The sequence below is a fragment of the Solanum verrucosum genome, unplaced genomic scaffold (assembly GCF_900185275.1).
Source record: "Solanum verrucosum unplaced genomic scaffold, falcon-dt-bn FXZP01000165.1, whole genome shotgun sequence".
Classification (NCBI taxonomy): domain Eukaryota; kingdom Viridiplantae; phylum Streptophyta; class Magnoliopsida; order Solanales; family Solanaceae; genus Solanum; species Solanum verrucosum.
In genome coordinates this window covers 3,199,407-3,271,495 of record NW_026020340.1, presented here as the reverse complement: position 1 = coordinate 3,271,495, position 72,089 = coordinate 3,199,407, and the positions used below count along the sequence as shown (strand labels likewise).

General features: G+C 37.6%; 1 protein-coding gene and 1 pseudogene across 1 annotated transcript in view; both read right to left on the bottom strand.

The window, feature by feature from the left end:
* LOC125837151 (nucleobase-ascorbate transporter 6-like) overlaps window positions 1–1,500 on the bottom strand; it is a 6,757-nt gene extending 5,257 nt beyond the window's left edge. The window contains exons 1-2 of the mRNA XM_049516294.1: window positions 1,150–1,500; window positions 1–66 (exon numbers count right to left, since the gene is read on the bottom strand). The exon at window positions 1–66 is cut by the window's left edge and continues 32 nt beyond it. Coding sequence (XP_049372251.1) covers window positions 1–66; window positions 1,150–1,261 — 178 coding nt within the window. The 5' untranslated portion in view covers window positions 1,262–1,500. The remainder of the gene's footprint in view (window positions 67–1,149) is intronic.
* A 13,784-nt stretch (window positions 1,501–15,284) lies between these two features.
* Window positions 15,285–69,699, bottom strand: LOC125837005 (uncharacterized; annotated as a pseudogene).
* Window positions 69,700–72,089: the final 2,390 nt, after the last annotated feature.

Sequence of the window (72,089 nt, the reverse complement as noted above, 5' to 3'; positions counted from 1 at the left end):
TAGGAATGATAACTGTTGTACCAAGCATAACAAGATAATGTTGAAATCCAAGAAGGATAGCCTCAGCTGCATTCCAACAATTAAAACAAAATCAACATGATACAGCATCCAGATTATGGTGAAATTGGTAAAAACACATTTAAAGAAGTTAGTACAGAGAAGTGTCCGGTTATGTCTTTGACTCTTTGTTCAAGAGCAATAGGAGGAAGCATAGTAATCACTTTATGTCAAACACCAATATAATAGTTTCACAAAATGAGCCTACTGGCCATGAAACTCTCACAAGTTGTGTGAACTTTCTGTTAGGACCGAAACAATTAGGTGTAATGCGGAAGCTAACAAAACAAACCTCAAAAGACCAAACGAGAAATATACCAAACGACACAAAGATTTAATGTGGTTCGATCAATCAACCTACATCCACAAAGGAGATGAACAATTCACTATATAAACATGAGAGTACAAAATATAGAGAGAAATAACCTCAACCAATTTACTCGAAATACATGGTAGGTTCACACAAGTGATAACGTATCAAACTTGTGTCCCACAAATTCTCCCCCTAACCAAAACTCTCAAAGTCGTTAAAGACTACATTGTGAATGCAGATTAAGTTAGAAGGAACAAGTTTCTATTTATAGAGAGTTCTAAACAATTTACTACCAGAAAATGACTAGCCAATTTTAAACCTTTTCCTACAAGAAAAAAGCTAGTCAATGTTAAACCTTTTCTTATGAGAAAAACCTATTTATGTTAAGAAACTAAGGGCAAATAATAGCCAACAAATCTCCCTCTTGGCCTGAAATTCTGACAAAATTAATTTGTAACATAATCTTCAACAGTTTGCTTCTCCTTTCTATAATCTCCTCCATCAAATTTATATCTCAACACAGAAAACCTTGCTAAAACAATTTCTCCAACAAAAATCTTCATTACTGTCAAAAAAGATGCGGCTAGAAGAAGGGAGACCACATAATTGTTCAAAAAATTGAACATGTCAATTTGGCAACAAAAACATAATTAGTTGTGACTTTAGTAGTGAATAAATCAAGTGGTCAAACAGAAGTTAGTTAGGTGAAACAAATTCTGTATATGAGTTAGGCAGAGAAAGTTAAGGAAAAGGAAAAGATGTAAAAGAAAGTTTCGCACGCCATGGGGGAGGACTAGTAATACAATAGGAAACATTAGGAAGCTGATCTTTTGTTGGATGTGGCGCTGGGTCATCCGATTTTGCTGCTGGAGCTGCTCCTCCACCTGCCATTTTTTCCTCACTACAACTCAAGAGATACTCAACTGTTTAACAGTAAACACAAAATTTACCCAACTTTCCACTTTCCAGTTTCTAGAGGAAACAAAACTCTTTTGTCTATTTGGAAACCAGAGATTCGAACAACAAACCACATGACACTACTACACCATATGCTACCTATTCACTTTATACCAACTGTAAAAAAAATAAAGAAAATTAAACTGTAACAACTAGTGCTTGCCAGTCTAAACTTTATACTCCAAACTAAAATATCCTTTTATCTTACTCCTATATATTTTGATTTTTGACTATAAAAAAATTGTCCTTTTCTAGTAAAATATTTTTTAATAATAAAAATATATTAATGTATTTTTAAATTTTTCTCGGAGAAAGTAATATAACCACTTTTCATTTTAAATAATGACAGTTTTTTCTCTTCATACTTTTTATATTAGGTATGAATTTTTTTTAAAAAAAACATTATATGACATACTTTTATTGCATAACTATTTAAATTTATTTTCTACATCAGTAATAATGGATTTATTTATTAAAAAATATATGATAAACGAAATTAAATCCAATTATATTTTGATATGTTAAATTACTTATTGTAACTTTTAGTCGGGACTGGTATAAATTTTTGAAAGGAAACAAAAGAATAAGGGGTCGTTTTGTTTGAATTCAAGTTATGATGGGATTAATTATGATGGGATGAATTATGATGAGATTAGTTATGATGTGATAAGTTATGATGAAATTATTTTTTATTGAGTGTTTAGTTTGTTGTATTCATAATAATAAATTTTAAGAACAATTTATTTGTTTACAAAAATGCCCTTCATGAATGTAAAAAGTGATGTAACAAAAGGGTTGAAAGAGATATTTTTGTCATTTACTTATTTTATCCCGGAATTACTATACCACTCAAGAGGAGGGATAACTTATCCCGATACTAATTATTAATCCCGGAATAAGTTATCCCAGACTTGCCAACCAAACAACAAATTAAGTGGTACTATAATTTAATCACAGGACTATTTGGTATAATCCTTCACACCAAACGACCCCTAAATATTTAGTTTAAAATAAAAATGTTTTTTCAAATTTTTGATAACTTTTATATGATACTTTTAAAATTATAAGATCAAAAAATATTTTTAATTTATTCTATATATTTTTAAATTATAATCACAAGATTTTAAAAAAAAAAAAAAAAAACTATACGCCGATAATGTAGTAAAGCTTTTCCAGAATCTCAAGTGGGTATGTGCCGATAAATTGAAGAAAATGTTTTAATAAAGAGAAAAGAAAAGGTTACTTTATATGATGGTACTATGCTGTTGCCCAATGCAAAAAGAGAAAGAAAAGAAGTGTAGAAAGAGCATATTAGAAAGTACTTTCTCTATTCGATACTCACTCCGTCCTACAATAATTGGTCACTATATTATTTTAAGATATATAACAATACTTATTCACTTTATAAAATCAATGAATAATTTTATATTTAGGTTCTAATTTACTTTTGTCATTAATTATAGGTATTTCCTATTACATTTTGCAATACATTATATTTATAACATTCAAAAGGTGATATAGTAAAATCACTCTTCTGCTTATAATTTCTTAAGAAGTGTGCAGAGTCAATATTGGACAAATATTATTTGACAAAGGAAGTATTAACTTAATTGTGAGGCAATGCAGATTTATTAAGAAACAATATTTAAGGACATAATTTACATCATATTTTTCAGTATTTTCCTTTGTGAAATCATAAATGTACCTTTATAAATAGTGTAATTTGTTTCCTAAAAATTATCAAATTTTATTAAAGGATGTGATAAATATAAAATAATTTCAAACATCTATTTTAAACTTTAAATAATTTAATTATTTTAAACAATAAAAAAATTTCAAAATTGAATTAATATGAAATAAAAGGAATATTGAATAAAAATTCTGTATGAGCTGCACAATGTGAGGATAAAAAAATTGCCCCTTTTTCTCTATCTTTAAAAGAAAAAGGAAATTCGTAGAATCTTTCTTGATGGACACATCAATTAATGAACCTTCTTTTATTTAATTAATTAATTAATTATGCTCCAACATACATACCGCTCACCAGGTCTTACTTTGTCAAATAAGAAATAATTACCTAATTAATAAAATAACCTATTCTTATTTTTCTTTTTAATTAATAATTAATAAAGCTCCTTTCTATGATGGTGTCTTCACATGTATTGCCCAAATGATTGTTCTTTTGTTTATTTTTTTTAAACACACAACCGGTGATTTTGACAATTTGATTTCACAATTTGTACCTTTTATTTTAGCTTCACTGATACTCTTTCTTTCTCCATTTTTTTCAGGGAAAATTACGTGGATAAACAAATATATATTAGTTAATTAGTTAATATAGTTACAAATTGTCTTAATTATAATTCACAATATACTTTTAGTTATAATTACGCTGCTCAATTTTTTAGTTTTGTATAATTCGGGATATGTATAATATAATTTGTATAACTTCTTTAATAATGAAATTTTGTATAACATAATTTATATACCTATTTAAAGTTTAGATGTTTATGTTTGTATAGATTCGTTATTTTGAGTTTATACAAAAATAGTTGAATTATACAAATATATCTGCGAATTATACAAATGAGACAGCTTAAACTATAGCTACAACTCGTAAATGTGCAAACTATAGCTATGGAGCATAATTAATTTTATTATAGTGGCTATTTGCAAAATTTTCCAAAAAATAAATGTCTAAGGTGTTTAATTTAACATTTAAAAAAATCAGTTGTTTAATTTAAGAAATTAAAAGATTTAATTTATTATCTCATATCGATTAAATTTTTTGGATATGTGTAACGTGTTACGCGTATATATATATATATATATATATATCATAATTTATTTTTGTTATTATAGAAATTGAAGTACAAACAAAAAGTTCCATTGCATACTTTTAATATTAGCTATTTAAGTGACCAAATATGATTAAATATGCTCTCCAAAAATAAAAAATAAAAACTGAACAATCACATTAAGGCCTCATTTGTTTTCTTTAAGATTTAGAGTTCTGCATCTGAACGCACATCTGAATATTAAAATATGCATTAAGATTTAGAGGTTTGAATTTGTATACGTATATGATATATTAAGATGTTGCATTAAGATCTAAATATTAAATAGTTAAGACTGTTTGTTTTCTCAACAACTGAAATGTATAAAAATTGTCTTTATTTAAAAAATAATAAACATAAAATGCAAATAAATACTAATGTAATACACTATCCTTTTGGAATGTCTAAATTAACCCATACCTTTGTGACAAGAAAAAGAGTGTTTAATAAATTAAAAATGATGTGGTATGACTTATTTAAATTCTTCAATGATTGTATGTTAAGTTTTGAAGTCACGCAAGTTGAAAAATAAAAGGTAGCGAAAGTTATGACAAGTTCCTTTGTAAAGTTTTCTCTAAAATTTGAGTCAAATGTCTCAGATATTTTCTCCCAATCTATAAAGACTTATGGGGCCCACAACCTATCAAATTGAAGGTCTATAAGTCTAGTTTCCAACACATCAAATTGTTTTTCCACATAACTTCAGAATAAAGAGATACTCACATTTTCGCGAGATGACACAAGCATGCATGTCAAGGGGGCCATGTCGGTGAGACGTTTACATAAGGTCATCTTCTTCATTTTCTCTGGAATGAATGTTCTTAAACAAGAAACCCATTAGAGTTAGATCAAAATAGTTATTAATTTTCTTAGACTAAGTCCTTGACGAAAGTTGTTCTACACATTGAGTTTGTCATCGAGATCTAACTTCTTCCATCGATTTTGCCATGTATCTCTGTTGGGGCAAAAATAGGAATTGAGGACACTAATTGTTGAACTAAATAGGCCTTAAATGAGTGTAAATCTATCACTCATCAAGGACAAGCAAGGTAGATTTTCACTCATTTGAGGTCTTTTTAGTTCAACAATTAGTGTCATCAATGCATATTTTGATGTTTTGCAACTATGAAGACTAAAGGACAAGGCAAGGATGAATACATGAAAAAAAAGGAAAAAACATTGAAAGGAGTACAAACTCTCAACTGGTAGTCGCCTAACCAAAATGTGGATCACCCAATTGGCCTTACCTCTCCCAAGTTGACAATGTGACAATTAAAAATATTCCAGGAAGGTCGGTGGACTAAAATTTAAACAACGATGCGCCGAAGTCGAATGGGCGAATTAAAATTCCAGTGTAGAAAGTGACAAACGCTTGAGTAAAAATGAAAGTTAAATGTGCGAACTATGTGGTAATCGGCGATCTGCCAAATGTAAAAGGCTGACTCAATCGAGTTCTCCAACTGATGTTCAAACACTTGAAGCCTTAAGCAAAAAAAAAAAAGGCGATCTAAAAGGCAATCGACGATCCGCCGAATTAGAAAAGTGAGCCCGACTAATGTTGCCGAACAAGTCGAACATGGAATTGTGGGCTAATTTTGGAAAAACTATAAATGATCCAAAGGAGAGAGAAAAATGTATCAATTTTTGGTTTGAGATTTTGTATAAGATTTTAGAGAGACTTCACATCTTTAGTCTTTTTACCCTTTGAGAAATATTCTTAGTTTTGGGGTTTTTCAAACACTCTTGTAATTGACATTTGAGGGTTCAAATCAAAGTGAGTCTTGAAGATTATTGCTTAATATCAACTCTCCAATGTCTGAAAACATAATTGGTATACTTTATTTTCCTTTTATGATGCTTGACTAAAACCCTAATTCTAGGAGTGTGTTTATGGGGTTGGGTGTTGATTTAATTTAGTGAGTCTTGTGTCCTGCTCTATTTTATTACTATTTATCCATGTATTTGAGTTATTTAGCATGAATTTAATTTATGGATTACAGTTGCAAACTTAATCCTAGTCTAGATCTTCGATTGATGCTCAAAAGATATTAATTGAAGTGGGAAAATAGCTTGATGCATGCAATTTAGGTTTGATTTCTCTAGTTTTCTCGAAAGAGAAATTGTGGTTCAATTTCTAGTTGGTAAATATGCTCGAAAGATATTTTAGTAAGGTATTGGGTTGATTTGTGATTCACACAGATGAGACCGAAAGGAGATTCTACGATATGATGCTTTGAGATCGAAAGAAGATTAGTGTCATGGAAGATTACCTATCTTATTCATGTTTATTTAGCACTATTGAGCAAGAACTTTTGCCCCTATTTAACATCAATACCAATCCCCACACCCCTAGATCATCTCTTACTTGTTTGAAACCCTGATTTTAGTTTAGTTTTGATAATTGATACCAAAACCCTTTTCATAAATTTTGTGGAATCATCCACCCACTTTATCTTATTTCTACAATGAATTGCTTTCATTCTTAATTTCCTAATTGAAATCTATGCACTATATTACTCCTTGTAGGATTTGACCCGAACTCTCTTGTTGGGTATTTTTATTGCTAACAACCGCTTACTCTTCTAATTATTTTTAAAGCGGTTTGAGCATTATCATTAATCTCATCCTTCAATTGCAAGTTCTTTGAAGGTGGGAAAAATATTTCCAACAATGCATCTCTTAGCTCTCTCCAAGTGGCGATTGAGTCATGTGAAAACTCATTCAGCCATTCTTATCTCTCCCCAAGTGGCGATTGAGTCATGTGAAAACTCATTCAGCCACTTTATTGCCTCCCCACTCAGAGACAAAGGGAACAATCTCAACCACATTGTTGTTTGGCTGACCCCAAGAATCTTAGAAGATTTACATGTGCCAACCAAGTTCATCAAATGTTGAATCACATCATCTCCAGATGTGTAACACCTCAGAACTTATCAAACCTGAAAAACAAAAATTTGGTGAACTACGACAGGGTTCACGGACCGTGAGAGGAACCACGATCCGTCGACCTGCTCGTGGCTCACACCCACCCAACAGTGGTGGATCACGGATCCCTTCACGGGTAGTGGAACACCACACGAGCCGTGGGAGGGCTCGTGGAGGAAGGGCAAAACCACCCAGGCTCAGGTATCAGACCATCTTGATGATGGGCCGTGTGAGGGTCCGTGAACCTGAGCCAGCAGACCACTAGCCCAAGTGAAGAACCACAGTGGCCTTCACAGTTCGTTGTCCTTCACATGGGGCATGGTAGGAATCGTGAAGGGATCCCTAGAAACTAGTAGACACTGACCAGAACCATGACCCACTTGATGGGCCGTGGTCCCTTTGACGGTCTGTTAGTGGCTTCGTGGAAGGCCCCCGTAAGCTTTTTAAGTTAGGATCATTTTGGTCTTTTCCCCTATGAGTTGGACATTTAAACTACGTCGTTTAACCCTTAAACTACATCGTTTTACTTAGTTTAAGCCTAGTAATTTAGTCAAAACTTACCCAGAATGATTATTCTCCAAAAATCATCAAACTTAGAGCAAAAAGGAGAAGAAAGAAGTGACAACCTCTCAAGAAGTAGCAAAATGTTTTCTCAATTCCAACCCCAAAATCAAAAGATTTCTCTGTGAATATTGTCACCAGGTATGTTGTATTTCACTAGTGGGTTCCTTTAATCCACTAGGTCCCTAGAACTCTGTCAGATTCTTGATTCTCTATATCTTGTTTAGACCTAGGGTTTCTAAAACCTTGGATAATTGTTGTGATTTAGCTGTTGTAGCATCCTAAATCGAAATAGCTTGTTTCTTAGAAAGTTTGCTTAGTTCTTTGCATGAAACTCAAAACCCTAGTTGTGTAGATTCTCTTAGTTCATGAATTACACTTTCTAGGTCAGTTAAACAGATAGACATGCTCCCGTTTTCGAATGTTACATTATCAGTTCTTAAATGTTACATTCTCAGATTTGCATGTCAGAACATTGAGCTATCCAGTATTTTAGTTATGTTGTGTCATATACATATTCAGTTGGGAGTAGGCTTAGCACCGAGTTGGACTAGGGTTTAGCGTACCCTTATAGTCCCAAAACTACGTGCCCCCGTATGATTATAAGTCCCCTTTGTTGGGCATCAGATTTAGTGATCACGTCCGTATGCCTTTATACCCATGGCAAGGTATATTGGGTCCTCTCGATGAGGCGTATAAATCGGACTCCGCATTTAGCTCACGTGGTTTTATGTCGGTTAATAGTAGCTCCCACAGTTTGACTGTAGTGCAATTGACCATGTTTTCAGTTTACACTTCAGTATTCAACATGTTTTGTTCATATTAGTACTTGGTCATTGCATTGAGTTAGCTTTTCAGTTATATGCAGTATTTACTTCCTTATTCAGATTATATCATTGTTCAATTATGTTTTGTTCAATTCACATGTATTTTGTTTAGCCTATATCGATATCCTGCATGCTCAGTATATTCCAAGTACTGACGTATACTCTGCGCTACATCCTTTCATGATGTAGGTTCAGGTACTCAGTATCCAAATCACGCATAGATCGGTTCCCAATCCATATTCATTAGCTTTAGTGGTGAGTCCTCAAACTTCGAGGACAATAAATATGTTTTTCACATTTAGTCTTTCACTTCAGTTTTTCAGTTTTTATAGAGTTAGCTGGGGGCATGTCCCAACAACTCTAGTTAGTAGAGGCTTTTTCAGACATAATATTAGATTCAACTTTAGCTTTTGAGTGAATGTTCACTATCACTAAACTTGTAGTACATTTTATATATTCAGATCAGTTTTGGGTATTCCCCACTTTCATTCATCTACTGTTTTAGCTTCCGGATAGTATATGTTTTTCTCATTATGTTACCGTATGCTTATGATATGCCAACTTCAAGGTTAGCTTGGGGTCACTCATGATCCTAAGTCCTGTGTGGTGTTAAGGGGGGTAGCCTCGGGGCGTGACAAACTTGGATTCAGAGCATTAGGTTCAAGAGTCCTAGGATGTCTGAAAACCACACTAAGTAGAGTCTCTTTCATGTGTGTGAAGCGCACCATATCTAATGAGATGGAGACTACGAAGTGTTTTAGGAAAAACTTTACTTTCTTGGTATTCTTATCGTGCGTGGGTATGGTATGATCTCCTTTCAAATTCGTCGTTATGCATTTTAGATCATGCCTCCTCGTAGAGCTTACACACGAAATTCTAATGCATGCAGTTCCTCAAGTCCCAGACTATGAGGTTACGAATGCAGAGTTTTGGAATGCGATCCAACTATTGGCTTAGAGTGTGGCCAATCAGAATAATCAGCAGGCCCCCAGTTCCTACTAGCACTAATGTTGGATCAACTGCAACTAGGGTTCGAGACTTTGTTCAGATGAATCCGCCAGAATTTCTAGGGTCAAAGGTTGGTGAGGACCCACAGAACTTTATTGATGAGGTTAAGAGAATCTTTGGAGTGATGCAAGTAACTGGTAATGATAGGGTGGAGTTGGCATCCTACCAGCTTAAGGATGTGGCTCACATTTGGTTCACTCAGTGGAAAAAAATAGGGTACGGATGCAACTCATGTGACTTGGGAGTGTTTTACTGAAGTTCTTCCCGAGAGAGTTGAGGGAGGCTAAAGCTCAGGAGTTTATGAATTTGAGACAAGGTACAATGTCAGTCCAAGAGTACAGACTAAAGTTCATTCACCTCTACAGGTATGGGCCACACATGGTTGTCGATCCAAGGGCACAAATGAGTAAGTTTTTGTTTGGGGTATCCGACTTGGTGAAGACAGAGTGCAGGTATGTTATGCTGTTAGAGGATATGAATATCTCTAGGCATATGACTCATGCTCAGCAAGTTGAGGGAGATAAGCTTAGGGAAATGGCTAAGGACAACAAGAAGTCTAAAACAGGGATTATGAATACTCTTAGCAGAAATCGGGTTGTGGAAATCGCTCACAATTTCAGCAGAGGTCTACAACCCCAGCACCTTCATCAGCTAGTGCTCTATCCCCCAGGTCTCGACAGGATTAGAAAGGTAGGACATCAAGCTCTAAGTCTCGAGGGAGTACTTCAGGTAACAGGACTTTCCCAACATGTCCAAAGTCTGGTAAGAACCATCCGGGTGAGTGTTTTGTAGGCAAGGAAGGGTGCTTTAGGTGTGGTCAGTCTGGCCATAGGTTGAAGGATTTCCCTTCTTCCAGGAAGGGGCAAGGAGGTATCAGTAATAGGGCTCAGTCTACCGCTCCAGCAGGACCAACAGGTCGCCCAACTCAGTAGGGTGCTTCATCTGGTATAGTTGGCGGTCACCACCAACACAGGTTGTATGCTCTCCAGGCTCACCAGGACCAGTAAGATTCTCTTGATATGATCACTAGTACGTTATGAGTCTTTCATTTAGATGTTTATGCATTGTTAGATCCAGACGCTACACTGTCTTTCTAACTCCCTATATAGCAGTAAACTTCGGTGTCAGTCTAGAAACTCCTTCAGAACCCTTGTTAGTTTCTACTCCAATTGATGACCCAGTTATAACTAGACGGGTATACAGAAATTGCCCTGTCACAATCTCTAAGAAAGTCATCTCAGCAGATCTTGTAGAGTTAGAAATGGTAGATTTTGATATCATTCTAGGCATGGATTGGTTACATTCCTGTGATGCCTCAGCCGATTGTAGAACTAGGATCGTTCGATTTTAGTTTCCAAACGAGCCAGTCTTAGAATAGAAGGGTAGTAGAATAGTGCCTATATGTTGATTTATCTCTTGCCTTAAGGCCAGAAAGATGATCTCTAAAGGGTATATCTATCATCTTGTTCGAGATAAGGATTCAAGCTCTAAAACCCCAACTCTTAAGTCAGTCCCTATAGTAAATGAGTTTCCAGAAGATGTTCTCGGACTTTCTCCAAAAAGGGAAATCGACTTCAGAATTGATCTCCTTCGAGATACCCAGCCTATTTCGATTCCTCTTTACAGAATGGCTCCAGATAAGCTTAACGAATTAAAAAAATAGCTGAAAGACCTTCTAGATAAAGGCTTCATCAGACCTAGTATCTCTCCATGGGGTGCGCCAGTGTTGTTCGTGAAAAAGAAAGATGGTTCCTTAGAATGTGCATTGACTATCGTCAATTGAACAAAGTCACCATCAAGAACTCATCCCCAAGATTGATGACCTATTTGACCAACTTAAGGGTTGTAGTTGCTTTTTGAAGATAGACCTCAGATCCGGCTATTATCAACTCAGAGTCAGAGATAGTGACATTCCGAAGACAACTTTCAGAACTCCGTATGATCATTATGAATTTATTTTAGATGGAGTTGAAGTTTCCTCCTTTTGAATTGTGCATCATTTTGATGTTTCATGCATGTTGGGCTACTAGTTTTGAGTCTTTAATTCCGTAAAGTGTCTAGATCGTCATTCGAGGATGAATATTCCCAAGAGGGAGATATTGTAACACTCCAGAAACTAGTAGGTTAAACTATAGCTTGACGTTAGGGTTAGAGCCTTGAAATGTACCTCCCCGTACCTTAAAATAAATGTTTTCATGTTAGAACTTCAAGGTTCAAATCCCAAGGACCAACCATGGGTCCTTGAGGAATGAACCAAGAATGTACTTGGGTAGTGACCCACGAGGGGCCACTCAAGCCCCTTAGGCCCCCTCACGCCTCGTGGGTGAAGGGCTGTAGATGGAACCTGTAGGATCTGGTCTCAGTCCTGACCCATGTTTTTCCAGCACGGGCCGTGGGTCCAACCACGGTCCGTCTGTGAGGGAGGTCGTGGGTGATGACTAGAAATCATTTTTGGGAGTTAGTGATACGCTCAAATTACACCTCTTTTCAGAAGCATAAGCGATCGTTATCAAGTAAAGAACCCAACTTGTAGGTTGGGATCGATCCCACGAGGAAAATGGTTTAGACTTTACTTTTAACCGACAATTATATTCGATTAGTCAAATTATTTCCAGAAACAAGTAATAAAAAGGGGGGTTGTGCTTGTGTAAAACAAATAGTAATACGAAATATTGTAATCAATAATTAAACTCAACTTTGGTTGTTATCAAGATAAAAGAAATAACTAGGGTATACGTGTTCCCCATAATCTCATAACGCAGTAATTCTAGTAATAGCAATCCTCTTCTAGTGTATTACATGCAAAGTGGTAAGTTAGGTATCTCTAAATCCTTGGTCCGGCATCTAGAGAATTTCACCCCGCACCTTGGTCCGGCTACGTGTGTATAATTTACTAACCCTTACCTTTACCTCATATTAGACATCATAATCGATGTTTGGCTTAGTTATTACTTCGCACCAATCGACACTAGCCTATTAGATAGTATCACACTAAATCTATGTTGATAATTCTTTTCTTGTTAATTACCTCCTTGGTCCGGCAAGTAGTAACAAGGCGAGTTCTAACGTTGGCCACCGTTAAAAAGACTTCTAAACGAAAGAATTATCAATGCATGCAAAATACTAGTCAAGAATTGCTTATTTACTATTCATACTTTGTTAATTGATCATGGTTCCCACAACCCTAGTTGTGGATTTAGTTACTCATATTAGCAAGAACACAATTCATAATTGTAGATGGAGAAATCATGAACTTACGTAAAGAGAATAGTAAACCCAGAAAATTAACTTGAATTGCAAAGCCAAAATCTTCAAAACGAACCTGGGAAATCAATAATTGCTAGGGTTGCAAATTAATCTCCAAAGTTACACAGTAAAAATAGAATAATAGTGTCTAACCCCAAAAACGAGGTTTACATGTCCTATTTATAGAAAACAAATCCTAAATAAAAAAAGAAACAAATTAAGGAAAGTTTTGTTCAGGTACGCGTCTTCGATCCACGAGACTGACTTACGGACCGTCGATTGATCTACGGTCCGTAAGTCCCTTCCGTCACTCGGGACTTAGAAAATATTTCGGCATCCAAAAATCAGCTTCTCTGAAGCAAACGACGGACCAGCAGCACGGACCGTAGATCGATCTACGGTCCGTCAATCCCTTCCGTAGCTCCATACTTAGAATCTTCAAAAATCAGGTACTGGAACCCTCACAGTCTCATCCTACGGATCAACAGTACGGTCCGTAGATCCATCTACGGACCGTAAATGGGCACCGTGGTTCCACACTTGGTCAGATTTCCCTGATTTGTCCTCAACACATTCCTGCTGGTCTACGGTCATCACCTACGGACCGTGAATGGAACTACGGTCCGTAGATGACCTCCGAGGATGCCTTTTTCTGCATTTCCTTCAGCTGTCTCTAAACTTCCGCGCCTGAACACCTTTCCTGCAAAACATGATAGAATACATAAAAACCAATATAAAAAGGCCCTAGACACACACAACTTGTAAGTGAAATGTATTAGAAATACCGTAAACTCACGGTATATCAACACCCTCAACTTAAATTCGTTGTATGTCCTCAAGCGACGCACTAGAACTCTAAACAACACTTGTATAGAAGCAAGCATTTCTAACTCAAGCAATCACATGGCTATCAACCTCCTCATTGTTCGGGTGCACATTCGTTCTTTTAGACTCGATAAGCCAACTCATGTGGATCCCATCATGACACAGACCAACCAACTAACACACAACAGACACCTTCTCACTGTCACCCAGATACCAACTTTCCAACAATGGAACTAGTGCCCTTACTTCAAACGAAATCCTCTTTTAGTAAAAAATTCAATTTCATTCATGGTACAAGGATTTATTCAACACTCACGCTCAGAAGTAATTTCAAATACAGTTTGTGCTTACTGCCATAAGCTTGCCCTTATTTTCACTGCTCAGACTTTTCAAACTAGACTCCAGGATCACTATAAGACTTTATTGGCTTGTAACGTAGGCTTAGGGTCAGGTGTGGTACATTTGGGTACTGTTTAGTGACTTTCTGCCCTCCTTGTCATTACACTAGGCTTTTAACCTCTTGTTGCCCTACTTTTGTCATGTTATTGCTTTACCGCTTTCCTTTGATTTTCTTCAATCACGGAAGTGACTTTAAACTTTGAAGCTCAATTCCTTTTAATTGCTCCTTTCTCTTTGAATAATTCACATCCTTTCCTTATGTTTCCCCCAAATTTATTTATTTTTTTGTTTTCATTTTTCACTCTTTTCATCCCCATTTTTCTTTCAGTTTCCTCTTGCATAAATACCCTCAACTTATGGATTTTCCGTTAGTTGAGGTTCACAATACCCGATGTCAAGTCAGGACCAAGATTGAAGTTACTTTTTACATTAGCCACCCTCAACTTAGGCTTTTGGCCTAAGTCAAAGTGCACATGTCCAAGGAGGGACCGGGGCCAACATAGTAGATTATGGGAAAGTGAGTTCGGGGTTTTAGAAAGAAATGATTTATTTTTAGGCTCAAAGTGGGATCAAAGGGAACAGTTATTTCATTTGGTTGAATCCTTCTAGGCACTTTATGAATTTTTTCAGAACAACGGCCTATGATCACTTCCTATCCTCTGGATTGAATTGTCTTAGCAGGACTAACCGGGCAAGTTCTAGTTTTGCACAAAACTGTTTGAACAATCAATGATTCTCACCCACTCTTGGCACTAGTTTTATTATCAGATTATCAGATTACCCAGTTCAAGTTTCAGGTTTAGTCATGCAATCAAGTCGATTGTTACTATGTCATGTTCAGAGCCAACACAATCAACAATTCGTAGTCTACTTCTAGCATACAACCCAGAATCTGACGGGTATCATTTTTCTAAGCCATCATGCTTCATTCTGTATCATGCTTCTATACACACACTCCTAAGACATGCCGGTTCAACAAAAAAATTAAATAGTCACTTGGGGGAAAAGAACACAGGCAAGAAAACCCCAAGAGAGGATTCATGAGTTTGGGTTACTCAGTCTTTACCCTATCACTCACAATCCATTTACCCCACCCCCAACAAAGATAGATGCGATTGTCCACAATGCATACATAAGCAGTAAAAGAAAATGGATTTGGGTGAAGCAAACCTGTGGCGCAAAGCGCCGGCGAATCATCAACACACAGGGGGGTCCGGTTTCCCGAAGCCCTCTGGAACATCAGTGGGGCACCCTCAGTAGTGCCCACCTCAACAATCCTAGCACTCTCAGTAGTGCTCGCTATCACTTGCTCCGCACCATCAGTGGTGCTCACAGCGCCCTCACAATAGGCTGAACCTCTGTAACTGGGGCAGAGCTTGATGCCCCTGCAGCTCTCTCACGCACCCTCTGCTGGCGCGACTCTTCATCTGCAATCGAGGCCCTTCTAGCGTCCTTCTCCTGCCGACGCTGTCTTTTCTGCGCTTTTTCTTCCTCTGTTCGATGAGAGCGGTGCCGCTTGCCCTTGGCATGTGTCGGTGCAGGCCCCTCCTCGGCGATGCCACTGAATAGGGCATCTAGCACTGTATCATCAGCCAGTGCAGTCGGCGCAGCCTGAGTCTCAACTGAAGGTGCAGCAAGAATGGCATCCACATCAGTCCGGAGGCTGGCTATGTCAGCCTGCAAAGCAGATAAGTCTGTGGCCGGAACTGATCGCTCAAGTACTCGCAACTCAAAGGCGTCAAGTCGCTTATTAACCGCCAGGACCTTACGGTCCATCATCCCTTCCATCCGGCGCTCCAATCTAGCCTCGGACTCGGCAATCGACTTTTGCATCCAAGGCTGGATGCGATGTAGTAGTGTGGCCATCTGCGCCTCTAACTTTTGTACTCTGGCCATAGGGACAACCGTCGCTCCTAACTGTGGTGTGGACCGGGAAGAACTAGGAGCCACACTCGCTGCCTGAGAAGAGGAGCCTGGGACAGTATCGGTGTGGTCTGGGATAATGGGGTCACCGCCCTGTGCCTGCCCCACAGCGTCTGCATGATCGGAGCTCAAGGGGGGTACCTCAATCTGGGGCTCTCTGCGAGGTGCTGCCACATTCGCGTCATCCCGAATAAGGCCGATGTCCAATGCCCCTGTAGGGTGGACTAGCCTGTCACAATGCCAGATCGGCACTCTAGAGTCCCTGCACAAGTGAAATATCAGACAGGGGAAAGGGTAAGTAGTTGAGGTCCTGAAAGCTCTTTCGTGGATCTCTGCCAGCAGCATTTTGGCAAAGTCGATCTCTACTCCCGCCACCAATGCAGCAACCATCACAGCTCTGTCCCAAGTGACCTGATTGTCGGCTTTTGTGGGTGACACGCGGTTGCGTACTAATAGCCAGAAGAATTTTGCTACGAAGTTCAATGTGGCCCTCCGGATGCCCAACCGTGGATAGCGACCCATTCTGCACGCTCGCCATCTGCAGCAATGTACCTGGCCAGCCATAGTATCACAGCCTCTCGCTGCTCAGTATTCCTCTGGAAAGTGCCACTCCGCACGATGTCCCAGCAGTAATCAAATTCCGACGTGTTAGGAGACCAAGAGTGGCCTGTGGTAGGACCATAGAGAAACCGGCTAATGGTGGCGGGTGATATATCTACTGGACACCCTGAACCAAGGTGGAAGTGAGCGGGGCCTGCGCTAGTGGCTTTGACCGCTTGGAAATGGACCCGCGGAGAGTGGCAGCATAGGAAGCATAGAACTCCCGGACAATCTCCTCGCTATACGTCCCTGGGTCTCGAGCCATCCAGTCACACTTGTGAAGTTTGAAAAGCCGGTGAATGTCTGGCATAGTATGCAAGCTCCCCTGTGAGGACTCTGCGCTCCTCTTGTATTAATCGGGCCATTTTCTGTTTGTCATTCACCATCTTTGCATCCCGATAGATCTGCCATTGACCCTCGACACACCACCTATTCAGCTCCCCTGCTACTGGAGCGGGTTCATCATTCCTTGGTGTAGGAATGGCCTCTGAACTAGTTGCCTCATCAGACGAGGCTGCTTGGTCATTCTCTCCAGACCCTGTGGACGATTTGGCGTTGGAACCTGTAGCATGGATCGACTCTGATTGTGATGAGTGGGAGCCTGATGCATGAGTGGACTCGGAGCCGGACATAGGACCCTCTGAACTGGAAGCAGCCCCAGTTGGTGACCCGATCAGTGTGTGCTCCTCATCAGACTGGGAGACAGTGACTACGTCGGGGATCACCTTCCAGGGGGTGCTCCTGGGTACTGCTCGAGAGGCCCTAGGGTTTAGAGGCACAATTGCGGGGTCATAGTCGCTTCTCGGTGTCCTCATCAATTAACCGGAAGCTAGGGGCAACCGATTTGGACTTGCCCCGTTTCGAGTAGGTGACCATCTTCTTGGGTGCCATCGTACCTGCAGGAACGTCATTAGTGCCAAAACTAACCATATGCAGCAAAAGAACTCATGTAGAGTTGGTAACGACCCAAACTATGTCCAAAAAAAATATTTGACAGATGCTACAGAAGTCATCAACGGAGGAGATCTACGGTCCGTAGACTGATCTACAGTCCGTGGATCTCTTCCGTGGATCAGGGTGCCTGGAATATAGGTCGCAGATGAAAACCACGGAAGTGCAGAACGGTCCGTAGATGGATCTACGGACCGTAGTCCACATCCGTGATTTTACACTTGGTGAAAATTTGCAGGTGCATCAAATGACGAACCACATCTACGGTCCGTAGACGGGGTATCGTGGAAGCAATCAGTGCTAGGTATCATACATTTTTGGCATTTGGTTTCAACATTAACACAACCTAGTTATGCATATATACCATTGAAACATGCTAGTTCATCATTCTTAAGATTCCTACCGATTATTATACCCAACAATTTAGACTATATGTGGAACCCTAAGTCGAAACTAGCATATAGTATTTATGAATACATAAAGTTCACATCACAATTAAAGCTACACAATCACTATCTATCATTCCAAGGGCATTGTACTACTCAATTTATCATGCAATATCATCTAACAATTACCCAAGGTTAAGACCCACTCCCGACTTTCTATATTCAAACTATGAATTAAATTCCAAGTGAAGAGAAAGTCTATTACCTTACAAGCAACAAGGAGTGGGGTGATTGCGTGATGGTACTATGATTTAGCACGACCAAGGATTCACCTTTTCGTCACTGACCAAACACCGGACTCTTTTTATCAGATTTGGAGTGGGTTGATTATGGTATGACAAGGGTTTAGGGAATATATGGAAGGGAGGATATTTGTGGTGGTTATAGGAGTGAGTTGGGGAGTTTAAAGAGTGGGAGAAACGGTTGTGGGAGTAATGGAGGGAAGGGGAATGATTTGAAACAATGGGTGTTTTAAGTAATGGGGGTCCGGGTCGGGTCAGTCAACAGTAAGGTGTGGACTCACGAGACCCCGTCTACGGTCCGTGAGTCGATCTACGGTCCGTAGATCAGGACCGTAGATCCAATTATACTAAGACAATGTTAGGGACTTACCTGGGATCTACGGATACCATTGACGGTCCGTGGATCAAACGACGGACCGTCGATGGGGTCCGTAGACCTCTGCACCAGACCATTTTCTGCAGATTTCTTGCATTGTACCTGCACATGAAGCAACCAATCGGCTATTTTTTTTTACATTTTCTGGACACTTTTTAGACACAGACCCTATATTACTTCTAGCCAACACTAAGAACTAAAAATACTGAAACCCCTACCTACATTGATACAAAAATGCAAGTAATCGAAGAAAGCTAACTACATAATGTAAAACAGAACCCTATTGTTGGCTAGATTTTACATCTTGGGTTGCCTCCCAAGCAGGCTTGATTTAACGTCGCGGCACGACGCAGGTATCTTGATTATTCAAACTTCATCAAGATTGCAGGCCTCAATCACTTCTTGCACAGTTTCAGCATTTCCCAATAGATCTTTATCCTTTCCCGTTCACCACAAACCTTGTTCCATCCTTATTTTCAAGCTCGACCGCTCCATGCGAGAGCACTTTTGTGAGCAAAAATGGCCCAGTCCACTTGGACTTGAGTTTGCCTGGAAACAAGCGCAACCTAGAGTTGAATAGCAGCACACGATCGCCAACCACAAATTCTCGCTTTTCAATTCTTTGATCATGATACCTCTTCATCTTCTCTTTGTATAAGGCTGAACTTTCATACGCTTTTAGGCAAAACTCATCAAGCACGTTCAAGTCGTTCATCCTTTGATTAGATGCAGTGCCCCAATCCAAATTTAACTTCTTCATTGCCCACATTGCTTTGTGTTCTAACTCTACTGGTAAATGACAAGATTCCCATATACAAGTTGGTAAGGCGACATACCTATGGGGGTCTTGTATGCAGTGCGATATGCCCATAGAGCATCATCAAGCTTCCTTGACCAATCAGTTCGATTGGCGTTCACAGTCTTCGCCAATATCTGCTTTATTTCTCTGTTGGACACCTCAACTTGACCGCTAGTCTGTGGATGATAAGGAGTGGCTACATTGTGACGGACACCATATTTCTCAAGTAGTGTTTTGAACAACTTGTTACAAAAGTGAGAGCCTCCATCGCTAATAATAGCCCTTGGTGTACCAAATCTGGAGAAGATATTCTTTTTCAAGAATGCGGTGACACTTTTACCTTCGTTGTTGGGGAGTGCTACAGCTTCTACCCACTTCGATACATAATCAACCGCGACCAGAATATACTTCATCCCATATGAACTCACAAATGGCCCCATGAAATCAATGCCCCATACATCAAACAATTCGATCACCAATATGGGATTCATAGGGAGCTCTTGTCTCTTTGAAATTCCTCCATCTCTTTGGCACCGATCACAAGACTTGGCGAAATCATGAGCATCTTGGTGGATGGTAGGCCAGTAGTACCCACACTGCAAAATCTTATGTGCAGTCCGAATTCCACTATGATGCCCACCAACGGGTGATGAATGACATGCTTCAAGTACACTCACATTTCAACCTCAGACACACAGCGACGAATAATCCCATCAGCACAACTACGATACAAATAAGGTTCATCCCAAAAGAATTTCTTCACATCATGCATAAATTTCTTTCTTTGGTGAAAAGACAAATCGGGTGGCACAATGTCGCTTGCCAAATAATTAGCAAAGTCTGCGAACCAAGGAATCAAATCATTAGAAGCAGCCAATACCTGTTCATCTGGAAACGCATCATTAATTTCAGCCCTATCTCCAAGCTTTAGCATGGCCTCTTCCTCTAATCTGGACAAGTGGTCGGCAACTTGATTTTCGGTTCCCTTTCTATCTTTTACCACAAAATCAAACTCTTGCAGCAACAATACCCATCTGATCAATCGTGGTTTTGCATCCTTTTTCGCCATCAAATATCTCAATGCAGAATGGTCAGTATGCACGATGACCTTAGTACCAAGCAAGTAGGAACGAAATTTTTCGAATGCAAAAACCACTGCAAGAAGTTCTTGTTCGGTCACTGTATAATTCTTCTGGGCCACATTCAGAGCTTTGCTAGCATAGTAAATAGGATGAAGAATTTTCTCACGCCTTTGACCCAATACCACACCAAGCGCCACTCCACTCGCATCACACATTACCTCAAACGGTTGTTCCCAATCTGGTGAAATAATGATAGGTGTGTAACCAACTTTTCCTTCAACTCTCCAAATGCTCTAAGACAAGCATCATCAAAGCAGAACTTATTCTCCTTCTCGAGCAGTTTGCACAAGGGATGTGCAATTTTTGAGAAATCTTTGATAAATCTCCTATAGAAACCTGCATGCCCAAGAAAACTTCTAACACCTTTTACAGAGATAGGTGGTGGAAGCTTTTCTATTACCTCGACTTTAGCTCTATCAACCTCAATACCTTTTTCTGAAATTCGATGACCCAACACTATACCTTCTTTTACCATGAAATGACATTTCTCCCAATTCAGCACCAAGTTGCAGTCTTCACATCTTTTGAGCACCTCGGCCAGATGTTTTAGACAGTGATCAAACGAATCACCTACCACTGAAAAATCATCCATGAACACCTCAATAGTGTCCTCCACCATATCAGAAAATATAGACATCATACATCTCTGGAAGGTCGCTGGAGCATTGCACAATCCGAATGGCATTCGTTTGAACGCAAAAGTCCCATATGGGCAAGTGAAGGTGGTCTTCTCTTGGTCTTCTGGAGCTATAGAAATTTGATTGTAGCCGAATACCCATCAAGAAAACAATACCAACCCTTGCCTGCAAGTCTATCTAACATCTGATCCATGAATGGCATAGGGAAGTGGTCTTTCTCAGTCCATGCATTCAACTTCCGGTAATCCATGCAAACTCTCCATCCAGTGACAGGCCTCATTGGAACAAGCTCATTTCTTTCATTTGGAACCACAGTCATACCACCTTTTTTAGGTACACATTGCACAGGACACACCCAATTACTATCTGAGATGGGATAAATAACTCCCGCATCCAGCCACTTGATGATCTCCTTTTTGACTACCTCTTGCATAGGTGGATTTAATCTTCTCTGGTGCTCAACACTGGGTTTATGATCTGGTATGAGTTGGATTTTGTGAGAACAGATACCGGGGGGAATCCCAATAATATCTGCAATAGTCCACCCAATCGCTCGCTTGAACTTCTTTAATACAGTCACCAAACACTCTACTTGCCTTGCATTCAAATCTGCTGCAATGATGACCGGCAAAGTATTCTCTTCGCCTAAATATACATACCTCAAGTGTGGTGGTAGAGCTTTAAGCTCCAATTTCGGTGCCTCCACAATTGATGGTCTTGTGGGTGGGGACTCGCGATTCTTCATGTCTAGCTCATACTTCTTTGGTTTGGAGCGGTATTCACACTTATCAAGTGCGGCTACCAACTCATCATATTCTTCAATACCATCACTACCAAAATTCATCATGACTGCTGCTAGTGCCTCAACACCTAATCGCTCTTCAATTTGCACTTCTGACCCACTCTCCACTCTGTAAGTTATAGCAGATACTGTTTGTAGCTCACCATTCTGCTTCATGGATCTACAGATATTGAAAGTTGCTTCTTCATTGTTCAGTCTGAACTTCATCTGTCCCTTTTCCATATCAACCAACGCACGCCCTGTGGCAAGAAATGGTCTCCCAAGGATGATGGGAACCTCAAAATCAACCTCACAGTCAAGGATCACAAAATCCGCCGGAAAGATGAAAGACTCTACTTTCACTAGCACATCATGGAGCACACCTATGGGCCTCTTCACAGTCCGATCAGCCATCAGTAACCGCATTGCAGTGGGCTTTGGATCCCCTAGACCCAACTTCTTGTAAATAGATAAAGGCATGAGGTTGATGCTAGCACCAAGATCACACAATGCCTTAGCAAAGTGTAATAACCCTATAGTACATGGGATCGTGAAAGCACCAGGGTCTTCCTTCTTCTGCACCAGAGATCTTGTAGCAATAGCACTACAATGCTGTAATCTATCATCATCTTCAAAACTCACAGACCTTTTCTTTGTCACCATATCTTTCATGAATTTTGCATATCCAGGCATTTGCTCCAAGGCTTCTATCAAAGGGACATTGATAGAAAGCTGCTTCAACATAGTGATAAATCTGCGATATTTCCCATCTTCAGTCTTCTTCACTAACCTTTGAGGAAAAGGTGGTGGAGGTCTAGGTATGGGAACCACTTTCTGAGGTACCTCCACTTCTTGTTCTGTCACAACCTCTGACTCCTCTCTAACTTTCACCACATCATCTTCTTTTCTATTCTCAACTTCTACCATAGACGGCATAGGTGGATCTACGGTTTGCTTGCCTCCTCGAGTGGTAATTGCCATACAATGCCCATCATTCTTCGGATTCTGGATGGTGTTGCTAGGAAGAGTGCCAGGTTGACGCGGGTTCACTGTAGTAGACAACTGCGTCATCTGCTGCTCTAGATGCTTTATTGACACTGCATGGGCATCAACCTTTTGACCAATACCAGATAAGTCGTTTCTCATCTCCTTCACATTCTCATCAGTGGCATCAAACCTTCTCATCATCTTCTGCAGCATATCTTCAATACGCGTCATATTACCTCCAACTTCCCTAGCACCAGATTCCCGATTTTGAGGGGGAACATAGGGTCCAACCCGATCGTTTCTGTTGCCATAGTTGTTCCTGTTGTAGTTGTTGTCGCGATTGAAGTTCCCATCTCGGACATAGTGACCCTCTCGGTTGTAATTTCCATAGTTCCGACCTTGGTTCCCTTGACCTTGGCGCCAATTTTCCGTGTTGGATCCTTGGGCGTTTGGTCGGAAACCCCCCGTCTGATCATTCACCGCATAAGTGTCCTCTTCATAGTAACACTCCTCAACTGGTGGTGGAGTTCTAGTTAAGTAATTTACAGCATTTACCTTTTCTGCTCCTCCACTCACATGCTTCAATACCAACCCCAACTCTGTCCTCATCTGAGCCATCTCCTCACGAATATCATCTGCAGAGTTAACAGTAGCATTATGAACAGCAAATGTGTTTCTCCCAGTATCTGACCTTCTAGTGCTCCACGCTTTATTATTGCGAGAGATCCTCTCCAATTTTTCAGCAATCTGTGCGTATGTACAATCACCATATGAACCTCCAGCAATAGTGTCAAGTACTGCTTTATTGTTATCATCCTGTCCTCGATAGAAATATTCCTTCAGTGACTCATCATCAATACGGTGATTTGGGACACTTCTTACGAAAGCAGTGAATCTGTCCCACGAGCTACTCACAGACTCTCCAGGTAATGCCACAAAATTGTTGACCCGATCTTTGTGATTGAGCTTCTTAGATACTGGATAGTACTTTGCTTTAAATACCTCTGCTAGTTGGTCCCATGTGAAAATTGAGTTATAAGGAAGCTCAGTGAACCATACTGCAGCATCGCCTGTCAGTGACAGAGGGAACACTCGTAACCCAATGACGTTCATATCCAAGTCTGGTCTGCCTACACAACTTTTGCAAACCACCCTGAGCTTGGCTAAGTGAGCATGTGGATCCTCCGATGGCGATCCTGAAAATAAGCCTCTTGCTGTAAGCATCTGCATCAAACTACTAGTCACCACAAATGTGTGCCCTGGAGGTAGAGGAGGTAGGACGATGGGTCCATCGGAATCTGCTATGTCGACGTTGCCCCGATAGTTGTCATGGTGTTGCGGGCCTGGTGGACCATGCACTCTCAGTGCATCTCCCAATTGATTTTCAGCTAGACCCCGGTTTTCTCCACCAACTACTCTTGGCTGCTGTAACTCAACTGCTTCATCTAGATTTCCTCCGATAGGATGAACTGGAAGTCCTTGATTGTTCATTCTTCGCAAAGTTCTGTTCAACTCTGGATCGTACGGAGTAAGTGGTTCTCCTTGGCTCCGTGTACTTGGCATACACTAGAGTCTGAACCTGAGAGAGACAAAAACAAAGAAAAAAATAAAATTAGGAAATATTTGACTAACGTTCAATATTGTAGTTAAAACTAAATCTAAAAGCCAAAATTCCCCGGCAGCGGCGCCAAAATTTGATACGCTCAAATTACACCTCCTTTCAGAAGCATAAGCGATCGTTATCAAGTAAAGAACCCAACTTGTAGGTTGGGATCGATCCCACGAGGAAAATGGTTTAGACTTTACTTTTAACCAACAATTATATTCATTAGTCAAATTATTTCCAGAAACAGGTAATAAAAAGGGGGGTTGTGCTTGTGTAAACAAATAGTAAGACTTAATATTGTAATCAATAATTAATTCAACTTTGGTTGTTATCAAGATAAGAGAAATAACTAGGGTACACGTGTTCCCCATAATCTCATAACGCAGTAATCCTAGTAATAGCAATCCTTTTCTAGTGTATTACATGCAAAGTGATAAGTTAGGTATCTCTAAATCCTTGGTCCGGCATCTAGAGAATTTCACCCCGCACCTTGGTCCGGCTACGTGTGTATAATTTACTAACCCTTACCTTTACCTCATATTAGACATCATAATCGATGTTTGGCTTAGTTATTACTTCGCACCAATCGACACTAGCCTATTAGATAGTATCACACTAAATCTATGTTGATAATTCTTTTCTTGTTAATTACCTCCTTGGTCCGGCAAGTAGTAACAAGGCGAGTTCTAACGTTGGCCACCGTTAAAAAGACTTCTAAACGAAAGAATTATCAATGCATGCAAAATACTAGTCAAGAATTGCTTATTTACTATTCATACTTTGTTAATCGATCATGGTTCCCACAACCCTAGTTGTGGATTTAGTTACTCATATTAGCAAGAACACAATTCATAATTGTAGATGGAGAAATCATGAACTTACGTAAAGAGAATAATAAACCCAGAGAATTAACTTGAATTGCAAAGCCAAAATCTTCAAAACGAACTTGGGAAATCAATAATTGCTAGGGTTGCAAATTAATCTCCAAAGTTACAAAGCAAAAATAGAATAATAGTGTCTAACCCCCAAAAACGAGGTTTACATGTCCTATTTATAGAAAACAAATCCTAAATAAAAAAGGAAACAAATTAAGGAAAGTTTTGTTCAGGTACGCGTCTTCGATCCACGAGACTGACTTACGGACCGTCGATTGATCTACGGTCCGTAAGTCCCTTCCGTCACTCGGGACTTAGAAAATATTTCGGCATCCAAAAATCAGCTTCTCTGAAGCAAACGACGGACCAGCAGCACGGACCGTAGATCGACCTACGGTCCGTCAATCCCTTCCGTAGCTCCATACTTAGCATCTTCAAAAATCAGGTACTGGAACCCTCGCAGTCTCATCTACGGATCAACAGTACGGTCCGTAGATCATCTACGGACCGTCAATGGGCACCGTGGTTCCACACTTGGTCAGATTTCCCTGATTTGTCCTCAACACATTCCTGCTGATCTACGGTCATCACCTACGGACCGTGAATGGACCTACGGTCCGTAGATGACCTCCGTGGATGCCTTTTTCTGCATTTCCTTCAGCTGTCTCTAAACTTCCGCGCCTGAACACCTTTCCTGCAAAACATGATAGAATACATAAAAACCAATATAAAAAGGCCCTAGACACACACAACTTGTAAGTGAAATGTATTAGAAATACCGTAAACTCACGGTATATCAGTTAGTTAAGGGATTTTGGGTTTTCCATTTTTATTTAATAAAAAGTGATGTTGTTTTACACTAAACTAACTATATAATGATCTAAGACCCCCAAATCAAGTCATCTTCCTCATAATTCCAAAATCCCAAATCAAAACCAACTTTTCCCCCAAATCTCTCTCTCTAGAACTCCAAAGAAGAATAAGAAGAAATGTGAAGCTAGGTTTTAAGGAGCACGTTTTCCACTCAATTTCATTGGAATTCAAAGCTAAGGTATGGCAATCCTTCATCCATGGAGCCCCTCCAAAACCCCCAATTTCAAAGCAAGAAATCCCAAAAGTTAGGGTTTGACTTCAATCTCATGGATTCCTTTCAAATTCATTTTTTATGAATGAATTATGTTCTATTATGGATAAATTGATGAATTTATATGGTTTTATGTTGAATTTTCCAAGAATCCATGAATCCCCCTATTTTCCCAAATTGGATCTCAAAGTGTGGGTATTGATTGATGCAAGTAGAATATTATAGAATTGTGAATGTAGTTAATTGATTAATTGAATCATGTTATTATCCATGTCTAATGTAGTAATTCTAGATGTGTTGATTGAATGTGATCTATGGTCCTTGAAGGGAAAAGTATAAGAATTATGCATGAGTATGAGGTTTATGTATATGCTTTTAGAAAACTTTGAGAGTAAAGTGAATATGATTATGATCTAGTTGTTGTGTTGTTGGATGATTATACTCATGTACACACTTATGTATGAATATTCTATGATGTGAAATATTTCCTCACAATATAATGATTCTAGGGTTGAAAGACTATTCACACCTATTAAATCTATGAGCTATAGTATGAATTATTTTGGATTGAGTGTCAAGATATTCTTCCATGAATATGCACTTAAGTTAAGACTTAATATGTAATCTATGGGAATTAATGCTTAGCACTGAGTGGATATGAATATGAGATGGAAGCTTATACGATAGTTGAGTCCGGCTTCCCAATAAAAGCTTTTACACTAGTAGAGTCCGGGTTTCTAGTAGGAATCTCCCTATCCCATAACTATGTGCCCACATAGGTCTTTAGCTAGTGGATCCACCTAAGCTAAGAGTATGGTTCTACCTTAGGCAAGTAGGACAACCCCTTTCCGGTGTGGGGTAGACACCGAATTCCATGGTAAGCTCACATGGTCTATGTCGGTTAAGGATAATCTCCCTTTATGATAGTATGAACAAGAATATGAAATATGAACTATAGTTACTCAAGAAGCTTTACTTAGTGCGGGTGGGATTATGGGATCTTATTCATGCATTGCACAAGTATGCTTTGAGGGTATTTATGGCATGTTCCCATTATGTTATGGTGATCTATATGTTGATTATGCTTATCACTTATGCTTTTCCATTATCTTCAAAATGGTGCTTTAAACTAGTAAATGACATGCATTCAACCAAAATGTCCCTTTTAGCATGTTTTCATGATTTTGTGCATGACTATCATACTTAGTGCATTTTTGTACTAACCCATATTTTCCTACATTTTCCCAAGTGTAGGGTCCGGTTCTCAAGGTGGTCCCCATTGTGGCTAGATCTTGGATTTACTCACTTCTCCTTGCTCGTGGTGAGTCCTCATAATTCGAGGATGGGATACTATCATTGTAGTTTTATTCTTGTACTTTCACTTTCAGATTATGTTGTTTTGGGTTGTGACCCTATTTTGACTCAAGTATTGTAATAGATCGCTAATTTAGACAAGTCTAGACTTCTACTTTTCTTTATAAAGATTTTTGGACTTAAATGCATTTTTACTCTTATTGTTCTAATGCTTTATGTTATGATATTCTAAGTGGCTTACATGGTGCCTTTTGGGGTTCTATGTGCCTTGTTACGTCTAGGGGGTACCCTTGGGTTGTGACATTCTCTCCTTGGCTGATGTCTTGACCAACACAATGAGAAAACGATCAAAAGACATTGTTGTAACTTAAATACGCACAATTATTCCCAGTTATAACATCATATGTGCCATTAAATACTGACACATCAATGTCTAAGAGGGCTACGGTTTTCCTATAGGTCTATATTGATTCCTAAGAGGTGTGCTTCCTATGGGAATATATTGTAACCTAAGAGGGCTAGGGGAATTCCATGGGGCTAGGGGACTACCGACATGGGTATATAGACTCAATTGTAACCTTCAAGGATTATAGAGGCCTGGGTTGATGGACTTGTTTATTGTTTGTATTTGATGAGCTTATGAGGGCTTAGTCAAGTTGTTGTTTGATTATTTTTGGTATTCTTAGATTCAGCAGTAGGTCAGTACGCTTATCTTACTCTTGAAATCCTTACTTGATTACTTTCATTATTATGATACCTGCTCAGTCAATTTATTGCCTTTCATACTTAATAAATTTTTTCATATGAACACCCTATTGCTTAGGGGTGATGCATTCATGACCATAAGTAGTGAAAGATGCCTAAATATACCTCCTTAGTAACACAATTGACTTTTATCCGGCTGGCTAGCCCTTTTTTGGAACTGCTAGAGTTTTGAGGTTTCTTGGATTTTGCTATATTTAGTTTTTCGTAGATTGGGCCCTCTTCTGACCAAGATCTACTACTCTTAGAGGCTTGCGGACTACTCTGTTGGGTTTTATAGTCATGTTATTTCATATTTCGGCCTTGATTTTTTGTTGGTAGAAGTTTGTTAGTTGTTTGATGTATTGTTTTGATGTATACCTATTTTTATCTTCTATATTGAGATCATGGCGGCTTTGACGGACCATATAAAATTTATGTTTCCTAGATATCATGGTGGCCTCGATGACCAAAACATGACTTGTATATTAGCTGGCTATTTCTTTATGTAGTATTAAGATTAGTATTCTCCCTTATACAATAGTTAAAGGGGCCTTGCCAGCCAAGAACTCAGTTTTAAGCTGAGATCTACTTGTTCGATTTCTTAACTATGTGTGGATACTATGCCCTACTAGAAAATGGTTCAATAGGGTCGGCTCAGGCCTAAGTGTTAGCATTAGGTGTCAATTGTGTCCCTTGAGTTTGGCACGTGACAAACTTGGTATCTGAGCAACATCTTATCCTAGGGGGTATGTAAGCCATGTCTAGTAGAGTCTTATTTATAAATGTGGTGCAGTTGTGCATCACATTCTATAAGCAGGAAGCTACATGGCATTTTAAAATGGTTACACTTATTTTTTGCTCAAATCGTGCTATAGATTTGTGTCTTAATGATTTAGTTTTTGGTTTTATAATTGATGTTTGTATTAATAGAGAGATGGCTAACACCAGACAGACCACAACTAGACATAGGCTAGATAAAGTTGCAAGTGAGGGTACTGAAAAGGTACCACCGATAGAGATAGCCCTTCTTGAGACCCTGGGGGAGATGTTTTTTCAGCCCCCTATAGGTTCTCCACCACCTCCGAAGCCTCTAAGAGCAACAAGACCCCGTCTCTACTAGCAGTACCACCTTAATTCCTCATATTCTATCTAATTAGGATTTTAAAAGTGCAAAATGTATGTTGCACAATTAGTATCTGCACAACGCCAACCAATTGCCCTAGATTTTGCCGGACCTCTCAAGGGCTCAAAAGTTTATGATTTTCTAGTCTTGAAACCTCCATAGTTTACAGGGATATTCATATGGAGGACCTTCAACACTTTGTCGATCATATTCCTAGAATCTTCAGGGTCATGCATGCCTCAATGATTCAGTTAATTGAGTTAGCAACATTTTGATTGAATGATATTGCAGTATTATGGTACGATAGTTGGGAGAGATCTAGGAGATAGATGCACCTCAACCCACTTCGGATAGCTTTACAATAGTTTTTCTAGATTACTATTTGCCTCAAGAGATTTGGGATGGCAAGGTAGATAAGTTTTTGAACCTCTGAAATGGAAACATGAGTTTCCATTAGTATGGGCTGAGATTTTATTCATTTTCTAGATATGCACTAGAATTTGTTGATATGATGCATCTTAAGGTGAGTAAATTTTTGTTAGGGCTTGATTCAGACAATATCAATGCTTGTACTACTGTTGCACTAAATTATAATATAGATATCTCACAAATTCAAGTCTTTGAATAGGGCATACATGAGCATCAACATTAGAAGTATATGAGTGAGAGGGTCGAGAGAGAGTGGTAGAAGAGGACTAAAGATGGTGGTTCACATGGAGAGTTTTAGGGTTGTCCCAAATCGTAATATTTTAATAAGCCACCAAGACCTGTACTATGCATTTCCAAGGTAGTATACTTGATTTTTGGGGATAGTCAGGCCTAGGTGAGTGTTAACGATCATCAGGCTCTCAACATCAGAGGAGTTTGGGTCAGGCTAGGTCAACCCCACACATTGTGCTACTTATAGTAGAATACATTTTTAGAGATACAGGCAGGGGTCACATGTTTTTATTTTTGTCGGCACGAGGGACATGGGTGGAGGATCTTCATGACCAGAAGCCTGGGGTATGGTTCTGTTGACTGAGTCAGTAGTAGGTTCTTCCTCATCAACACCTACGGGGCATGAATTTGATATCTCTATAGACTAGGTAAAGTTAGAGATGGTTAATTTCAACATCATTATGAGTATGGACCGAATAATGTCTTTTTATGATAATGTTGTGTGTTGGACAAAGATCGTTAGATTCCGTTTTCTAGGAGAGGCAGTTCGGGAATGAAGCGACATTTAAGGAATGGAAACGCAATACAATAACACCAAAAGGTAGGTTTGTTTCCTATATTAAAGAAAGATGGATTATTACTAATGGTTGTATTTATTATCTTGTTTGAGTTTGGGATATAGATGCAGAACCACCACTTCTCTAGTCTATTTTGGTGGTTAATGAGTTTCCACACGTATTTCCAGACAAGCTTCCTGGTATCCCCTAAATAAGAAATCTATTTTTCTTTTGATATACTACCTGGTACACAACCCATTTATAACCCTCCTTATAAAATGTTTCCTACTAAACTAAAGAGGTTGAAGGATAAACTAAAAGACTTGCTAGACAAAAGTTTTTTCAGGCCTAGTGCTTTACCATGTGGTGCACCAGTATTATTTGTAAGAAAGAAAGATGGCTTACCAAGGATGAGAATAGATTAACTACCGCTGAACAAGGTAACTATTAAGATTAAGTATCTCTTTATGTGGATAATGACTTGTTTGATCAACTACAAGGTGCTAACTACCTCTCAAAGATTGATATGGGATCGCCGAACCATCAGGTATGAGTTTGGGAAAAAGGAATTCCAAAGACAAATTTTAAAACCAAATATGGCCACTTTGAGAACTTGGTGATGCCTTTTGGATTGGGCCATGTCCCAGCGGTGTTCATGGACCTGATATATTGCATATTCAACTTGTATCTAGACCTATTTGTGATTGTATTTATTTATGATATTTTTGTATACTCATGTTCAAAAACTGAGCATGTAGATCATTTGCGAACAATCTTTCAAGTTCTTTGAGACTGTGAACTTTATGTGAGTTCTCTCGAGTTCTGGCTGAACTCTATGATTTTCTTAGGCCATATTGTATCATATGCGAGCATTATGGTTTATACATAGAAGATTGAGGGCTGTGAAGACTTTGCTTAGGCCCATAACTCTAACAGAGGTTTTTAGTTTCCTACGGTTAGTTGGGTACTACAAAAGGCTCGTAAAGTTTTTTTCTTCACTTTCATCATCATTAATAAAGTTGACTCAAAAAGAAGTTAAGTTTCAATGGACTAAGGATTGCGAGCATCGTTTCGAAGTGTTAAAGGACACATTTACATCAACACCAGTTCTAGCTTTGCAAGAGGGCTCAAATGGCTATGGAGTGTACTATGATTCTTGTGGTATTGTGTTAGGATTTATTCTAATGCAATATGGTAAGGTGATCATATATGATTCAAGGTAGTTGAGGGAGGATAAGAAGAACTATCTGATTTAGGATTTAGAGTTGGCTTTAATTTTGCATGTGTTGAACATCTAAAGACACTTTTTCTACGAGGTTCATGTTGACATCTTCACAGATCATAAAAGACTTCAACATATCACTGAAGTAGTTGAATTTGTGATAGCGTCAATGACTTGAGTTATTGAAATACTACAATGTAGATATTGTATATCATTTAGGGAAGGAGAATCTAGTAACCCATGCCCTCGATCCATAGGTATTTTATCCTATTTAGGCGTTGAGAGGAATTAGCTAGCTCGACAATTAATCAGTTAGCTAGCTTGGGACTCAGATTATTAAAGGCAGGTGATAGTGGGGTCAAAGTTCAGGACACAATCATATCATCTTTAATTGTGGAGGTAAAGACACAATAGTAGAAGGATTTCAACTTAGAAAAACTTATAGGAAAGGCTCATGATTAGGAGTCCTTAGCCTTTGATATAGCAAGATATGGGGTCCTCAAATATAGAGGTTGATTGTGTGTTTCAAATGTTGTAGGGCTTCAACATTAGATTATGGAAAAGACACACCTTTCTTGTCATTCTATTCACCAAGGTTTGACAAAGATGTACCATGATATTAAAGAGATCTATTGGTGGCATAAGATAAAGAAGGACATTGCCCAGTTTAAAGCATAGGGTCCTAACTTTTAGCAGGCAAGGGTTGAGCATTAAAATCCTACTAGGCTAGTCTAGGAGATAGTCATTCCTTTGTTGAAATGGGAGGCAATTAATATGAATTTTATTACAAAGTTACCTCGATCGTGATATAAGTTTGACTTTATTTGGGTAATTGTTGATATGCCAACAAAATCAGCCCACTATTCATCTGACTTTCACAGTTTGAGACTATGCAAGCCTTGATATTAGAGAGATTATTAGGCTAATATAAAGACCCTCTAGGTCATTTTCCTTCTATTGAGTTATTTTCCGTGTTTAGATTTTTCATATAGAAGCCCTAAGTAATTTATGACTTGATACTACTGACAGTCTATAATCTGGTCACTTGTTTGGTTTTTATACAAGTTTTCATATTTTGGAGTTTTTGAAACTTGAATAGTTGATTTCAGTTAAAAATTTAGATGGCCTTAGAATGCAATTCTGGTGGTTCTGTTAACTCTGAAACATTGAGTTTTCTCTTAAGGGACCTTTGGTATGGTCCAAGGCTTCTGGTTTCATTTCAACCTACCTTGTGGATTTTTTTTTAGAATGGAACTTGGGTGTGGAACCCACTTTTGGTGGAGCTAACCTCTATTTGAATTAATTTTGACATCTCGGTTGAGTCTGAAATGTTGAGTTTTGTTGGGTAGCATAATTTTTTAATGTGCACAGGTTTTCAAGAAAATCTCGAGCACTAGAGCATAGTCCGTTGGGACTTGGCCCCTTTTTGCTAGTGCACTGAGCTGGTGCAACCGCCCAAGCACCCATGGCACCGCTTAAGCCATAGGCACTCAAGCAAGGCTTGCCAACTAAGGGCTAGCTGCTTTAACGACCCTGGCCTCACTTAAGAGTTGGTCAGTTAAGATGCTAAGGAGATTGTTTAGTGGACCTTCAGCATTATCCTTGGCGCTCTAGCAGTAGGGGTGTCACTTTAGCAGGGTTGCTTAAGCGACCAAAGAGAACGCTTTAGTGGCCATCACTGGTCGTTAAATTCAAAAAATTAGTTCATTGTTAAACTGTCCAAGTTAAATTTCTTGATCTCTAGAGCTTCGTTTGAGCTCACATTTGGTGTATAATGTTATAGGAATTGCTGGAGTTTCTTGTTGGGATTATTAAGATTGCGGTAGGGGCTCATTTTGGGTAATTTCTTGTCCCTAAGACTTCTCTCTTTTCTTTGATAGTGATTTGTTGTCCCTATGGATTGCATGAGTTGTTTTGGGCGGATTTAAGGCTTAGATTGTCTCTATTTTTGGGGCATAAGTTTCTTGACCAAACTGGGGCCAATTGACAGGGCCAATTTTAAAAGTCCCCAATTAGGTCTCATTAGACCATCTCCAATCCACCTCCATTTTACTCTCTACTCTTTATATTTAGAGAGTAAAATAGAGAATGGGCTCTCCAAGCACTCTCTATACTTCATGTATAGAGAGGTGAATAGTAGTTCCAAAATTTAGAGAACTACTATTCATACTCTCTATTTCACTTTTAGATTATTTTATTATTATTTCTATTATATAATATTGTAATTGGCATATGATAAATCATATAAACCCTTCATTAAACCTCTAATATTCATAATTCTTTTTAAATATAATATAAAATTTTAAAAAATATATTATTTAATATATACTACTTTCGTTTCGAATTAATAACATTTCAATTTTAATTTTTTTTCACTTTAAGTGGTATAATTTAAAATTATTATTATATTTTCTCTATAAGAATGCACAAAATTATAATGATAAGAAGGAAATTTTAATTTAAAAATATAATATATAACATATTAATTTAAATACAAGAATGGACAAAAAAATGCTCATTTTGAACTCCATAATGCATTAATAGAGCTATTATGGGAGCAACACAATAATTTTAAAAGTTAAGTATTTATGTAATGATTATGTAATTGTATTTCATTAATGATTTCACTTTTATTTGAATTGTCAATTAATATGTATATATATATATATATATATATATATATAATATTTTCTTGCAATTTATGTTATTTAGAATAAAATATAATTTTATATTAAATAAAGAATTTGAAAAAAAATAAAACTTTATATTATATGAAAATTATATAGGGTGATTATTTGAAAAAAACTGAAATTATTTATATTACGAAATAAGAAAATAAAAATAAAATAGAAATAATAATATAATATTGATGAGACAGAAAAAAATATTTCAATAGAGTAAAATAGAGAATTGGGTTGGAGTTGATTGTCTGAAAAATATTGAGAACTCTATATTTGGAGAGTAAAATAGAGGGTAGGGTTGGAGATGCCCTTATACCATTTTGATTCATTTCTTAGTTTCATCCTCAATTATTGTAGGTGTCAAAACATCTGCATTGATGTTGTGCTCATTTATTTGATAGCATATGAATGATCAAATGTGGTTCAGAAGAGTAAGGCTCTGGTTTATTGATTTGGAGTGCACACGAAGAGCTTTGAGGTAGGCTACAACTTACCAATCTTAGATTGATCTTGTATTGATATCTACATTTTATTTATCTAGCTTTGTGATGGGTTCCTAATATGTATTATGTTTAGTTTATATAAATCATGCCTTAGGCTTCTTATGGGTTTTTTTTTTGGATCTTCAGCATGTCTACCTTGTTTAGTTGTTGTATCATTCCATGTAGTTATTTAATTGATTTTATTATTATTGGTGGCACTCGTTCTTTGCCTTAGACGAGGCGTAGGCTAGTGACTGCCTTAGACTTGCGATTTTTATCCTTTAGGCCTTAGAAATCCTCCAACGTTGCAGATGGTCTAGCTCCCTCTAGATGCATATAGCAGACTTGGGTCTGATAGTGTGAATCCTTTGCTAGGTGACAACTCAAATCTTGTAACTTTTCATCCATAATACTCCTTATGTTTTGGCCCCGATACATTATGGTTGAGATTTCAAGCCTTGTTGGTAATATTGAATTTGGTCTTGGGTTTCAAACTAAAGTAGGCCCCTGGTTACTTTGAAGGTGTTTTTCTCTATGGTACATTCTTGCGTGATGACAATCATGTGATTTGTTGACATTCAAAGTCTATTAGCCATGGTTCGAGGCCCTAGCACATTTCTATTAGCCACAGTTTGAGGCCCTGTCACATTTTTGTTAGTTGCGGTTTGACGCCCTTGCACATTTCTTCTAGTCACAGTTTGAGGCCTTGGCACATTTATACTAGCCATGGTTTGAGGCCCTTGGACATATATACTAGCCCCGATTTGAGTCCAGAAAGACTTCTATTAGTCGGGTGCGAGTCATGACTTTGTGATTTTATTGGGTCATTCATGGTGTCTTCACCGTTGTTCAAATCTAGGGTCGGCTATTTCAGTTCTCGGGCACTTTTAGTCTTAGTTAATATTATCTTTAGCTCTTGTGTGTACTTATCAAGCTTATGGGGGTGTGTTTGGGATTTTTACTTTCCAATTGTGCATGAGTGTACCTTTTGGGCTTAAATAGGTCCAGTTATGTTATAAATATTGTCTTTACTATACTGCTTTGCTCCTTCTAGATTTGTGAGTTATATAGTTAGACTTTACTTTATTGCTTGTATTTACATTCCAAGCTTAGTCAACCTATGATGCCTATTGAGTACTTATTATTTTGGTACTCATGCTACACTCTGCATCTATTTTTTTTAATGCAGATTCAAGCGCCATCCAACAACGATGATTCAACTTTTGTGGAGATATTTGGAGATAGAGGGTGACCTGATGGCATCCTAGTTCGACTTATCTCCATATGTATATAGTTTTGTCTAGTCATTCGTTTTTGAGAGAAGTATGTACTTTTTGGTCTACTGTTTGGACTTGTACTCTTGTAGTAGCTTTGTACTTTCGTCCACCAGGTCGTGGGTTGATGTTAATTCTTTCTATTGTGCTTCCTCTTTATATTGTTATTATGTTCTCATTGGTTGTTGATTATGCCTAATATTCTTGTTACTTGTCATTCTAAGATATGGGTTGACTTACCTACTGATGGGTTATGGTAGGTGTCATTATGGCTAAAGTTTTTGTGTTGCGACAAAGTTAGTATTAGAGCCCTAGGTTCTCATGTGCTATTGGTAAAAGCTAACGTTTAGTAGAGTCATGCAAATTGGTGTAGAGACATCTGTATCCTATCTTCAGGAGGTTACATGACATCTTTAGGAAGATTCTTTCTTTTGGTTTGTTATCGTGCGTTGGTTGCCTTATTCGGTTTCTGAAATCTTACTAGTTTCACTATGTCACGATATGGATCACACATGTGGTTAGATGGCCAAGGGTGACGCTACTGAGCTACTAGATAGATCAACTGCTAGGGGTAGAGGATGACCCTGAGGACCTGTGAGAGACATAGCACCAACTTAGGATCAAGGTAGAGAACTGGCTCTAGATCCTATAAAAAAGCCTCAGCCAACACCTATTCCTCCATAACGGGGTGGGGCCTGCACCAACATAACTACCATGCGGGGCAACTATGGCACCCGACTTAGATGCAACTATTTCTCAGTTATTACCCGTGGTAGGGGAATTCTATAGGCCCCAGCTCCAGCTATGCCTGCATCATGGGTTTAGCCGGTAGTACCAGCTCCCCCGATTGAGGTACCTATAACACCTAGCATCACCCAACTAGTTATCACAACATGAGATATTCCATTAGAGGAGTAGAAGAAGGCAGGAGTGTTTTTTAGACTAACTCCTCTAAAGTATTATGTTTATGTAGGAGAGGACGCCTATAAATTCTTGATGATTTGTAGAGAGAGGATTTGCACCTTAGAGTTAGTAGAGTCGAGAGGATCTGACTCTACTGCATATCATTTTGATAGTGTAGCTAGGTAGTGGTGGCGATCAATTATGGAGTGCAGAATAGTTGGGTCACGTCACATGTCTTGTATGGAGTTTTCATAGGCTTTCTTGGCTAGGTTCATACTGAAGAACGTAAATGATTGACTCCAGGATCAGTTTGCTAGGTTAGAAAAGATGACCATATCGGAGTATGAGGCTAGGTTCTATGAGCTCTCTAGGAATGCCTCCATGATTCTATCTACAAAGTAGGATAGAGTTTGTTTCTTAATCCGTGGTATAAGGTTCTAGCTATGGATTGAGACTTAGTCTATAAATTGCATAGGGAAATCTTTCTTGTATGCTGTTGATCACACCCGCACTATGGAGGAGCTCATGAGGCCCAAAAGGGCAGCAATAAGAAGGCTCACAAGAGAAGTTACAATTTGTCCCATTCTAAGGGTAAGGACTCCTATGATAGGCTTTTCCAGCACTACCAGGATCAGTCTTGCCAGCCTTTTCAGGCGACACTCCAAGCCTCAGAAGGCGAGTAATAGTCAGGGTGGTTCTAGTGCAGGTTAGAGTTTGAGATTCATATTTGGGCTCTTTGGGCCATGGTCATCAATCTTAGATTTTATTTTATTGTAGTACGCATGGTCACTTGTCTAGAAAGTGTCCTGATCGAGGGATGATTTCATCTGCTCCAAATGCAACTTAGTAAGTTTCGCTACTAGACACTCTGTCTAGAGGTGGTGCCCATGTTGAGGATTGTGGTCCTGGTCAGCAGGTGCTCAAGAGGTAGGTCAGGGGTAGATGAAATGCTCAGTTTAGAGGAAAACATGGGAACTTATATGAAGCTCTAGCAAAGGTGTAGGATAAAGCATTGGGCACTATCATCACATGTATGATTATGCCATCAGCGCACCTCCACTTTATTTGATCTAGATTATATATCTTATTATGTCTCTGTGTATTATACTTATCGATTGAGTTTGTATTCTTAGACTAAATCAACACCATTGTGTGTTTGACCCCCATTGATGAGTCTTTAGTAGTGGATTTAGTGTTTAGATCATGTTTTATGACTATCCATAGGTGTGACACTCAGGATGAACTTATAGTGCTGGATACGCTTTATATTAATGTTATTATGGGCATGGACTGGTTATGCCCTACCGTGCGATCTTGAATTACTTTGCTAAGACTATTATCTTAGACATATCGGGTATCCATCCGGTGGTATGGTAGGGTTCTATTAGTCACAAACTGTTGGGATTATTTTTATGTTCCAGTGCACAGGTTGGTATATAGAAGTTGTTTATTTTATTTGTCTTATGTGTGGGATGTTAAAAGAGAGGGCCTTGCAGTTGATTCGGTTCCTATTGTGCAAGAGTTCGTAGATTTCTTCCCCACCTATCTACTTGGCCTTTCCTCAGACGATGATATTGATTTTTCTATTGACCTTGAGCTAGACACTCTTCCTATTTCTATTCTGCCTTACCGTATGGCCCCTACAAAGCTCAAGGAGCTCAATGTCTAGCTTTAGGGTCTCTTGCGAAAGGGATTCGTTCGACAAAGTGTTTCTCCTTGAGTTGCCCCAATTTTTTTGTGAAGAAGAAAGATGGGTCTATGTGTATGTGTTGAATGAGGTGACAATGAATAATATTTACCCTATTCCTCATATCAATGATTTGTTTGACCGACTTTAGGGTGTCGTGGCATTCTCTAAGATTGATTAGTAATCTAGTTACTATCAATTGAGGATTAGGGTGGAGTACATCCCTAAGACAACTTTTAGGACTCTTTAATGTCATTGTACGCTCCTAGTGGTATCTTTTGGGTTGACCATTGCCTGTGCAACATTCATAGACACGATGATGCATTTGTTAGACTGTATCTAAACTTTATCATTGTGTTCATTAATTACATTCTAGTATACTTGGGGAGCAGGGAGGAGCATAAGCAACATCTGAGGATTGTATTCCATACTTTAAGAGTTCATCGACTTTATGCCAAGTTCTCAAAGTGCTAGTTTTGGCTTGAGTCTGTTGCATTCTTTGAGAACTTTATATCCAAGTAAGTCATTATGGTTAATCTGACAATGATTAAGTATATTCGTGAGTGGGCTAGGCCCTTTTCAGTCACTAGGATTCAGAGCTTGGTCGAGTTACTTTGTTACGACAAGACTAGTGGTGAGTTTAGTGATTTCTCATTCCGAAATAGAAATGGGAACATATCACTATTGTCTTTGTTATAGGACTACCTTAGACTTCTAGAGGTGTTGATAGATTTTAGGTCATTAAGGATCTATTGACCAAGTCAGGACACTTTTTTCTCGTTGAGTCTTCCTATTGTTTCGATAAATTGGCTAGTCTCTATATTTAGCAAGTAGTTCGTCTTGATGAGGTTCCTATCCTTATCATATCAGATAGGGGTTCTTAGTGCAGTTATATCTTTTGGAGGACTTTTAGAAGGAGTTGGGTACCTGAGTTGACCTTTGCACAAATTTTCATACACAAACCGACAAGCAGTTGGACCATACTATTCATGTTTTGGATGATATGTTGAGAGCATGTGATTGGAATTGGGAAGCCAGTTATACCAGTTCTTAGCCTTAGTAGATGTGTATAACAACAACTACCACTCAAGTATTCAGATGGCCCCATTCGAGGCCTTATATGGTAGGCGTAGTCACTTTCCAGTTGGTTGGTTTGAGACTACGGAGCGTAGGCCAGCTAGTACTGATTTGCTTTAGAAGGATTTGGATAGTGTTCTGGTTATTTAGGAAAGTCTTAGTTTAGTATAGAGCAGGCATAAGAGTTATGCTGAACGTAGGAGTCGACCTTTGAGATTTAGAGTTGGTGACTGGGTATTCCTTCAAGTTTCACCCATGAAAGGTGTGATGAGATTTTGTAGGTGGGTCAAGCTTATCCCTAGGTATATACGTCCATTTGAGATGCTCTGGACTATTGGTGATATTGCTTATCAATTGGCCCTACGTTTTGTATTTTCAGCTATTCATTCGGTTTTCCATGATTTTATGCTTTACATGTATGTTCCTAACAAGTCCCACTTACTTCGGTATGACTCAATTCAGTTTGATAATCATTTGGCCTTTGTGGAGGAGCACATTTTTATTTTTGCAAGAGATGTAAGGTGGTTGCATTCAAAGGTCATTCCTCTTGTTAAAGTCTAGTAAAGACATCATCCAATCAAGGAAGCTACCTGGGAGGCCGAGCATGAGATGTGAGTTCAGTTTCCGCATGTTTGAGGCTTCAAGTACTTCTTGACTCTTTATTTTTATTACTCTCCGGAAACTAGTAAGTTGAACTAGAGAGTTCTAGAGCTTTTCGTAAGAGTTTTTGAGTTAGAATTGAGGATTAAAAATCGTAAAAAGGATTCCTGTACTTGGTATGAGGGTTTTAGGGTTAGGGCGTTGTGGTACGACCCCCCAAGGACCACCCAAGGGGTCCTTGAGGAGGACCCTTAAAACAACCCAAAAGCTGTCAATTTGCAGCCACCCAAGATTGCCATCTACTGGCCGTGGATGGACCCACGTCTCATGGGTTGGGGTCTTGGGTCAAGGCATGTGTTGGCCTGCAATGTTGAGCCTCTGACCAGCACCTACAGAGGTTCATCACGCTCCGTGAACCCACCCACAGTTCGTGGGTGGTGGTTTCGTGAGTGGGGGAAGTTGTTAAGTTAGGTGTTTTAAGTTAGGGGTTTAGGAATTAAATAGTAATTAGTTAGGGCTTAAGGGAGGTCGGTTAGTTATTTATTTAACCACCTATATAAGCCTAATAAACCCCTAAACTAAATCAATTAACTCATTCATCAAAGAACCCCAAATTCTCTCCAAATAATTCTCTCTCTAGAGGTGAAGAAGAAGAAGAAGAAGAAGAAGAAGAAGAAGAAGAGAGGAGAGTAGGGCAGGTTTTCCTCCATTGATGCAAGCTTGGTTAGGGCTTTGAATCAAGGTATGTTAGGTTAATTATATATGGGTTCTTCCACCCATAGATCCCCCTAGGTTTTCCCCCAATTGTGAAGTCAACAACCCAATTCTAGCTAGGGTTTCCTTCTACATTGTGGGTAGGGTTTAGGTATAATTCCAATCTAGTGGATAATACCTAATTATGATTGTATTAACGTTGAGTTATGATATTATGATGAATTCATGTGATTTCTATGGTTAACCCTAGTCTATTTGATGAATGTTATATCTTGTGGGTTTATGCCATTAGAGGTGAAATTGAAGGTTCATAGGTGATCTTCTTAAATCAATGTCATGTGTAGTAATTGTTCAAGGTTAGCAACACATAATCATGAATTGAACTAGACCTTATTTAATATTATTGATCTTGACTTGTAAACTTGGAATTGAACCTTTAAGATGAATTGTGGCTAGAATCACCTAGTAATGAAGAATGTGATTGAATGCCTTGTAAGGTGGGTTCATAGTATGTTTCCATGATCTAGAGTTATTAAGAGTGAAGACTTATAGTTGTGAGTGTTTATCACTAGGGCTTTAGAGTGAAGCTAATATGATTACTATAGATGCTAAGTCTTTGAGAGTAAAATCTATATGTGAATACAAGGCCAATGAATAGAATTGTGATGAAAGATCTTTACCTACTTAATTCACCTTATGAATCATAGATGGTAGGAAGTGATAGAATCACTTAAGTCATGATGATATCCTTGTCTAATGTAGAATTATAGACATGATATTAAGCATGGAGATGAACTTAACATGAAAGAGTTCTCACATAGTAATGGTTCTAGGGTTGAAGGGCTTCTCTTACCTAATTGAACCTAAGGCTATAGAGCCTTTATACCTAGGTCATGGATGGTGATAGTTGCTCACACATGGTCTAAATGAGGTATTAACATGGATTGGTTGTCAAGGACATCTTTCCATAAACTTGAGTCAAAGTAGAGACTTAATGATTATCTTGTGGGATTACGGCCTAGCACCGAGTAGATATTGAAATGAGATGGAAGTTCACACCTAGTTGAGTTTGGGTTTCTATGGAGTTTCCCATCTATTTGAGGTTGGGCTTCCAAGATGGGATCTCTTACCTAGAATAGTCAAGATTTACCAAAGTATGTCTCATGAGATGGAAGCCTTCACCTAGTGGAGTTTGGGTTATAGTAGCAATCTCTGTATCCCATAACTACGTGCCCCGTAGGAAAGTTAGCTAATGGATCCAACTAAGCTAACAACCGGGGTCTAACTTAGGCAAGTGGACCAACCCTTGACGGTGTGGATAACACCGTGAGAGATCATGTGATAGCTAATATGGTCTCATGTCGGTTAAGGCTATATTCCAATTAAAAAAAATAGTATTAAACTAAGATTGTGCTCAATGTAGCATCTCCAAGATTTCAAACCTCATGGGCTAAGATTATGCATAATGTAGCATCTCCTACAGTCCAATACAAGTAATGGTCTACGATTGTGCTTAAAGGAGCATCTCCTAGAGATCAAACTTAATGAACTAAGATTATGCTTGTGGAATCATCTCATAGAGTTCAACCTTAATGAACTAAGATTATGCTTTAAGTAGCATTTCCTAGACTTCAAGCTTGATGAACTAAGATGTACTTAATGTAGTATATCCTAGGGTTCGAAATAATGAGGAACTAAGATAGGCTTAGTGAAGAACCTCATAGTGTTCAAGAGTATAATGGACTTAGACATGCTTAAGGAAGTATCTCATAGGGTCCTTGTTAATAATGAAATAAGACATACTTAAAGGAGTATCTCATAGTGTTCAAAGTATAAATGGATTTAGACATGCTTAAGTAAGTATCTCATAGGATCCATGTTAATAATGAACTTAGACATGCTTAAAGAAGTATCTCATAGGGTTCAACCTAATAATGAACTTAGATGTGCTTAAGGTAGTACGTCATAGTGTTCTAAGGTCTAAAGAAAGAAACTAGGTTCCAAACCAAGAAACATTAGAATAAGGACCTAAAAGTAAACTAAGATTATGCTTAGTGTAGCATCTCCTAGAGTTCCAACTTAATGAACTAAGATCTACCTAGTATAGTATCTCTTAGTGTTCAAAACAATTAGGAACTAAGATAGACCTAGTAAAAGGTCTCCTAGCGTTCCTAGGCTTTCAAAAGGGGCTAGTCTCTAATTAAGGAACATGAGTCTGATGACCTAAATAAGTACTTAGTATGAGTTGTTGTATGGGATGCCACTAATCTATTGCACAAGTATGACTTAAGGTTGCCTATGAGTGTTGTCTTACATGAGTTATGCTTGATGGATTGTTGCTATAGTTGCCTTCCATGATAGAATTGACTAAAGGTGATAGCTCCCTTGTCTACATGAAGTAAGCTCATAATGAGACCAAAAGAGGGTAAATATGACTAGGATTAATTCAAGGTTATCCTTAGTGTGGGGGGGGGGGGGTATTATGGTATGCCTTTCATACATTGCACAAGTTTTCTTTAAGGTTACTTAGAAGTATGGTTCCCTTATGGTAGAACAACTTAAGACTTGACCATGTATATAGGCTATGATTAAGATGACCAAAAAGGGGTGGTTAGGTTGGATGGTATTATGGGATGCTATTCATGCATTGCACAAAGTATGCCTTGAGGTTTATTGAAAGTAGTCCTATTATGGTATAGATGACTAAGAGTAAAATAATGCTTATATTGGTAACTTTGCTTATTATTATGATATTGTCTCTTATGCTTATAGTTTATGTTTCATGAAGTATTTCATATGATTTTGGATTATGTCTTATATTGATTAACCCTTGTCTTATGCTCTTATGATTATGCTAGCTAACATATTTAGTACATTTTGTACTAACGCATACTTTGCCTACATTCTAATCAAATGTAGGGTTTGGAGACTTGAGCACTATTCTTGGAGATGGGTTTCTAAGGAGCAAAGGAGTCGAAGATTTTGGTGAGTCCTCATAGCTTCGAGGACAAATCCCACCATTTCCCTTATGTCGTTTATTCTCATGTGGATACTATTGTATGGACTGTGTCCTAAGAGTTTATTCTAAAGTTGTATTAGATGGTTTGAGACAAAGTATAGAAAGACTTCCGCTTGTTTTGATGAAAATGACTTTGATTGTAAAAAGTTTTAAATTTTCCGTATTTTCTATTATCTTATGTTCATGATATGCTAAGGGCTTGTATGAGACCCCCTTCGGGGTCAAGTATGCCATGTTACTTCTAGGGTATACCCCTGGGTCGTGACAATTTTAGAACAAAATTCTTTTTAGTAGTGGATGTTATAACGATCTTCTAGGTCATTTTTCTTGTATCAAGTTATTTTGGTGTTAAGAACTTTCCTATAGAAACCCCAAGTTATTATTACTTGATGGTACTGACAATACAGTCACTTGGTCATTTGTTACATGTGAGTTTTCATGTTTGGATATTTTGAAAGTTGAATGGTTGACTTTGGTCAAAACTTTAGGTAGATGGCCTCAAAATGCAATTCTCAGAGTTCCTTTTGCTGTGAAATTTCAGGTTTGTCTCAGAAAGACCTTTAGTGAGGCCCCCAAGGCTTCTGGGTTCATTTCAAGCTACCGTGTAAATTTTGGTTTAAAATGTAGCTTGGGTGTGGGACCTACTTTTTGTCAAGACAACCTATGTTGGATGTTTCAACATCTCCGTTGAGTCCAGAATGTTGAAATTGGTTGGGGGGGGGAGCATAATTCATTTGCATGCACCAGTTTCTGAACTAATCCAGAGCACTCGAGCGGAGTCTATTGAGACTTAGCCTGTAGCGACCCTTTCGGAGGGATACTACCACTTAACGAGAAACCTAATTTAATACTTGCGACATTTAAAAGAGATTAATGAAGGGAATATTGATTTTAATCTAGTAGAGGGATTAAGTTCATAACAAATAATTTAGTTAAGGATATACATCTTGCCCATTTAAACATTTATTTGATGTTAAAATTGATATGGCGCAACATTTAACTTATGAAGGAAAAAACCTCCCAGAATAATTTAAGCAAATAACTGACGAGCTTTTCATGCATATGTTATCCTCACACTTAAGGATGAGATAACAAGAATATTACCAACTTCCGAGTACCGAAATCAGCCGGTTCTTGCTTCACACAACATTCAAAAACTAATAGTAAATTTCGTTTGTTACAAGACTTGGGTTTACACAGCCCAAAAGAACAAAACATATAGGCATACTTATATTAAAACCCATGGTGACATGATCAAAATTAGTCCTCAAAATTTCATGTAAATATACAACACATAGATCATATACAAGTCCCAAGGTTTATACAAAATATAGATGCCTATATGCAAATGTGATCTTACTGAAGGCTCTCAAAATTTCCATCTCCAATGGCCAGCTTCATGCATCCTTTCGAGCATTCCCTACGATAGAAACAACTATCGCTAAGAATATAGCTTAGTGGTGCAAAAACTATAGGTTCGGAGCCCTCAGATTTACCAAGTTACCTTTCTCAAGTCATGGGCATTATAATTGAACATAATAAATAAATCAAGTAAACAATATATAAAGAGTATCAAGTTCAATATTTAAAGATCCAAATGTCAAGAACGCTCATAGCACAGTTTCCAAGAGATTTAACAACAAGGCTCGCCCAATATATACATCATGTCGTCACACCAAGCACAAACAGGTATCAAGAAGGGCCGACGTCTTGTATCAAGAAGGGTCAAAACCCAATAATCAAGAGAACCAAGAACCATATTTAAAATGGCTTTCTAGTTCGTACTTAAAATGGATAACTTCCATTCTAAGACGGACTAAAAATCCAGAGTCAAGATGGCAAATAATCCGAATCAAGAGGCATGCCAATAGTGACAAAGTCACAGCCACAAGAAGGAAAAGGTCCCAACAAGAGTGCCAAGTGATCAAACAATCCGTACAATTGGGTGAGTTACACAAGCGTCTTTAACGTCTTAAAGGATACCAACACGACAATGCAAAGTGACAAGAGGTAACCAATGTACCAAGATCAACTTTCAGATATACCAGCAGTTAAAAGAGTGCAAGTACAAGTTTATACACAAACCTCAGTGCTTTAGCAAGGAAACAGTCCAACACAACTTCGCGAGTTCAGATCGTAGACCAACCAACGTTTCAAGATCCTCAACTTGCACGAGTATATATATACAACCTTAAAAATACAATTAAATAACTTCTTTAATTCCTAGCAGCTCAATAATGTTGATGTAAAACAGGATTATCATCACAAGTAAGCTTAGCCTGTACAAATACGACTATGCTCCCAAAATAGTAATTCTGGCCAGCCTAGTACCTCATGTCGCAACTTAGATTTGAAAAGGAAAAAGGCAAAACTAGACTTTATAACCTTCATGAAAGATGTAGATACATCTCTTAGGGTTGCAAAAAACAAGAATTACCGCAAAATATATTTTTTATAAAAAGATATATTCAAAACACTAACAGTTGTTCATACAGGATTTGTAATTTCAAAATCTGGACAAAACTTGTCCTATGTTGCGTCCCATATTGCGAATTAATAACAACTAAATTAGAGTTTTACATAAACGTAAGAGTTGTATGTCTACAAATTATCTTTCTAAATCATATTTATTCACTGTAAACTAAGTTCTAGAGAAAGAGATATGCATAAAATACAAAACACTACCCAGCTCAGAGACAGATTTCACTACTTACTAAAAACAAGTGTGTTAGGGGTGTTACATAGCCCATTTTTTATGATGCATCAACCCAAGAATCCCTAGCACCGCTTAAGTGATAGACGCTTTAATGGCCCGGGTACTTCTTATGTGTGGCTTGCTGGCTAAGGGCTAGGAACTTTATCAAACCAGGATTTGCTTTAGTGGTTGTCACTTAAGAAACTATGGAGCTGCTTTAGTGGGCCTCAACTGTGACCCTTTCCTTTTTAGCGATAGGGGTGCCGCTTTAGAGGGGTCGTTTAAGTAGCCAAAGTCACCGCTTTAGCGGCTATCACTAGTAGATGAATTCTGAAAATCAGTTCATTGTTCAAAATTCTAAGTTCAATATCATGATCTTTAGAGGCCTGTTTGAGCTTATATTTGGTTCATATTGTTAGGAAATGCTGGAGTTTCATGTTGGGACCATCAAGATTGCGTTGGGGGGCACGTTTTGGAGGTAATTTCTTGTCCTAAAGACCACTCTCTTCTCTTTAATGATGAATTTTTGTCCTTCTTTATGGAATGATCAGTTTTGGGTTGATTTAAGGTTTTAATTGTGTGCACTTTTGGGGCACAAGTTCCTTGAGAAAAATGGGGCCAATTGAGGTGCTTATTTAAGGATTCCCCACATGGGTCCCACAATGCTATTTTTGACTCATTTTTGGTCCCATCTTTAATTATTGCATTTCGAGTATCAAAGCATCTGTATTGATATTGTGATCATTTTTTTGATAGAGGTGCAGTGATCGGAGGCAGTTCGAAAGGGTAAGGCTCAAGTTCAGTGGATTTGAACGCGTGCACTCAACTTTGAGGTAGGGTACAACTTGCCGAACTTAGATTGACCTTGTGTTGGTATCTACATGTTGTTTAGCCAGCTTTAGGATGGGTTCCTAGTATGTATCATGTTTAGTTAATAGAAATCATGCCTTAGCCTTCTTGTCGGGTAGTTTTCGAGAAATTGAGCATGTCTACCTGGTTTCATTGTTGTATCATTCCATGTTGTAACTATTTATCTGGTTGTGTTGATACTTGTTTCTTGTTCTTGGACTTAGCCTAGGCGTCGGCTAGTGATTGCCTTAGACTTTCAATTTTTTAGCCTTTAGGCCTTAGAAATCCTCCGACATCGCTTCAGATGGCCTAACTCCACGTAGACTGATATAGTAGACTTGGGTCTGATAGTGTGAATCTTTAGCAAAGTGACAACTCAACTCTCGTAACCTTTTATTCATAAGTCTTCTTATGTTTCGGCCTCGGTGCATTGAGGTAGACATTTTAGACTGTAAGATCCCGTACTTTTTCTCTATTCTTGCATAATATATGTGGCATAGTATGGCATGGTTATATGAGGTGTAATATGACTATGTATCGTACATTGGAGATTAAGATTGAAAATAGGTGGCAATATGAAGGAACTAAACTAAATTTTTAGGTCAAAGAGACCCCTCAAACAAAGTTCATGATTAAAGAAATGGCTCGGGTAGAACTTCGCCCGTTTGAAAGGTTTAAATTGTCACATACCTTGTGGATAAGCCTATGAGTGTACAACATGCTAAGAATAGTGTGTTATGAGGTATTATAATGACATAAGGGTCGTATGTTAAGTTTTTAAGTTAGGAAAATCAGTGAAACTAAGGTCGACAAAAGTTATCGAAGTTTCTCTAATAATACTTTCTTAACTTTGGGTCAAATGTCTTGGATATTTTCTCCCAATATACAAAGAGTTAGAAGGCCTATCACATATTAAATCGAATGCGTACGAGTCTAGTTTGCAACGCGCAAAACTCTGTATCCAACCGACATCGGGAGTAAAGATTTATGAGGGTTTTACCGCGGACTGCCGGGGCAGAATCCGAGTCGGGTCAATAAATGTGGTATGTCAGCTTACTCAACGTTTTAAGCCACAAAAATAATTATTTTCACTCCCTAACCAGAAAGAAAGATTAAGAGATGGTTCTAATGGAGTTCTTGCATGATGAAGATTAGGTTTTGACGATTTCTACCATTAAAGGTTGCCCTGTGCCTAGAAACGTGATCTCTACACGTGGCTATCGATTTCCCCTTCTATTAGCTGCATTTGGAGCTTGAAGACATAAATTTGTAGTTGTTCAAGGTTTACACTTGGTTAACTAATGTAATCATCTCGGGTCTCTTTTATTATTGTTTTTATGAAGTTCTACAGAGGTTTCGTCAAGTTGAGGCCATTTGGCAAATCTACCAATTTAAGATCAATTATGAACTGTTTATGGGTGCGTACCAGCTGTGTATATATAGTGTTTGCGAAGCTTAGGATGTAAGGAACAACTTTCATGAAGAAGCTATGGCCATTCGATCGTTCATTGGAAAGGTATGTTAAGGCTAAGCTAAGTCCCTCATTCTAGCACCACTCCTGGGAAATTCCTAAAACGCCGAATGTGATATTTTGATATTCTCTTGTTAGAAAGACCTTCAGTGAAAAGCATTGGGATCTCAGATGAATTATTTTTATGATTCTATTATTTTGATATTCCACTCGTTCGGATAAATAGAGTATTCGACATCTACATGTCATTTTATCGGTTTCCTTGATTATATGTCCGCATGTATGAATTCTTATTCTTCTTTGGGTGATGTGACTTAAAATATCATGGGAGACCCTTATTAGTTGTAACCAACCTTCTTTCCCCACTAAAGTTATTATGAAAAATCTTTAAAGTAACTCACGATCTTCAAAACTCTCTAATCTATCTATATTACCTTAAAAGCATGAACTCCTAACTTAAATGTTAAATTACTATAATATCCCTAACTTAGGTTGTGACTTTTTCGATGAGTTGTGACTTTTCCGATAAGTTGTGACTTTTTTTAAAGGGTTGTGATTTTTCAATGAGTTGTGACTTTCCCAAAGAGTTGTGACTTTTTCAATAAGTTGTGACCTTTCCAAAGAGTTGTGACTTTTCCAAACTGTAGTGACTTTTTGGAAAGGTCATGATTTTTCATATATAAGACACAAAAAACATTTGTTCATACTACCCTTTGTTGACTATAAATAGAGGGACTTCCCCTCATTTTTCAACCACATATTTTTCTAATCATCTACTCTTCTTCTTCTTGCATTTTAATATTTTTGTGTGATTTATTGTCGTTGAGTGAGTTCCCAGTTTAGCGGAATATGAGGTACCACTATTCTAATGAAGTAAGTCGTTCTATCCTAAGAGGGTATATTCCATAACCTCGAGTACTTAAGAAAAATAATATAATTTTGATAATATACTGATTATTTTTTTTGCTTAATATATACATTAGTATGTAATGTTCCAATATATGAAGTTAACATGATGTAGTCTAAATTCATTTGTTTTTGTTAACAATTTCTCTTATGATGTAGATATATGCTTCTGAATATGTTTTTTCCAAAATTTAGAGAATTATCATGATTTGTTTTTGATGCTCAAGACAAAAGAATAACTTTATTTATCAATGTTACTTATGTGATTTAGACTCTCAGGAAGTTTGCTTCAAAATAGTTATTACTATATAAGCATTGCCCTTTTGTTTTACTTATTTATTATTTCTTAATATTTCAGTATTTTAGACGAAGAAAAGATCATATGACTTATAATAACACCAGTTGAAGTTTGTATTAGTTTAATTTTTATTACTTATTTAATAGCTAACTTTATGAGATAAATATTTTCATTAATGCAAATATATATATTTATATTTGGGTAGATATTTGTATTTAAATTAAACTATTATATATGTCACAAATGTATCATCAAGTTAACGAGATCTTCTAACTTCAAAATATATTATTTTAAAATATTCCGAGTTCTTTTTCTTAAAAAAAATCACAACAATTATGAAAATATGTGAATATATAAAATGTAGTTGTTCTCTTCACATGTTCATATGACATCTAAACAATTTATCGTAGAATACACATGCAAAACACATCTGGTTAGATGACAAGAAAAATACAAAACAAATATTGTATATAAGGTAATATTAGTGAGATAAGACTAATTGAATGATTGAACCTCACCAAATTGAAAGAAACATATACATAATTGCATTTAACTAATAAAAAATTTCATTAACCATCTTCAAAGGTTTGCGTGAATAAGATATATATATATATATATATATATATATATATATATGACGATCCACATTAAACATTCACAAAAGAATCTGCAATATTATTTTTTGTTAAGCTTATTATTCAAATCTTTGCTTAAATAAGTAAATACTATTTACTATAACATATATTTTTGAAACGTAATTGTTTAAACTATTAGAACACTTGGTTTTTGAAATACTTCTTTTATAAATTATCTAGGAACGAAGTAAATCACCTTAAACTTGTTATGAATATCTGTAAGGTTAGGTTATCTTTCTAAATTTGAGTTAACTTTCCAAGCTTATTTGGAAGAACATATGAGGTTCCATTAAGATGGTTACATGTTATATGAAAGTGATTATGGGGTTATGAGAACAAGACTACAAATGGGCCATGATTGGCAACATGACAAAAGTAACTTATAGGTGTTATAAATCCATGACATGACATGATATGCATTCTACTCCCGAGCTATAATCGGGAGGTATGGGTCTATTGCCTATATTTATACGTATGAGACACAGATGGCCACAAGTTGGCGAATATGATGTCGGTTCGCTACCTGAAGGCACCACCATTGCTAGCATTTTGTTGGATATGTCATGCATTTGCATATATATATATATATATATATATATATTCATGACATACGATTATACGAGCATACCATGCATATTTAAATAGTAGGGGGCCAAATGTCAGCCATGGAGATTATTTGAGTTTCAGTTTCAGGTGGTATCTCTATTACCCTTTTACAGTAAATATTTATGATTCTACTTTCCGCTTTACATACCAATACATTTTTATTCGTACTGATGTCCCTTTGCTTGGGGATGCTGCTTTTTGTTTCGTGCGAGCAAGTACATGCAAGGACTCTAATCGACCCACCCGCTAGGATTCAGGTTCAACTGTTAGTTGGTAACCTGGCCTCCATCTTAACCTAGGGCTATCAGAGGATGTTTAGTTTTGTTGTGCAATTTGGGTATAGTCGGGGCCTTGTCCCGACAGAGCTTATATCACTGATAGAGGCTATTGTGGACACAATATTCTAGGTTTTCTTTTGTATGTTTCAATCTCCAACCCATAGTCTTGGCAAGTCACTACTAAAAAACTATCAAAAAATGACGGCTAAAAGCGACGAACTGCGTCGCTTTTTTGGTCAAAATTGACGAAAAAGCGACGAAGGTCACCTTCGTCGCTTTTTAGCCCGACACTTTTCAAAAAGCGACGGACTGCATCGCTAAAAAGCGACGGACTATGTCGCTTTTTGACTATTTTTTTAACAAAAGCGACGGACTCCATCGCTTTATTTTAATTTTAATTTTTTTTATTTCTAAAAGGCGACGTAGTCCGTCGCTTTTCTGGAAATTTTATTTTTGAAAATCCCTGAAAAGCGACGGAGAAAACCACGTTGTCTGTTGCTTTTCTGGGATTTAGAATTTAAAAAAACCCAGAAAAGCGACGAACAAAACCACGTTCTCCGTCGATTTTACTGCAATGTTTTTGACAGCAGAAACTGCCAGTTTCTGCTGCCCACCTGCAAATGAAATTCAATTCTACACTATTCAGCCCAATCAAACACACACAATTATAAACAATCTAAACAAAACATAAAACAACAAACTTAAAATAACATTAAAAAGTATCTAAATCACAAATTAAAGACTTATAGAGTCTTTCAAAATTCATTTCAAAATTACAAAAAGTTCATAAATGTCTAGAGATCTAAACTAGGGAGTGGGTTCTACATAATCATCCTCATCATTCTCGTCGTCGGTTTCATCGGGAGCCGAAGCAGTAGGTCGACGAGCGAGGTTCATCACTTGTTCTTTGATTTGCTGAATGGTCTCACTCATGCTTTCTTGTTCAGCTACTCTTCTCCGCTCTGACTCTGCCAGTGCTGCTGTAAGTTTAGCTATTTGAGCCGACATAGCATCAATTTGAACACCGTCAAGTGCCTCAGCTTAACGTGACAATCCAATTCCTTCTAAGCCTGTCTGGAGTCTTCATGCATCGTTTCGAGAGCCTAGACCATAGACTCTACCCTTGTGTGTCCCCCCTACCACTTTTTCTTTCCAAATCTGGGTGGAAAGTTCAGGTGTCAATTGGACCGAACTATCTAGATTCTCAGCGACGTACTGAAGAAAGTTATTCTGCATATTAAATATAAAAATTGACATCAGTATATATACATATCATAAATATATTGACTATTAATATATATTATTCATATTAAATAACTTACAAAAGTTCATTCGGCCCTTTCCTCCACCATACATCCGGATCCGACTCATTTTCTTTCTTCCTGACATGAGTCTTCTTGAAAACCTCCGGTTCTTGAAAAACAATTTTGTCATCAATAGGATCAATTGTTATTGGTACTTATGCTAAGCAAACACATTATTCCTAAATTAAAGCTTAATATCAACACTAGATGGACATAAATCGATCTTGCAAGAAAATCAATTTTGTCATCAATAGGATCAACTAGTGTTGGTACTTATGCTAAACAAACACATTATTCCTAAATTAAAGCTTAACATCAACACTAGATGGACATAAATCGATCTTTGCAAGAAAATCAATTTTGTCATCAATAGGATCAACTAGTGTTGGTAGTTATGCTTAACAAACACTCGATGGACACAAACAAATTATCATAAAATTAAAGCTAAGTATCAATACTAGATGGACACAAACACATTATTGAAAACAATTGTACTTGCACTTTAGAAATTTAGAGGCACCAACCTTATCTCCTACTTTGATGAAAGAAGCAATATAGTCTTGTATCAACTTTTTTAGATGTTGAGCTTCCTTAGTTGCCTAGCACGAAAAGTTCTAAAATTAGTTAAATATAAACTTCAAATCCAAGAATAATAGTTTTATATATATATATATATATATATATATATATATATATATATATATATATATATTCAAGTTTTAATAAGTTCAAGTTTTCAATTCAAGTTCATATCTAATTTCTAAACTTAATTAGTGGTATATTCAAGCTAATTAGTTCCAAGTTCAAGTTCTAATTTCAAGTTCAAGTCAAAGTCAAAGTTCAACTTCAAATTCTAAGTTCAAGTTCAAGTTCTAATTTCAAGTTCAAGTTCTATGTTCAAGTTTAAATTCTAAGTTCAAGTTCTAATTTCAAGTTCAAGTCTAAGTTCAACTTCAAATTATGCTTTGTTTGGTCTAATTAAGTTCCCAAAATATGCTTTGTTTGGTCTAATTAATTTCAATTAGTTCAAGATCTACAAAGTTAAATCTTAATTAATTAATCAATAATAATTAATTAAGTTCAAATTAAGTTCAAGTTATAGTTAATTAGTTGATCAAAATTAAGTTTATATTAATTCCTAATTAAGTTTTCAAGTTATTATAAATTAATTAAGTTTAATATAGTTCTAATTAATTTATATTAAGTTCAAATTAATTAAGGTCAATAAGATTTTCAAGTACTACAAAATTCTAATTAAGTTCAAATAAAATCCAAGTTCTAATAAATTAAAGTCAACAACATTTCAAGTTCATATTCCTAATTAAGTTCAATTTATAGTAAATTCAAGTTATAATTAATTATAAGTTCTAATTAAGTTGTAATTCAAATCCCAAAAATTCCAAATTCAAACTAGCTAGCTAGTGTCCCAAATTTAAACTATTAATTAGTCCTAAAATATCAAATATAATTCAAACTATTAGTCCTAAATTCCAAATTCAAATTAGTCTTAAAATCACAAATTCAAAGTACTCCTAAAATTCAAAAATCAAACTAGTGCTAAAATCCCAAATTCAAATTATTAGTAGTCCTAAAATCTCAATAATAATTCAAACTAGTCCTAAATTCAAAATTCAAACTAGTCTTAAAATCACATATTCAAACTACTCCTAAAATCCTAAATTCAAACTAGCTAGATATTCCTAATCCCAAATTCAAACTATTAGTCCTAAAATCTCAATAATAAATCAAACTAACTCAAATAATACCCAAATTCAAACAACTCCTTAAATACCCTAATTCAAACTAATCTTACAATCCCAAAATCAAACTAATCAACTCAAGAAATACCGAAATTCAAACAAATCCTAAGATACCCTAATTCAAACTAACCCTAACATTAAAATTTTCAATTCACAATCAAGAAACACAAACTAACAATCAAATAATCCCTAATTGAAACTAATAAACAATAAACACAAAATCAATAAACTAATTACAATTAAATAACTAATAAAATCAAATAAATAAAAAATAATTGATTTTTTTTAATAATAAATAAAACCCTAACCTTAAAGGAGATCAAGGAGAGAATGAAGAGAGAGGGGAAGGAGGCGGCGGTGGCAGCTTCGGTAGCTCCTCACGACTCTGATCGGCGGTAGCAACTAACGGAGGGACGACATCGGCGGAGTGGGAGAGAAAGAGAGGAGAGGATTTGAGAAAATAGAAATGGGGGAGAATGGGGGGAAATCGCGTCTGTATATCAGATATTTATTGAAAAGCGACGGACAACGTCTCTAAGTCCGTCGCTTTTCATTAAATAGTTGACCAAACAATTTGACCAAAAAGCGACGGACAAAGAGACGCTGTCCGTCGCTTATTTAAAATATTTGACCAAATAATTTGACCAAGAAGCGACGGACATAAAGATGATGTCCGTCGCTTTCATAAAACAATAATTAGTAAAATAAATAAATTCAAAAATGACAGACAGCGTGGCTATTGTTAAATTTATATATAATTATTTTTAATTAAAAGTGACGGATAGCGTCTATATTTATATTAAATAAATAATTATTAATTTTTATATATTTGGCGCAAAAATCCGTGGAAAAAAGCGATGGACTAAGAGATGTTGTCCGTCGCTTTTTGTAAATTAATTTTAAAAATAATTATTTTTATTAAAAAGCGACGGACAGTGTGGAAAATGGCGTCGCTTTTTGGAGCGACGTCGTCCGTTGCTTTTCTTCCGTCGTTTTTTAGCAGGTTTTTAGTAGTGTGTATATATATGTGTAAGTAGGTATGTCTTCAGTTGTGGCCTCGTCGGCTAGCTAGTACATCTTTATTTATTTTTTTGGTTGCCTACCATTGTTTGTATGGTTTATTCTCATTTAGGTCATGACCTTCAGGGTCCAAGATTCAATTTTTAGAGGTTTTGCTGCCCAATCTTTTTTTCTCACTGTTTGGTTAGCTAGTATGTTTTAGTGGGTTACTTGGTCTAATAGGGTATCTAGTGCCACTTACTCCCCCTACTTCGGTGGGTGACATAGACCTCATTGGTTATATTGGATTGGGTCTTGGGTTTTGGGATGGAGTGGGTACTTGGTGACTTTAAAGTTGATTTCTCTCTATGATATGATCCTCCGTGATAAAGAGCATGTGATTTGGAGACATTCAAAATTTATTAACTACGATTTGAGGCCATGGCTCATTTTTATAAGCCACGGTTTGAGGCCCTGACGCATAGCGCTGGGCATAGTTTGGTTCAGATAAAAAAATTTGACTAAACTATATTTTTTTAATTTCGGTTTTGATTTTTCAATTTGATCGATCAGTTTTGGTTTTAATTTTTTTTTTTTTTTGTAATTTAGTTCGGTTATTGAGTTTTAGTTAATTTTTGTTGGTTAACCAAAAAATTTAGTTTTATTTAATATATTTATCTTTTATATTCAAATAGAACATATAGCCAATCAAATCCCTAAACTCAACCCATTAAAAAAACAGAAGAAGTGACCCATATTTAATATTTTATACAACCAATTACCCTTCAAATTGCCCAAATAATTAAATACTTAAATTCACACTCTGAAGTCATCATCGTACAACTTAGTGTGTAGTGTGAAGCAGATCGGCGGGAGACGCTGCAACAAACTTCTCACTTCTCCGTTCTCAACCATCATTCCATCACGATGCCACAATCCATAAGACATCAGAACCATCTCTCTTGAATCTGGAATGTCTATCTGCTCCGCCTCACAATCAGGTAAACTTTTTTTCTTTGAAAGCAGGAGAACAATGAGCTGAGTGAGTAATTACTTTGAAATTTGAATTTTTAGAATGTCCTAAAAATCAGTAATGTGAAAAAACTGACCCAATTTTAGAAGTCCATTTACGACAAAAGGGGATTGAAATGATAATCATACTGAAAAACCAAACCAAAATAAACCGAACCAAAATTGTAAAAATCAAACTTGATTGAATTTATTTCAATTTCAGATTTTATAAACCAGATCGAACTAAACCAACCAAATGTCTAGACCTACTGACACATTTGTACTAGCCATGGTTTGAGGCCCTGGCGCATATTCACTATCCACAATTTGAGTCCTACCACACTTCTAGTACTCAAGTTAGAGTCCTGAAATTGTGGTTTCATTGGGTTCTTAAGGGTGCCTTTGCCTTAGTTCGAGTCGAGGGTTGACCGTTTCAGGTTAAAGGTACTTTTAGTCTTAGTTAGCATTATCTTTAGCTCTTTTGTGTACTCCTTGGGATTTTGGAGGTTCCTTAAAGTTATTTAGTTTCCAATTGTGCATTATTATACGTTTTGGGGTCCATTTAGGTTATAAATAAATGCTTTACTTTATTGCTTTGCTCATTCTTAATTCGTGAGTCATAAAGTTAGAGTTTCCATTATTGCTTCATTCATTTTACTTTTAGTGACCGTTTAGTTCCTTTCTTTTCATAGGGTATTTACTTTCCAAGCTTAGTTAGCCTATGATGCCTACTAGGTAATTGTTGTTTTGTTACTCATTCTACACGTTTCTTGGTACTCATCCAAGCACCAACTGACAATGGTGATTCAAGCCTTTATAGAGATCTTCGGAGATAGAAGGTGAGCTGATGGCATCCTAGTTTGACCTATCTCCATCTGTATATAATATTTACTAATCTTTTGTATTCGAGACAAGTTTGTACTTTTTGGTCTACTTTTGAGACTTGTACTGTTGTATTAGCTTTGTATACTTTCATTCATTAGGTCATGAGATTGGATCATGTCCTCTTGTTTATATTGATTGATGTTATTTTCTTTTTTTCATTGTGTTCCCCCATTATATTGTAATTATCTTCTCGTCAGTAGTTAACTATGCCCAATATGCCTGTTACTTTTTGTTCGGGGATATAGGTTGGCCTTCCTACCGGTGGGTTATGGTAGGTGTCATCATCACTTGAGTTTTTGGGTTGTCACAACTATACACTCCATCCCCGCAGGGCAGAGAACATGCCATTGTCTCGGCTATGCCATCGAAAGCTCTGGGGAAGTCTGTGTCCTGGTATCTATTATCTCTTAAAAGCTCTGTGGGTCGTTCCATGGGTCGTGGATTGCACCGTCGAAACTGGCACCAGATTTCTGAAAACTGAATTTTTCCTCGAATTTGAGGTGTTATATTATCTACCCCTTGGGATCATTCATCCTCAAACGAGATTCAAAACATCATAAGGAGGGTAGGAACCTAAACCTAGCAACCCAACATTCATGCAATTACATAAATGCACATATCCAAGCACGAAACATCAACTCCAAGCTAAAGCATGTTCAAAACATTATATCATGAAGCCTATATGCTACTTAGACTCAAATGCATATAATCATGTAGAAATCGATCAAGTTGACACTTTTTCTCAAAACTTAAGCTTTTTCATGAACATGCACAAATAAGGAAATCATGGGAGTATCTAAGAAACATGACACTTAATGAGTAAACGATGAGGAGCAAAATACCTCAAGCTTGAGTAGGGACGTAGGGAAAGTGATGAGGGTATCGGGACATCATATCGGCCTCGGCCACCCAAGTAGTACCCTCAACTAATTGATTCCTCCAAATGACTTTCATGAAAGTATCTTCTTTATTTCTCAACATCTTACCTTGCCTATCTAAAATCTCTACCGGAACCTCGTCATATGAAAAATTCTCATCAACTCCCGAACCTTCTAAGGGGACTAAGAAACCTTGCAAATTCCCCTCAAAATCTGATATGGGCCCACATATCGGGGACTAAGCTTCACGTATATCCACAACTTGAAAATTCACCTCAAAAAACTTTAGGAGGAATTCCGTAATGAGTTGGGGAAACTTCATGTATACCCACACCACTTTTAATTCCCACTTCCGCATTTATAAGCCCTTTTTAAGTATTGCACAAATTTCTTTTGTGTGTATTTGCCCATGGATCTGGCGGCCAAAGCACCCAATTTTTTTTTCTGAAAATACTTTATAAGGACCTTTATAATGAGTTGGGGAACATTCACGCATACTACCACCATTTTTTAACGCCCATTTCTGCATTTACAAGCTCATTTTAAAGAATCACTCAAATTCCCAGATTTTTCATGTGTAGTAGCCCATGGATCTAGCGCCCGAAGCGCCTAAATTTTTTTCTTAAAAAACTTTATAAGGACCTCCGTAATGAGTTGGGGAACCTTCACGTATACTCACATCATTTTTTAAAACCCGTTTTTGCATTTACAAGTCCCTTCTTAAGAATCACCTATGTTCCCCAATTTTTCGTGTGTTATTATTAGTTCATGGATCTGGCGGCCGGAGCACCAAAAATTATTTTCTCAAAAAACTTAATGACGACCTCCGTAATGAGTTAGGGAACCTTCAAATATACTCACACCATTTTTCTAACGTAATTTTTGCATTTACAACCCCTTTTTTAAGAATCGTCCAAATTACCCGATTTTTCGTGTGTATTAGCCCATGGATCTGGCGCCCGGAGCACAAAAAACTTTATGAGGACCTCCATAATGAGTTGGGGAAACTTCACTTGTACTCACGCTATTTTTTTAACCCCCATTTCAGCATTTACAAGTCCTTTTTTAAGAATTGACCAAATTTCCTAATTTTTCGTGTGTATTAGCCCATGGATCTAGATCCCTGAGCACCCTAAATTTCTTTCAAAAAATCTTTATGAGGACCTCTGTAATGAATTGGGGAACCTTCACGTATACTCATGCCATTTTTAACGCTCATTTCCGAAATAAAAAACCAGTTTTTTAGAATCGCCAAAATTCCCCCTTTTTTGTGTGTAATAGCATATGGATCTGGCACCCTGAACACCAATTTTTTTTCTCAAAATACTTTATGAGGACCTCCGTAATCAGTTTGGGAAGCTTCATGTATACTCACACCATTTTTTAATGCCCATTTCCGCATTTACAAGGCCATTTTTAAGAACCACCCAAATTCTCCAATTTTTCGTGTGTCTTATCCCATGGATCTGGCGCTCGGAGCACCTACATTATTTTTCTCAAAAAACTTTATGAGAAACTTCGTAATGAGTTGGAGAACATTAACCTATACTCACACCATTTATTTAATGCCCATTTCCGTATTTACAAGCCCATCTTTAAGAATTGCCCAAATTTCTAAAATTTTCATATGTATTAGCACATTGATCTGGCGCCCGGAGCGCCTAAACTTTTTTACTTAGAAAACTCTATGAGGACCTCTTTAATGAGTTTGTGAACCTTCACGTATACACACACCATTTTTTTAACGCCCATTTCTACATTTGCAAACCCTTGTTTAAGAGTCACCCGAATTCCCCAATTTTTCATGTGTATTAGCCCATGGATTTGGCGCCCGGAGCCCCCAAAATTCTTTTCTCAAAAAACTTAATGAGGACCTCCGCAATGAGTTGGGGAACCTTCATGTATACTCACATAATTTTTTAACGTCAATTTCTGTATTTACATCCCTTTTTTAAGAATTACCAAAATTCCCTGATTTTTCGTATTTATTATCCCATGGATCTGGCGCCCAGAGCACCCATACTATTTTTTCTCAAAAGTATTTATGACGATCTCCGTAATGAGTTAAGGAACCGTCACGTATACCCACACTATTTTTTTAATGCCCATTTCCGCGTTTAAAAGCTCTTTTTTAAGAATCGCCCAAATTCTCAGATATTTCGCGTGTATTAACCCATGGCTCTGGCGCCCGGAGCACCCAAAATTGTTTACTCAAAAAATCCTATGAGGACCTCCGTAATGAGTTGGGGAACCTTTACGTATACTCACACCATTTTTAATTCCCATTTCCGCATTTACAAGCTCTTTTTTAAGAATCGCCAAAATTTCTCATTTTTTCGTGTGTATTAACCCTTTCATCTGGCGCCCGGAGCACCCAAAGATTTTGACTCAAAAATCTTTTTGTGAACCTTCGTAATGAGTTACAGAACCTTCTTGTATACTCACATAATTTTTAACGCCCATTTTCACATTTACAAGTCCTTTATTAATTATTGCCCAAATTTCTTAATTTTTCGTGTGTATTAGCCCTTGGACCTGGTGCCCGGAGCACCCAAAGTTTTATTCTCAAAAAACTTTACAAGGACCTCTGTAATGAGTTCGGGAACCTTAACTTATACTCACACCATTTTTAATTCCCATTTCCGTATTTACAAATCTTTTTTTAAGAATCGCCCACATTACCTAATTTTTCGTGTCTATTAGCCCATGGATCTAGTGCCCGAAGCACCCAAAATTATTTTCGCCAAAAACTTTATGAGGACCTTTGTAATAATTTAGGGACTTTTCACGTATACTCACGCTATTTTTTAACGCTCATTTCTGCATTTACAAGCCTTTTTTAAGAATCACCAAATTTCTCGATTTTTCGTGTGTATTAGCCCATGGATTTGGCTCCCGGAGCACCCAAAATGTTTTACTCAAAAACTTTGTGAGGACCTTTGTAATGAGTTAGGGATCCGTCACGAATACTCACACCATTTTTTAACGCTCATTTCCGCATTTAAAAGCCCTTTTTTTAAGAATCGCCAAAATTTCCCAATTTTTCGTGTGTATTAGCCAATGGATCTGGCGCCCGGAGCATCCAAAGATTTTTTATCAAAAAACTTTTTGAGAACCCCTGTAATGAGTTGGGAAACCTTCACGTATACTCACACGATTTTTTTAACGCAATTTCTTCTTTTACAATCCCTTTTTAAGAATATTCCAAATTCTCAAATTTTTTGTGTGTATTAGCCAATGAACCTGGCGCACAGAGCGCCAATTTTTTTTTCTAAAAAAACATTTTAAGGACCTCTGTATTGAGTTAGGGAATCTTGACATATACTCAAAACATTTTTAACACTCATTTATGCATTTACAAACCCTTTTTTAAGAATTGCCTAAATTACACAATTTTCGTATATATTAGCCCATGGATCTAGCGTCCGGAGCACCCAAAATTGCTTTTGCAAAGAATTTTATGAGGACCTCCATAATGAGTTGGGGAACATTCACGTCTACTCACGCCATTTTTTTAACGCCTATTTCGGCATTTACAAACCATTTTTTAAGAATCCCCTATATTCCCTTATTTTTCGTGTGTAAGTACCCCATGGATTTGGTGCTCGAAGCACCAAATTTTTTTTCTTAGAAAACTTTATGCGGACCTCCGTAATGTGTTGGAGAACCTTGACGTATACTCACACCATTTTTTTAACGCCCATCTCCGCATCTAAAATCCCTTTTTTTAAGTATCGCCAAAATTCTCGATTTTTCGTGTGTATTATCCTATAAATCTAGCGCCCAGAGCACCCAAAAAAGTTTTTTCAAAAAATATTATGAGTACTTCTTTAATAAATTGGGGAACCTTCACATATACTCACACTATTTTTTGCCCCCATTTCCGCATTTACATGCCCATATTTAAGAATTGCCCAGATTCCCCCATTTTTGGTGTGTATTGGCCCATGGATCTAGCGCCCGGAGCATCCAAAATTGTTTTTGCAAAAAACTTTATAAGGACCTCCGTAATGAGTTCGGGAACCTTCATGTATACTCACACCATTTCTAACGCCATTTCCGCATTTAAAATCACTTTTTTTAAGAATCACCAAAATTTCTCGATTTTTCGTGTGTATTAGACTATGGATCTTGCGCCCAGAGCATCCAAACTTTTTTCCTCATAAACTCTATGAAGACCTCAGTAATGATTTCGGGAACCTTCACTATACTCACACCATTTTTAACGCCCATTTCAGCATTTACAAGAACTTTTTGAAGATCGAACCAATTCCCCAATTTTTCATGCCCATAGATCTGGCGCCCGGAGCACCCATAATATTTTTCTCAAAAAACTTTATGAGGACCTCCGTAATTAGTTGAGGAACCTTCACGTATACTCATATCATTTTTTTAATGCCAATTTCCACATTTACAAGCTCTTTCTTAAGAATCTCCCTAATTCCCCAGTTTTCGTGTGTATTAGCCCATGGATCTGGCGCCCGGAGCACCCAAAATTGTTTTCTCAAAAAACCTTATGAAAACATCCGTAATGAGTTGGGGAACCATTACGTATACTCACACCATTTTTTAATGCCTATTTCCGCATTTAAAAACCTTTTTTTTAAAATCGCCTTAATTTCCTGATTTTTCATGTGAATTAGCCGATGGATCAGGCACCCGGAGCACATAAATTTTTTTCCTCACAAAACATTATGAGGACCTCTGTAATGAGTTGGAAAAACTTCACGTATACCCACATCATTATTAACGCTCATTTCCACATTTACAAGCCTTTTTTATGAATTGCGTAAATTTCTTTCGTGTGTATTAGCCCATAGATTTGGTGTCTGGAGCACCCAAAATTTTATTCTCAAAAAACTTATGAGGACCTCCTTAATGAGTTGGGGAACCTTCACGCATACTAAAACCATTTTTAACGCTCATTTCCTCATTTACAAACCCTTTTTAAAGAATCACTAAAATTCCTAGATTTTTCATGTGTATTAGCCCATGGATCTAGCGCTCGGAGCGCCTAATTTATTTTTTTTAAAAAAACTTTATGAGGACCTCTGTAATGAGTTGAAGAACCTTCACGTATACTCACACCAATTTTAACACCCATTTTCATATTTACAAGCCCTTTCTTAAGAATCACCTAAGTTCCCCAATTTTTCGTGTATATTTGTCCATGGATCTGGCGCCTAGAGCACCAAAATTTATTTTCTCAAAAAACTTAATGACGACCTCCGTATTGAATTGGGAAACCTTTACATATACTCACACCTTTTTTTTAAAGTCATTTCCGCATTTACAAGCCCTTTTTTAAAAATTGCCCAAATTCCCCAATTTTTTGTGTGTATTAGCCCATTAATCTGGCTCCCGAAGCACCAAATTTTTTTATGAGGACCTCTGTAATCAGTTGGGAAACCTTGACGTGTACTCACACCATTTTTTTAAAGCCCATTTCCACATTTACATGTCCTGTTTTAAAAATCGCCCAAATTCCCCAATTTTCATGTGTGTAAGCCTATGGATCTGGCGCCGGGAGCACCCTAAATTTTTTTCTAAAAAATATTTATGAGGACCAACGTAATGAATTGGGGAACTTTTACGTATACTCACACTATTTTTTAATTCCCATTTCCGCATTTACAAGTCTTTTTTAAAAATCACCCAAGTTCCTAAATATTTCGCGTGTATTAGCCCATGGATCTAGCGTCAGGAGCACCCACAATTGTTTTCTCAAAAAACTCTACGAGGACATCCGTAATAAGTTGGAGAACCTTCACGTATATGTACACCATTTTTTTAACGCAATTTCCGCATTTACAAGCTCTTTTTTGAGAATCGTCCAAATTCACCGATTTTTCAAGTGTATTAGCCCATGGATCTGGCGCCCAGAGCACCCAAAGATTTTTTCTAAAAACTCTTTTTGAGAACCTCCGTAATGATTTAGGGAACCTTCACGTATACTCACACTATTTTATTAACGCCCAGTTTCTCATTTACAAGTCCTTTTTTAATTATCGCTCAAATTCCCTAATTTTTCGTGCGTATTAACCCATGGACCTGGTGCCTGGAGCACCTAAAATTTTATTCTCAAAAAACTATACAAGGACCTCCGTAATGAGTTGGGTAACCTTCACATATACTCACACCATTTTTAACGCAATTTTCGCATTTACAAGCTCTTTTTTAAGAATCGCCCACATTACCCGATTTTTTGTGTGTATTAGTCCATGGATCTAGCACCTGGAGCACCCAAAATTGTTTTCACAAAAAACTTTATGAGGACCTCCGTAGTAATTTAGGGAACTTTCACGTATGCTCATGCCATTTTTTAACGTCCATTTCTGCATTTACAAGACTTTTTAATAATCGCTCAAATTTCCCATTTTTTCGTGTGTGTTAGCACATGGATCTGGCGCCCAGAGAACCCAAAAACTTTTTCTCAAAAACATTATCAGGACCTCCACAATGAGTTAGCGATCCTTCACATATAGTCACACCATTTTTAACGCCCATTTCCACATTTAAAAGACCTTTTTTAAGAATCACAAAAATTTCCTGATTTTTCGCGTGTATTAGCCCATGGATCTGGCGCCCAAAGCACCCAAAGATTTTTTCTCAAACATCTTTTTGAGAACCTCTATAAGAATTGGGGACCTTCACGTATACTCACACGATTTTTTTAACACCCATTTTCGTATTAACAAGCCCTTTTTTAAGAATATCCAAAATTTACCAATATTTCTTGTGTATTAGCCCATGGACCTGGCGCCCGGAGCACCCAAAAGTTTTTCTTAAAAAACTTTATAAGGACTTCCGTAATGAGTTGGGGAATCTTCACATATACTCACACAATTTTTAACACCTATTTCCGCATTTACAAGCCCCTTCTTTTAAGAATCACCCAAATTACCTCATTTTTTGTGTGTATTAGCCCATGAATCTAGCGCCCGGAGCACCCAATACTATTTTTGCATAAAAACTTTATGAGGACCTCCATAATGAGTTGGGAACCTTCAAGTATACTCACGCCATTTTTTAATGTCCATTTCTGCATTTACAAACCCCTTTTTAAGAATCCCCTATATTCCCCGATTATTCGTGTGTAGTAGCCCATGGATCTGGCGCCCGAAGAACCCAAAATGTTTTTCTTAAAAATCTTTATGAGGACCTCCGTAATGAGTTGGGGAACATTCACATATACTCACTCCATTTTTTAATGTCCATTTCCGCACTTAAAATCCCTTTTTTATGATTCGACGAAATTTCTTGATTTTTTGTGTGTATTAGCCCATGGATCTAGCGCCCAGAGCACCCAAAATATTTTCTCAAAAAACATTATGAGGACTTCTGTAATGAGTTGGAGAACCTTCACATACACTCATACCATTTTTAGCGCCCATTTCCGTATTTACAAGCCCATTTTTAAGAATCGCCCAAATTCCCCGATTTTTTGTGTGTATTAGCCCATGGATCTGGTGGCCGGAGCACCCAATTTTTTTTCTCTCTAAAGCCATTATGATGACCTTCTTAATGAGTTGGGTAACCTTCACGTATACTTACACTATTTAGTTAATGCCCATTTCCGCATTTAAAAGCCCTTCTTTAAGAATCACAAAAATTCCTCGATTTTTCATGTGTATTAGCCCATGGATCTGTGCCCGAAGAACCCAAATATTTCTTCTCAAAAAGCTTTATGGTACCTCCGTAATGAGTTGGGGAACCTTCACATATACTCACACCATTTTTTAACTCTATTTCCGCATTCGTAAGATGTTTTAAAGAATCGCCAAAATTTCCTAATTTTTCGTATGTATTATCCAATTGATCTGGAACTCGAAGCACCCAAAATTGTTTTCTCAAAAAAATGTATGAGTACCTCCATAATGATTTGGAGAACCTTTACGTATATTCACAGTGTTTTTTAACGGTCATTTTCGCATTTACAATCCCTTTTGTAAGAATATCCTAAATTCCCCGATTTGTCATGTGTGTTAGCCCATGGATCTAGCGCCCGGAGCATCTATTTTTTTGTCAAAAAGCTTTATGAGGACCTCCGTACCAAGTTGGGAAACTTTCACTTATACTTACACCATTTTTAACACACAATTCTGTATTTACAAGCCCTTTTTAAAGAATAGCCCAAATTTCCCGATTTTTCGTGTGTATTTATCCCATGGATCTGGCGTCTGGAGCACCCAAATTTTTTTTCTCAAAAAACTTTATAAGGACCTCTGTAATGAGTTGGGGAACCTTCACGTAATCTCACACCATTTTTATCGCCTATTTCCGCATTTACAAGATCTTTTTTAAGAATTGCCCAAATTTCCCATTTTTTCGTGGGGATTAGCCCATGGACCAAGCACTCGGAGCAACCTAAATTGTTTTCTCAAAAAAACATTATGAGGACCTCAGTAATAAGTTGGGAAACCTTCATGTATACGTACACCCTTTTTTTAACACCCATTTCTGCATTTAAATGCCCCTTTTTAAGAATCTCCCAAATTTCTTGATTTTTCATGTGTATGTCATCTATCTGGCACCCGGAGCACCCAAACTGTTTTTCTCAAAAAGCTTTATGAGGACCTCCGTAATGAGTTGGGGAACCTTCACGTACTCACACAATTTTTTAATGTCCATTTCCGTCTTTACATGCCCTTTTTGGAGAATCGCTCAAATTCCTCGATTTTTCGTGTGTATTAGCCCACGGATCTAGCGCTCGGAGCACCCAAAAGTTTTTTTCTAAAAAATCTTTATGAGGACCTCCGTAACTAGTTGATGAAACTTCACATATACTCACACCATATTTTAATGTCCATTTCTGCATTTACATATATTTTGTTTGTATTAGCTCATTGATTTGGTGCCCAAAGCACCCATAATTTTTTTCTCGAAAAACATTATGAGGACCTCCGTAAAAAGTTGGGGAACATTCACGTATACTCACACCATTTTCATAACGTTCATTTACGCATTTACAAGCCTTTTTTATAGAATCGCCTAAATTACCCTATTTTTAGTGTGTATTAGCCCATGAATTAGGCGCTCGTCGCACCAATTTTTTTTCAAAACACTTTGTGAAGACCTCTGTAATGAGTTGGGGAATCTTCACATATACTCTCACAATTTTTTTAATGCCCATTGCCATATTTACAAGCCCTTTTCTAAGAATTGCAAAAATCCCCGATATTTCGCGTGTATTAGCCCATGGATCTGGCACCCGGAGCACCAAATTTTTTTTTCTCAAAAATCTTTATGAGGACCTCTGTAATGAGTTAGGTAACCTTAACGAATACTCACACCATTTTTTAACGCCCATTTCCACATTTACAAGCCATTTTTTAAGAATTGCCCAAATTCCCTAATTTTTCGTGTGTATTAGCCCATTGATCTGGCGCTTGAGCACCCAAAACTTTTTTATCAAAAAACTTTATGAAGACCTATGTAATGAGCTGGAGAACCTTCACGTATATTCACACCATATTTAACGCCTATTTCTGTATTTACAAACCCTTTTTTAAGAATCACCCAAATTCCCCAATTTTTGGTGTGTATTAGCCTATGGATCTAGCGCCTGGAGCACCCAAAAAACATTTCTCAAAAAACTTTATTTGGACCTCCTTAGTGAGTTGGGGAACCTTCACGTATATTCATACCATTTTTTAACGCTCATTTCCGCATTTACAAGCCATTTTTTAAGAATCACCCAAATTCCGTTGTTTTTCGTGTGTATTAGCCCATGGATTTGGCGCCCGGAGTACCCAATTTTTTTTCTCAAAATTCTTTATGACGACCTTAGTAATGATTTGGAGGACCTTCTCGTATACTCACACCATTTTTTTGACGCCATTTCCGCATTTCTAAGCCTTTTTTTAAGAATCTCCCATAATTTCTCAATTATTTCATATGTATTAGCATCTGGCGCCCAAAATTTCCTTATAAGAAAGACTCTCCTTATCTCCTTTGGTGGAGTCCACTAGTTGAACACCTAATCGAGCCAATCAATGAACATCTTAAACCAACTCTTTCTTTTCTTCTTCAATAAGAGCAACACTACCATAGATAATCGACTAAGAGCATCCGCTACCACATTAGCTTTACCGGGGTGATAATGAACACTCATGTCATAATCTTTCAATAACTCAACCCACCTTCTTTGTGGAAGATTTAGATCTTTCTAATTAAACACATATTGCAAACTCTTGTGGTAGGTAAACACATCTACATGTGCTCCATACAAATAGTGTCTCCAAATCTTTAAGGCAAAAACAACCGCTGCTAACTTAAGGTCATGAGTAAGATAATTCTTCTCATGGATTTTAAGTTGGTTTGAGTCATAGGCAATAATTTTCCCATTTTTCATAAGTACACACCCTAGCCTAATTCTCGAGGCATCACAATAAACCACAAAACCATCCGTCCCTTCTGGTAAGGTCAACACCAGAGCGGAAGTAAGTCTATATTTCAACTCTTCTTGCACGCTTCAGACCATATAAACTTACCCTTCGTTTGAGTCAAAGCCATCAAAGGAGAGGAAATCGAAGAGAAACCCTCCACAAACCTTCTATAGTAACCGGCTAAACCAGAGAAACTTCTTATATCCAAAGGAGTTAGAGGTCTAGCCAAACTCTTGACCACATTCATCTTCTTCGGATCTACCTTAAGACCCATACTTGAAATAATATGACCAAGGAAAGATATACACCTTAACCAAAATTCACATTTGCTTAACTTTGCAAAGAGTTGTTGGTCCTTAAGAATTTGCAACACGATCCTCAAATAATCAATATGCTCATCCTCACTCCTTGAGAAGATCAACCTATCATCAATGAACACAATCACAAACATGTCAAGGTATTGTCTAAACACCATATTCATCAAATCCATAAACGTCGTCATAGCATTAGTCAACCCAAACGACATTACCACAAACTCATAATATCCATACCGAGTTTGAAAAGCTATCTTCGGAATGTCATCATCTTTCACCCTCAATTGATGATAACCCGATCGAAGATCAATCTTAGAGAAATAACTTGCTCCTTGAAGTTGGTCAAACAAATCATCTATCCTTGGAAGAGGATACTTATTCTTAATGGTCACCTTGTTCAACTGTTGATAATCGATACACATACGAAGAGAACCATCTTTCGTTCTAACAAAAAACACTGAAGCACCCCATGGAGAGATACTCGCCTGGATGAAACCTTTATCCAACAAATCTTTCAATTGTTCTTTCAACTTCTTAAGTTCTGTCGGAGCCATACGGTAAGGAGGAATATAAATAGGTTGCGTATCTGGGAGAAGGTCAATACCAAAGTCTATTTCCCGCTCGGGAGGAATATCGGGTAAGTCATCTAGGAATACTTCCGAAAACTCATTAACAACGGAGACCGACTCGAAAGTAGGGGTTTTGGAATCCACATCCCTCACCCTAACTAGATGGTATATGCAACCCTTAGAAATCAGCTTTCTAGCTTTAAGATAAGAGACAAATTGACCCTTAGGCATAGAATTTCCCCTCTTCCACTCTAGGATAGGCTCATTTGGGAACTGAAACTTGACTACACGAGTTCTACATTCAATAGAAGCATAACATGAGTGCATCCAATCCATACCCAAGATAACATCAAAATCTATCATATCAAGCTCTACCAAGTCAACAAGAGTAACTCTATGAGACAAGGAAATGGGACACTTTCTATAGACCCTTTTAGCCACAATAGAATCACCAATAGGAGTAAAGACAGAAAAAGGTTCTAACAACACATTCAGAAGAACATCAAACCTCATAGACACATATGGCATCACAAAAGACAAGGTAGCACCGGGATCAAGTAAAGCATAAACATCTAGTTGGAAAACTTTCAACATACCGGTAACCATATCGGGAAAACCCTCTTGTTCACCACGAGTCTGTAGTGCATAGAATCAGTTTTGCTTTGGAGCATTGGAACCTGTACCACTAGGAGGATCTTGCTTGCCCTCTCTTCCTTTAGACGTAAGCATCGGGTAATCACTCATTTTGTGACCACTCTTACCACAACCAATGCAACCATCCGTGCCAGCTAGGCACTTACCCCCGTGCTTCTTTCCACACCTAGAACAAGTAGACATGGCAATGAAGATCCACTATCGTTTCTTCCTTGAGGCTTAAGGTTAGACACCCTATCTTTGTTGAACTTCGGAGGAGCATTGGAGGAACCTTGACCGGAAAAAATTTGTCGAAATCTTGGACGACCTTGTCCATCGGACCTTGTATGAGAGAAATTTCCATATCTGGTCTTAGCCCTCTTTACCTCTTTAGACTTTTCCTTAAGTTTCTCCTCCTCAATTTGTTGTGCATGCACCATGAGACGAGACATGACCATGTAATGAGCAAGATGGTTCGGCACTCTTTAACCACCATTTCGGACACACCTGAAACAAACTTACTTATCTTAGCCCTTGAATCGACAACCATAGTTGGAGGATAGTTAGACAATTGTGTGAACTTTAGAGCATATTCTCTCACACTCATAATTCCTTGTCGAATGTTAATGAACTCAAGCACCTTGGCTTCCCTCATCTCAAGGGGAAAGAACCTATCAAGAAAAGCGGCTTTAAGCTTCTCCCAATCAAGAGGACCCACATCTTCTGGTATCCCTTCTTTCCATTGGTTATACCATATTTGAGACACACCCTATAGTTGATAAGCAGCTTACTCTGCCTTTTCCATCGACATAACTCCCATGATCATCAAAACCTTATAGACCTCATCAATAAACTCTTGAGGATCTTCCTCAACTTTGGAACCATGAAACTCTGGAGGATTCATCCTTCTGAAGTCCCTCACTCTTGAAGCTGTCATACCTACATTTGGGTTCACGGGAACCACTACCTCCCTATTGGCTTGGGTTGTCATGGCTTGAGCCAACACTTGAAAAGCATCCCTAAACTCCGCATTCTACACTCACTCAGCCATAGGATCGACTTGAACTTGAGGAGCTTAGAGATGAGCTTCTTGTTCCACATTCTCCCTTGCATTCCTTTTAGTATAAGCTCTTCGAGTCGCCATATCC